Raw genomic sequence first — 72,089 nt, forward strand, 5'->3', positions numbered from 1 at the left:
TTTTCTTTGGATTTTAACGTTGATAGGATGTTAGAACTCGTTATTAGAGACGTTTAATAACTTGTTCTACGCTTGTTGGCGAGTGATTTTGGTTTTAAATTTGTCTTTGACTTGGAAAGTTAGCGTTCTTGTGTGCACAACAAGAGCAATTTCGTTCCATGAATGAGACTTATACTTTTGAAAACTCTTCATTAATGCTTTTGAAAGCATTTTGATTATTGATTTATACCAATGATTTACCTTTCAATCTGGTTCTGTCGGAAAATTTTATTTGAAACTTTTGAAAAAATTTTAATTCTTACAATAAGTAACCTTTTTAATGTTTTGGTTACCGATTCCAAAATTCCAGTTTTATTTTATATAACCTTTCATTTCTACTTTCAAGTTTCGAGGACGAAACTTTTTAAAAGATGGGATGATTGTAACACCCGCGAATTTTCCATTTTGACATTTAAAATTTATTAAACCGTTTGATTGCTTTATTTTATATTTTTGAATTATTTAATTTTATTAATTTTATTTCTATTACGATTTCTATAAAAGTAATATTTTAAAAGCTTAATTTATATAAAAGTACGTATTCTAGTCGGATAATATTAATAGCGACAATAATAATAATAAAGCTCCGTCTTGAATTATAAGTAGGTTTAAGGCTAACTTCCGTCTAGCTATAGACCGTCACATTTCCACTTGTGATTATTCTTCTTCTTCTTCTTATTATTATTATTATTATTATTATTATTATTATTATTATTATTCTTATTATCTATTGTTTGTATGGTGTACCGTGTCCCCTCACTCCACCTCACTACTCTTTCTTCTTTCTTCCTTCTTTCGCATTTCACCTGTAAACAAACAACATACAGCAACAACAACAAGAACCCACCAACTCCATTAAAATTCATCCTTCAAGCTCCGATTATTCCATCATCCTCTACGCCATCCACATTTCCCTACTTCCCTCCTTCCCTTTCCTTTTTTCGATCAAACACAGTAACACCATCAATGACATTTTAAACCCATTAAACTTCCGTCTTAAACCTTAGATTTCTCCTTTGTTTCTTGACGGTTTTAGCTAATTCTTGCGCCGTTCTCTTCCCCTTTCCGTCCTCCATATTTCTAGGTAAGAAAGGTCCCAGCTTTCCTCCAATTTCGTGTCTGTCGTCCCTCCTTAGGGTTCGGGTTTCACTAAATATCCTCGTTTTGCGTGTGTAGATGCAAGATTGGACAACCCAGAGCAGTTTTGCGGCGGAATCGTGTCCATTGAAGGGCAATAAGGTAACGGTGATAGGTTACTCGACAAAAATGTCGAAATTCCGTCTTATGTGTTGTTTTTTGTGCCCTTGCTTGATAAAGTTTGATCCTTTATGATTTTTCTCGATTGTATGCTCAAATTAATCATGTTAGTTATCAGTCAATCGTTTAATTATTGGGTGAATCCTCTTGGTTTGGTCAATTCATTTGTTGATGTAGTAGTTCTGTAAATGATGATGTTAATGGTTGTGGTTCAATTTGGTTGTTGGAAAGAAACAACAGTAGACCCATATGGTCGTGATTTGGGGGAATTTTCGTAATTGTATGTTCGTGTGGTCTCAGTCAGCTTGGACGGGGTAGTCGTATAGGGACTAAGGGAGTGGCGAGGGGAAATAAAATGCTCGTTATGTAGAATAGTAATCCGTATAGTTTTGTGGACTGTGATTGTTTGTTGTATGTAGGTCTCAAAATTGACTTGCACTCTTCAAGTCGAGGACGTAAGGGGAACAATGAAAATATCCTGGATGATAGTGGTCTGGGTATTGGCATGCGTTGAATTTTTTTTGTAATGTTTGGACTTTAAGAAATAACATGATGACTTAGAGTGGGTGGTAGTAATGTTTTGGAATATGAATCCATCTGACCATAGTTGTTGAAGAAAATTGCTAAACTTAAGTTTATATGACTGCCATTTGTATAAAATGGGCTATTTTCTTGTATATATCGTGATGTTACGTCCCGCTCATGCTTAGAATTTCCGTTTTATTTTTGGTTCCAAAATGAGTGCTTGAGTCGGGTTTATGAGAACCCAAAAATTGGGTTTGTCTTGTTTATTTAATTGGGACTTATTTGTATTTATTCAATTGGGTTTGTCTTGTTTATCTAGTTGGGCTTGTCACATTTATTTAATTGGGCCTGTTTATACTTTTAGTTTGCTGTTATTTAAGTTTTACCTCGTGTATTATAAAACGTAATTCGTAAATATCGTTCATTTTTATATTCGTCTCACATGGTTTATAATTGTGGAGTACATTCAATAATATTATCTCATGTATATATATATGAAATGACATGTTTCCTTTTAATATGAGCTCCAATTTAATTATTCATGCCTTGTAAGTAGTAAATGGTTTATCTTACATTTGAGTCATTTATAACTGAATGCTTGTTTTGCTTATTAGAAATGGTTCATTTCCGTTAGTTTACATTTTTATTCAAGTGACAAATATTGAAGAAATGGGTTACTTATTCATATTCATGAATATAATTTGTCATGAAATGTCTTACTTGGATTATCATCGGTTCATTACATGTAGTAGTCTCTTTCCAAGTTGATTCGTATCGCTTGGTTGAGTCGTATTCTTGATAATGCCTTTATGCTATACCTTTTTGCTTGACTTATCTTTACGCCTCTTTCGGACTTTCCTGCTGATTGTGGGTTTAGCTCATATTTCCCGCCTCTTTCGGACTGTCCTGCCGATTGTGGGTTCTCGATTTCCGATCTGTCTTCGAGTCTTGGATGCGGACTGTTCTGCCGCATGTCGAATCGGGAACTGTATTGTCCCGAGAGTCTGGCCAGATTTAGACTAGGACTGAGTCTTGGGAGTACCATTGTCGTCCTACCAGGGGAATTATATATTTATATATGAGTAGTAAAGGTCTTGCTTGGTTATAGATATTGGTATTTGTCTTTCATGTGTTGTTTGACTTGGTCCTATCGGATACTAGGGGTGAGCTATAAGTCCTCTAGTTGCGATATGATCATCGGGATTGATATTCCCATCCGTTCTTATGGTGAGATGCAAGCCATAAGTATGAATGTGACATTAGTAGCCACGTCCCGTGAATTGTTTGCTAAGTGGTTTTCCAAGTAATGGCTACAATTTCTATTTTTGTAATTTGCATTGATTGATCCCTACTTAACCGCTTCACATGATTCAGATTCTAGTCTCATATCTATGTTGTAATCCCTTGAAATGTGTGTTTTTGCATAAATGACCGTATCCTTGTCTTTCATATTATTTAATTGTCTCACATTAATAGTTGAATCTTTATTATGCTAATGTTGGTCTATCTTGTTCCATCTCATTTAACTGCCATGTTTACATATAAACTTGATATTCTTATCTTTTGTAAGTATCTGATATGACTTACTTGTTTTAGTTCTTTGTTATGTTCGTTTCGACATTTTGTGGCTGGGAGAACCTTGAGTTACTCCCCACTGACTGTGGCGTTCATGTTTAAATGAATGACAGGTATTGGTTGGTGCATTTATGGGGTGAAGACATGTGTGAGCTAGCGAGCACTTTGGCCTTGTAGTCGGATTATTAGGATTACTTAGACTCACCTTTTATTATATTGTCATTCGAGGGATATATTTTCCCTCACCTTGACTATCGCGTTTGTATAATTTAAACTTTATTTCCGCATTCTTTATTTACGTTTTGGATTTTAATGAACCCGCACTTTAATTTTTAAAAGTTTCAAAAATTTCCTAATTTTCGCTTGAATTTATAAGTTATATTTTCCGCTTTATCGCGGGGTGTCACATTACAGATCAGGCATTTCCGTTTCGTGTGAATCACAAAGTAAGCAAGTGAAAGGGCCATCCAAACCGTTTTAAGAAGCCTTTCCCAGTGGTCAACGATTCAGTGAGAAGTTTTCAAATAAGAATGATCCAACTTTTCGGCCCTGGTAAGTTCCATAGGATTTTTTTAAAGACACACATACACGTAGCTAGAACTCTTGAATGGTCCTTTGGGGTTGCTGAAGTATTCCAGGAATTGTTTAGTGCAATCTGATAGCCAATCTTAACTGAATAATTCCCGGACGGCGAAGACGACCAAAAGAAGTTATCGCTACCTTCAGAGAATCAAATCGGAATAGCAAGAATGTCTTTCGCAGAAGATTCATCAAAAGACATAGACACTAATATGTGGTCCCAACAGTTACTGGTATAGATAAGATTTCTGATTTTTAAATTTTTTAAATTAGGGGATTCAGTAAGAAGCTCCAAGCATAGAGATTTCGGCATAGTACCATTGACCCATCTACTATTCCAAACTTTGAGGTCAGAAGATGCAGAGAAGTTCCAAGCTAAAAGAGGTTAATTGAGTTGGAGGCCCCAAACAATACCTTTCCATCCCCACGAGGAGTTACTCCTGCCAACATTAAAAAGCAGGTGACTATCTTGCCACTTTAAGCCATATTTAGCACCAATATACTTACTTAGAATACAATATGGGTGAATAAAAGTGCTTGGTTGAACTTGGCTAAAAGTGGCTAAAAGTGCTTGTTTGAACTCCAGCGTACGTCTAATACCCAGACCACCATTCCCTTTAGGTTGGCTTAGGAAAAGTCTTCTATACCAGCTAATAAAAGGAGATTTCTTGTGACCTACCCACCAAAAAATGTGATAAGATGGCATCTAATCTTTTTGTCACGCTTACCGGTATTTTAAATACCGATAGAAAGTAAACAAAAAGGAAAGACAAAAAAAGACATCAAAGCCAATCTACCAGCTGACAATAGGAGAACACAATTCCATGAAGATAATCGCTTCCTAACCTTGTCAATGAAAAACTCAAAAATTTCTCTTACTTTTTTAACACCCTAAGAGTCGTACATCAATAGGAATCCCCAAGTAGGAACACATACTAGTGCCACACGAAATACTGAAGCCACTATTTGATTTAGAGCCACTGAAGCATTTTAGGTAATGGCTCTTATAGATTGTATCTATGGCAGCCAAACTACCATTCTTCAGTCAAAGTCAACCTACCAAATAATTTATTTTCAACGATTTGGTTTAGGTGATGCAAATACAAGGCATACTAGTTGCGACTAATTATCTAATAGGTCATTACTCATTTGTAGAAAAGAAATTAAATTAAGAGTTGAAAGATTTTGTCACTCACAACAATAGGTCTGATTTGTTTGGGCCATATATGTAGATTACCGCAAAACAAGGAGATCAATTATTCTGAGTTCTAAGTCACTAAGAACATTTAATGGAGCTAATATTGAACATATGAATAAGTATATTTGTCAAGATATAACATTCTCAAACATTGTACTTATATTCCAATCCCCAGCTTTCCCAACATATTTGCTTAAAAGTTGTTTTTGTACATTTCTCTCTCTAAACTTTCTCTACAAAAAAAACCCAATCGTTTTCGTCTTGTTCTACCACTAGCCACCTACCCCTCTATATTCATACTGCCTCTCCGGAGATGTTGACACGCTTTGGCCCATCTCCGGAGGTTGGACCTCTAATCCTTATTAAATGTCTAACATTTTGATCCCCGTTTGTCTTCTTGGGACGGGTGTTTTTCTCCGACGCCGTCAGCGATCAGATCATTATTTCGTCCTTCTTTGTCTTTCCTTGTCCGATCGGTTGAAGTTTGGTTTATTGTAGTTGCATGGTTTTCCCCATTGCCGTTTTCGTTCCTCATCCTTGTTCTTGATGGTCTTGCATGTCCCTCCCCTTGTGGTCTGCGGTCTTTGGTGGCACTGGAGAGGTGTTTCCCCTTACCCTCGCCCCTCGCTCTTCCCTCCACCTTCTCCGGTCCGCCCCATTTTGGTCGGTGTTGTCCTTGGGTGTTTCGTCTGCATGTTTATGACATGGTGTTCCCCTTCCCCTCGCCCGTTTCCCCACCTGTCGTACTATGGTTGTCGTCTGGTTCTCAGTTTCTGGGCCGTGTCTTTGGTTCTTATTCCGCCTCGAGTTTGTCTTGAGTCCGTCTTGAGTTTCATTGAGGCTTTAGGGTTTTTTAGGTGTTTGTTGTCTTATGTTTCTTGCATTGTCCTAGGACTGTTGCGGGAGGATATGATATGATCTTGTTGACACGATGAGGGCTTTTTCATCTGTTGTTGTAACACCCTCTTCATACTCGGCCAAGGTAATTAGGAGATGTTACCATCTCGATTTCCCGAGGTAGTGAAATCGGAATTACAATTAAGAAACTTTATTAAATAATAACAAGTTTAGTTATTACAAACGTAAACTAATGAATAAATGAAACACAACTTGACTCCGAGTCCAAGGCGCGGCCCAAATCCCGATCACGTCAACAAGCAAAACCTGTACTTAACCTGCTCCCCATATTATCGGAAATATCACATGGATTGACACAGGCCACCCCGGAAATAGGTGACAATTACACAGACACACAAACGTCAGTTTCAATTAATAAATAAAGTGCGACACGACTTAAAGTGTGTGAATATGCAACATGACTATGATACGAACGACATGCTATCAAACAACAACCACCACGGTACCGGGACACGCCCAGACATACCCACAACCACACCGTACCGGGACACGCCCAGACATACTTACAACCACACTGGTACCGGGACATGCCCAGACATACCAGCAACCACAAACAGGTACCCGGACACGCCCAGACGTACCGGGTCCAGAAGCCAACCGGATCCGCTGCCTGATGTCGTGTCCCAACCACACGAGTCCCTCCACACTCAAGCCATTAATGTGCACATCCCTCTTGGAGTGGGAAGCTCCAAGAGGTGACTCAAGTGGAAGACGGTCTCCCAACCGCCTTCCGTCTCTTCCACAACCACAACACCATCACAAATTGCCATTATACAAGTTAATCGATAACAAATGCAAGATCAGACTAAGTATACTGAATACCAACTCATCTTGACCAACCTTGTGTTGTGATACCTCATAATTACCTCTTAATGATATAATTAGTGACTAAGCATGTTATAATGCAACTAATCTAATTACATGAGACTAATTACAACATCCACCATAAAACATGTGACAACCACAATATTGAAACCGAGTAGGATTAACCTACCTTTTAGCATACTCCATAAGCTAATCCAAGACAACAAGAATACATCTCATGAAACCATCTCATCCTACAATAATCACATAATAACTATCATAATACATCCTAATCTATTATACAATACAAAACCCCTTGTTATTACCCTCTAATTACACATAAACACATACTAATTGCTAATTAATCAACCCAATTGAAAACTCCCAAAAGTTAGGGTTCATAAGACTAGAAAAGGGTAGATCTTAACTTACAAATCAAGAGCAAGGAAGGAGGAATGTGAGAAATCCACTAATCCAAGCTTGAATTAACTAAAATGGTGTTTGTGGGGGGTTTTAGAGAGAAGGGAGAGAGTTTGGAGAGATAAGGAAGAAGATAGAATGAATGGGGATAAGGTGATAAGATTTCCTTATCCCGTGTTCTGATTTAGTGCCACTCGGTCGAGTGGCGAGTCCATTCGGTTAAGTGTCACTCACTCGATTGATTGACTAGTCCACTCGGTCGAGTGAACCTCACTCAGTCGAGTGCGACACGGTTCTCAACAATGACAAGTTTTCGTAAAACAGTCATATCTCACTCGTTACTTGGTCATTTTGGGCGTGTGACCTACCGTTGGAATTGTACGAGAACAAGCTATCACTTACAATTGGAATCACATCTATATCACGTCTATATATCAAGTTATGACAGTTTCAAGAGGATCCTTCTATGGGTGGACATTATAACAACTCCACTAAGTCCAGTATAGGTTATACTTGGTCCACTTTATAGTTATACCTCACTCCCGAGTCACATCTAGTCTAGTATAAGGTTCCCTCATGCATCCTAAGCTTCCTTTGCGGGTGCCACAATATCCGGGTATTACAGTTTTTGACATGGACTCATCCTTTTTCAATAACCCGAGACATCCTTATAAACAATATCAATCCCGAGACACCCTTTTATATGCCGCCACCCGTGGACCGGTTATTCATTTTACCCGCCACCCTTGGACCGGGCCTTCAAAACAACAATACAATATACAATATGGATAGTGATAATCAACAAACACAACACAACACTCAACAAACAAACCTCCAATTCCAACTAATAATTATTAAATGAATTATACCAATGCATATTCGAGTTGAGTAGATAACCTACCTCAGCGGCAAATCCAATAAAGCAGTCCAATAAAATAATCAGAAATACTCCACTTCAAAACCGTCACCTAAACGAAATATTATAGTTTAATTATTAATTATTCAATTTATTATATTAATTTAATTACTTACAATTTAATTTAATTAATTATTTTTCCCGTGTAACAATTACGTAAACCCGACTTACTAACCAATTAAATAAAACAAAGCAAACCTATGGCACACCCCACAAAACCCACATGAACCTCGTGAAACAAACACAAACACCACCAAACGACACAACAAAAACCGAGTCCCAAACCCCTCACCAAAACCCACTTATTGCGACACCCCTAGCCACCAACACCACCACCCAATCCTACCACGCCCTAGCCTGCACCACGGTCAACCCCGACAGCCCTTAACCACCACCTGAACCCTCTTATACAGGCTGTGAAAACACACCCTAAACAGCCCCGAAAACCCGACACGAGAACAACGAAACCCGACCAATTCACCACCCTACTGTCACCATGACCACCCGCGGCCACCACCGTGGTCTCCCTTGACCCACGATGGTCCCACCACTTGCTACAACCTCGCACAACAGCCCAAAACGACGCACAAAACGAAAAACAACCAAACCCCGTTTAACCACCATACCCGACACCTCACCGTACCAAACACCACCTCAAGCCACCCCGACACCACCATTAGGACCGCCCATAGCCAAGCTATCCAGCACCCAAGCTCCGTGTTTATTCATCCAACCAATAAGTCACAAAACCCGTCTTAAATCCGCGACAACCGCTACTTTAGACGCCAAATTCACCACCCACGGTGGTTAAAAATAGCCACGACAGGTCCCAACGACATCCCCACGGTCAAGGCCAGCTAATGAGGGTAACAAGATGGTTCATGGTGGTCCATACAGAGTTTAAACGATAATTTAATTAAATACGACTATATAAATATAAATTAAGACGGTCTTACCTTGAGGCAACAATAATTGGATGAATTCTCTTACTTTTCTCCCTTAGATCTTTCTCTCCCTTACCTTAGATCAATTATTGTGTTTTTATGTTTTTGTATGCTTATGGGTAGGTATAATATCTTATCCTCCCCTTATATAAAAATGAGCAAGCCAAGTTACTATTCCAAATGAATAGTAGGATGAATAGTTGAGATTTATTATTTTTTAAATCCTTGCCGGGCGGGTTGAGTTCGGGCAAACGTCTGTTGCTCTGTCCTTGACAATGGAAGGCCTTATCTTTGGGCTTGACTTGTTTCTTCTGGTTGTTTGTCTTACTTTTTTACGAGTCATTATGTTAGTTTTACGATTGGATATTCGCTTTCGCGTTTGGTTTACCAAATCTGTTATCGCGGTGCAGCAAATTGCTTATTATTGCTATCGTGGCTTTTTCGCTTTGATATATTTATGTTTTGTCTTGGGTTTCATTGGCCTAATATTATGTAAATTGAATTAGTAACGGCTCCGAACAACGGTCCGCTGTATGCCTCAACTGTTAACGCGCTTTAAATAATAAGTCGTCGCTGCAAAATAGTTAGATTAGAATTATAAACAAATTACAGCTAATACTTAGTACACAGACAAATTTGATTATAGTTAGATTAGCAGTACAATGTATTGTTCTGAGAGAATTACAGTCCTCGCTATACGGTAACTGTGAACGCGCTTAAAATTAACAAAATTAGCTGTAATGTAAGTAGAAACAAAATCAGACTACCGATTTGCCCGCACGCAAATTAAATTGCAAGTAAAATGTCGGTTTCTGAAAAGATTAATAGTTGCTTAGCATGGATGAATATGTCTTCAACACCTTACTTATATAACGCTAATTGTTGCTACTTCTGTGGTGTAAAACTAATAACGACTTCGGAGGAACAAACTACTCGCTGACATCTAATTAGCCGCACAGTTTAAACATGTCTCGATTGTACTCGGTGATCGCACGTCTTCAACCGAGACCGTTGTGGCTAGATAAATACCGGATTAAAGTAGCTAATTAAGTCTAACACAACTGCCTTATCTCACACAAATTTATTGATGGGCTTTTGGGTAGAAATCATTATATTAGATTATTACATTCCGAGTGCATGATGACAGAATTGCAATTGTGCGTCGCTTGGCTCGTGTGTAGATTAACAATGGCGACTTGACCACTTAATTTGGCTTAAGCTTGTTAGCGATGTTAAAGATAAGTAGATTTACGAAAGTTTGAGACATGGTTATTATTGATGTTGTGCCTGTTTACTTTTAGTAATTCTAACAAATGAATTAAGGTCAATTAAATGGGGTATTGTGTGGTACATTTGGGGTTACTTAGAGGTGTGTCTGTTAAGTAAGGGAAGTAAGGTGTTGTCAGCCCAGTATAATTGTATAAACAGTGTAAGGGAAGAGCCTTAGATGTCTTAACACTTCACTAAGTTGCTAATGTGGGGTATTTTTCTGTCTTTAGAGTTACCAAAGGTACTAAAGTGGAGTACATTCAGGATAGGGTAAGAGGTTGTGTAGTGGTTTCTTTTTATATTATGCTGAATAGATGATTTAATATTCATTATTATAGATTATTTGAGTTGAGGTGAGGTGACCTTTGTGTGTTATTATGGTGATGTTTGCTTAAACGAGTGGGATTGCAGAGTAAGGGAGGGGAGGTGGGGGGTATGGTGTAATGATTTTACTGTATGTACTATCAATAGTTTCCTTATAGACCACCTTCTTTGTTTTGCCATATAAAAATGTGTTTTTTTCGGCTAAAAGTTAACAGAGCTGCAGGATAATTGCTAAGTTTGGGTTTATTGTTTTTAGCTTAATTAAAAATATGCATTTCATCAGAATAATTAGCTTAACCGATAATTTTTTAACTGCGCTGATTCCTGTGATGTTGCTTGCAGGTAACAAAGCGGTCTTCAAAGGTAACTAAAACAAACTGCAGTGAGTGTGTTTAAAGTTCAACGATTAGTCATTCGGTTGTTATGTGTCGTTATGTCTTCGTAGTTCCTTTGGGTTTATGTGTATGTATGTACTTTAGCTGGTTGTATTGCAGTTCTAAGTTAAACGTCTGCCATGGGTGTCTAATTAGGTTTTTGGTCACATTGTTTACTTGGTAGTTGAGTTGTTTGCGGCGTTTATTTTGCTACTGTTTTTAACGTTAAGTTCCTTTAACAAAACTTGATAGATTATTATTTTATGGGCCATTATTAGTGCAAATTTAAAATATGCATTTACAGGTTTCAAATGGATGAGGAAAAGAAGGAGTTTAGGGTTTTGTTCAGGGGTCTATTAGCTGAGATAACTAAAGCGCTAGGCTGGCCACAGGCAATGTATAGCCATCCAAACTTAAACCTTAATCAATCAAACTTAGTCCTACACCGAGGCCCTGGTCCAGCGGCTTGTTTATTCAAAGGTGAAAAGAAGGAACTTATGTGGGAATCTGAAGAACATGCTGCTGAACAGGCTGTTGACTACCTGATTAAGAAAACACAGGTTATCGTCGATGATTTCAACCTGGTAGGTCGTGAAAAATACAAGGATGTCTGTAATTTATATCAACAGAAATGGGAGGCGCTGAAGTCTGCTGAGTGGGTGGCAGGGACTGGTAAGGTCATGTATCATAGGCAGAAAAAAATGGTTGTGCCAGAATTCCTGCCTGTTAGAGTCACAACTGACTTATGGGACATTTGGCTGCAGTTAGTTGTGGAGTATAACGTAACTGTTGATAAAATGGACTTCATTACACAGCCATATGGTAGGTATGTTTGTTTTTTCACAGTTGTGTGGCCGAAACAACCTTCTAGGGAGAGGTATTTCATTAGCGAAAGCAAGGAAATTGTTGACAAGGCTAGGCAGAGCTTAGGCAAGAAAGCAATAACTTATTTTCAAACCATTTATGGTTTCACTGTGAAGGATGCAAACTTCAACAGAATGCTATATTCCAAAATTCAATGTGGGTTTCAGCGGGGTAGATACAGATCTGTGAAGGCCAAACAGATTTGCGTAGCCTCCGACTTGGAGTCTGTCCCTATGTTTATTGCAGAAGGGGTGAGCACACCTGAAGGCGAAGGCTATGGTATACGCTCGGGTTTAACAATGCCATCGCCTCCAAAAAAACCAAAGGTCATTTGCAGGAACAACATTTCAGGACCTTGCATAAATGGTGTAGGCAGTGTGTCTAACATTATAGCGACAACAAGGGTTGATACAGGGGAAGAAGGCAGTTCCCCTTACTAAACCGATCTTGGGATGTTCTTTTGTATTGTGGTCGTACTGAATGTACTGTTGTGTTTGGCCGCAGTGTTTAAATAAATAGTGGCCTATTATGTGTTTAGGCAATATTTTGTGCACAACATTGGCAAAATGTTTTCAGGTCAGGCTGTCATGGTTGCCAATATTTTGTAATACAACTCAAATACATTCAGTGCTTGTTTAACTTTCGCACATGTCTAGCCTGAAATTTCCGGAATCTGTTATCAAGTGGGTGTAACTGACCTTAACCGTTTCTTTAAACTTAAAAAGTAAATTGTCGGGTTTAGGTGTAATGCAGCTTAACTAAATTGCATAGTACTTATGCCTGGTGGTAATACTAAAAGAAACATATGCGTATCTACACTTTTACTAGGCTATATTCAACTAAACAATGCTAAACACTTGAGAAGACAATCTAGAAGAAAAAAAACACCTAAAAAAACAATTACAAGAATACACAATTTATATTTGAAATACTTATAGAGCAGAAATAGTGTAGCCTCATCGTACGTTCAAAAAAAGAGACTGCAGAATTGGACGTCAGACTGTGTTTCTAGAAAAGTGAGTTTTGTGTGTGCTGCATATGTGTAGAAGAGTGCTACCGACAGAATGATTCACTGATTTGCATTGGTGTGCAGGGCGAAGGGACTGAAAAAGTTATTATTAGATTTGAGGGCGGCACAATTACGCCTCTGCAGATGGAAGGCCAAGCAGGCAAAGGTAAGCTGCGGGTAACCTGAAATTTGCGAAAGTTAACTAAAGTACGCAATATGAAAAGTCACAGCATGTGTAACTGAGTAAACCTTGCTTGAGTTTAAATTAGTTGCTAGCTTTCAGCAAAACAACATTTAGCAGATTGTTTAGCAATGTTATGAGAACATTTCAATCTCAAATGGCATATAAACTTTTTAAAAATGGTTATTAGGTACATTAGCTTATAAATTTATGGCCTACAGTTTAATATTTATATTAGTGCTTGGTTAACGGGTCAGGAATAGCCGTACCTGAGGCGCTTAATCAACCATTATAGAGAAGACGCGCGATAGGGAAACGCAACAGAACAAGTGTTCAGGTTACTGCGGCAGGCACGCAGCCTCAACAAACTCAGGAAGCTGTGCCAGAGCACCTATCAAAGGCTTCATCAAGTAACAAATGATAAACGCGACATAACAAAGGTCAGGTTAATGCAAGAGTTGCTAAAATATATCACTGAATACGACCATAGGGGTGGTAGTTTTCTAATACTAACATTATGAAATGATGCAATAGTTACTGATGCAAGCGAGCCTAGCTTTATAGGAAGGCGGCCATATAAATCCCGAAGGACGGCCGCGAAAAGGGAGCAGCCAACAGAGGAAGCAAATGGAGGGGAAAAAACGCCGTGCTTCCAAAAAAAGTAGGCAGATCATGCTATTTAACCTAGCCATTTATAAATTGGTTACCAATACACGCCAAATAAATATTAACACATTTTCATTATACAGAGGTGCCTGATGCTGTTGGTGGAAAGCCTGTGCCATTAGAAGCTTCGATATTAAAGGCACCAACTTACTGTGCAGACTGTGGTGCTAAGAAATTTGAATATGAGGCAAAAGGACTATGTTGCTCTAGCGGAGAGATTAAATTGGCTATTAATGAATATCCAGAATAGCTTGTGCGTCTGTATACTGCAAGAGATGAAGATGCGTTGCATTTCCAAACCTATTCTAGGGCGTATAACAGCCTTTTTGCTTTCAGCTCTTTAAGGGGAACTTTTGAGAAAGAAAAGATAAAAGGAATATTCGTTTTCAAGGCACAGGGGCGGGTTTATCATTACTTGCCTGATTTAATACCTATGGATAGCATTCCAAGATATTTACAACTATACTTCTATGATGGTCAGCATAAAAAGGAAAACAGATTAAGGGTGTTCCCTAATTTAAATGAACAGATCATCACTTCACTCATGGGCCTCATGGATGATAATCCCTATGACAAGTTTTTCCGATCATTGAAAGAGATAGAGGTGACTGAGAATACGAAAATAGTTTTGAGTACTGATCCAGCCACTGACCAATGTGTATATAATGCGCCAACATCTGACGAGGTGGCTGCTGTCTGGTCGAATAATACAGCTATGCAAGGGAATGAAGGTCCTCTTATAATTGCATATGGAAGGGGAGCAAACAACCATAGAATCAGGCATTTCTATGGCTGCTATGACCCTCTATAGTATCCTTTGCTTTTGCCAAAAGGTGATAGTGGCTGGCATCAGGGATTGAAGAAAATTTCAAGCCCAACCTTTAACAGTCATTTAAATTCTACATTTCCAGTGTCTGCATTTTCAGATGGGAGGGCCGAATCCCTTGTAGAAGCAGAGTGTGGGCATGGGCCACGTCTCGGTCTGTGGATTTGGGGCCACCTACCGGTCCGCAGTCGCGGGCCACCTGCACGCCAAGCCAATCTGTGGGCATGCAGTGGTCTTTTGAAAGCCACGCTCGGCGGCGTAAAGGTGATTTCGACCAGATCGTTTTAGATCGGTCGGTTTCGTCTCGGTAAGGGTATCGAAACGATTAGAGATGTTCGGAGTCGCCACCAAGCATTTGTGGGATGCCTTGAACCCGTTCGAAATACACTTTATACCTCGGTCAAATCGAAGCACAAAGCAGCGTTTGACATAGGTACTAAAGATAAGGAAATCGTCCCTCTTTAGCATCCTATCTCTAGAATGACTCTCGTACGTCCTGGATAAGGTCGTCCACTATCCAAAGTTTTTGAGTAAGAGGTGAAGGTACGTATTGGGAAGCCCTTCAATCAGACACCCAATCCCGCCCGCGTTTAGTTGCCTCTACTGATCGATCTTGGTTGGTTGAATGCAAAAGTTGATAAAACGGTTTAAATGCATGAATGCGCATCCAATGATTTAAACCTAACATGTGAGAGCTTTCTAAGTCAATTGATTTAATCCAAGTATCAAGTATAAGATGTCGAGTTGGATTAATGGTTGATTTGCATGCAAGACGGAAATTAAACATCCATTTACCGTATTAGGTTTAGGGTGCATAACATGATCCATTTGTCTTAGTAAGGCATTTTGCAAATATAGTTTTGAATAATTGAATAGTCATCTGATCCGTCCTATATCCGGGTTAACCGGAGTCGGGATCGTCCTAGACTAATTCTGGAAGGAAACAGGCCCTGTACCAGACGGCTATAAGTGGCGCGAGCCAGCCGGCGGTGTAAGGGGCCTCCCTCTGGTTTTGAAAATGAGAAATGAGGAGCCTGCTTGAGGCGCGGGTTAGCCAACGGTTGTATGCCGTGTTCTGACTGTTTAGAAAACGGTATAAAACGCGTTGAAAATGGGTGTTTGAACCCGGTTTGATTTTGAAAGGGTCGTTTAGACCGTATTTGTTGATTTGAAGAACTAGACCCGAACAATCATCGTTATTTGATAATATTCGGTGTCGGGTTCGATTTGACAAACTTGACATGAATAGTTTTGACAAATAATTGTGGACTAATTGTTTTAAGTCCATTTCGAATGTAATTAGTCGATACTCGTCATCGTACCCGGGTTAAAATCCGGCATGATATGTAGAACCAAGGATGATTTTGTGTTGGTGACTAATAGGTTTGCTTGAAAATGTGAGGAAATGAAATAAAAGGCTTTAAAATACCTTCTAAATGTCATTAACCAAATATTATCACCGAAACACGGATTTAACCGCCATGGTATGAGGAACCAAGGGTGAAAAATGCTTTATGGTTAAAACATGTGAAATGAAACAAAAGGTTTCGAAAATACTTGAAATGTTAAAAACCGATTACAAATATGAAAAATGGATTAAGGGAAATGACGAGAACAAAAATGGTTGATCTCTGGTCTGAGTACCCCATTTAGGCACGAGCCTGTTGGCGACCTAAGGGGCTTCTGCCTCAGACCAAAAATCAGTTTTGGCTCGTTTATTCCATGTTTTGGTTCATGTTATGCATGTTTTAGCATGTTAGAGTCACAAAACAAATGAAAACATAATGAAAGAGGATTTTTACACCCTCATACTTACATGTTTGGTTATGGCGAGTGACCGACGTAAGTGTAACAACTTGTTTGATCGGAAAAAACTCGGTTTAAAACCGTTTTGGTAAGTAAAAAGAGTGTTTTAAAAGTTTAGTGATGGTGTAGTGGTCGAAGTGGTAGGTCAAGTGGTTTAATACACGATGACGGTACCAAACAATGTGTAAGGCTCGTGTTTACGATCGGTAGGTCGTAAATACGCGTCAGATTGTGACTTTAGAAGTCGAGTCGAGAATTTTAAGGGAGAAAAGAGGGGGCGGACACTCGCGTAAGTCTCAAATGGGTGGCATTTGATGGGTATTTATAGGAGAATGAGTGGTTGTGTGAGTTTTGAGCGACGTGGCCACCTGGGCTGCTCAAAGAGGCGCGAGCCACGTCGCGGGTCTTCGAGCTGTGTTGTCGCTTTCACAACAAACGCAATCATGATTTGTTCTATCCTAGGTTTTGTAGTCACATGTTTGGTACTTGAACAACATGAATCCGGGAAAACTTAGCATAGAAGACTTTGAGATATTTTTTTTTTGTGGTTGACTCGGTTTGACTCGTTCTTGGAGTCGGGATTTGAATTTTCGAGTCGGTTTTTGGTCCGGTGTCGATTTTGACTCTAGTTAGTGTCATTGCGACCCCGTCGCCGTGCATTAAACACTCCAGGTATTTCTGAAATGTTTTGAAATGTTTTATTTTCGAAATCGTTTTAAGTTTTCCGACGTAAAGTTGTACACAAACTGTCGATCAAACGCCGCGATTCCAAAGCATGTTGTAGTCCGATAATCATTGGGTGTTTGTTGGAGTCTCAGCAGATACCGGGTATCTTCAGAGCCCCCACTTTGACTGAGGCTTGGACAGGGCAAAAGTCAAAGTAGAGCCCCCAGGTCAATCGAAGATTACAACCTGGAGACCCAAGCGACGTCGAGGCGGCTCGAAAGAATTCGGGCCAAGGACCTGCCGTCGGGAAGGGCGACGCCAAGGTGACTCGAGGGTACGAGTCAAGGACCTGTCGTCGGGAACATTTTAGAGTCTGTCGACTATCCGTGTGGGTCGTTTAAAGTCCGTTAGACTACGTACGAAGGCTCGCCAGCCATAGGAAGGAGTCATACCTGAGGCATCTTCGGATATGTCTTTGCATGTTTGCGGACAAAGGCTCGCCAGCTGTGATGCGTATGTAAGGAGGGCTCGCCAACCGCGATGCGTTGTAAGGCTCGCCAGCCGAGACAAGAAAATGTACCCGAGGCATCTTCGGGATGTGTCCTTGAAAGGTTGCGGACAAAGGCTCGCCAGCCATGGTGCGTATGTGAGGAGGGCTCGCCAGCCGCGATACGTTGTAAGGCTCGTCAGCCGAGACAAGGAAATGTACCCGAGGCATCTTCGGGATGTGTCCTTGAAAGGTTGCGGACAAAGGCTCGCCAGCCATGGTGCGTATGTGAGGAGGGCTCGCCAGCCGCGATGCGTTGTAAGGCTCGCCAGCCGAGACAAGGAAATGTACCCGAGGCATCTTCGGGATGTGTCCTTGAAAGGTTGCGGACAAAGGCTCGCCAGCTATGGTGGGGTCGGTTAATGGACCCTGGGAGTAGCCGCGTCGAATGGGCTTGTTTTAAAAGTAGCGAACTCGTGATGTCGCTGGGGAAATAGTGAATTTGGATTTTCACTATCACCGTTTTTGGAATGAGTGGGTTCCGCGAGGAAGCCCCCTGCTGGTATTTGAAGGAATAGTGAATTTGGAATTTTCACCATTCGTCGGCTTGAATTTGCAGTGGCGGTTTTGATTGCCGTTTGTTCTAATTTTGAGTTTGCTATAGCGTTTGAAGTGACGGTTTATGTGCCGCCGTTGACATTTGAAAGAAATAGTGAATTTGGAATCTTCACCATTGATTGAAGTGATGGTTTATATGCCGCCGTTGACATGTGTGGTGAAAATAGTGGATTTGGAATCTTCACTGGTGATTGAAGTGACGGTTTATGTGCCGCCATTGACATTTGAAAGAAATAGTGAATTTGGAATCTTCACCATTGATTGAAGTGACGGTTTATGTGCCGCCGTTGACATGTGTGGTGAAAATAGTGGAATTCAAATCCCAACTACTATTTTGAAAATGACGGTTTTAATTGCCGTCGTTTAAAATTTGGAGAAATAGCGGTTTTTGAATTTTCGCCATTATTTTTGAAATTGGAGGAAAATAGCGATTTTGAATTTTCGCTATTATTTTTGAAGTTGGCGGTTTTGATCGCCGTTTGCTTGAAATTTTTGAAAATAGCGAATTTAGATTTTCACTATTTGGTTTTGTTTGTTTTCGAGAAAATGACGACATTCAATATCGTCAACGAAAACTTTGGAGTTTGTTACGCGAAATTGGGCCAAAGCCCAAATTTCGTTGAAAAAGCAAAGGGGAGGCCTGGTTTAGGCGCGAGCCATCTGGCGATAGAAGCCGGCTTCCCTTTTTTCTGTTAAAAAGACGCGAGGTTGAGCTGCGGATGATTATTCATCTTCAACCTCCAAAATCTCGAAAAATCGCCATTGCAGGACCTTCTTCCGTGCTTTCACTTGTGCCATCGCCAGCAAATGTCATCTCAAGGTATGTATTTCCTCTTGAATCCTTTCAAATTTGTTGATTGTTAGCTTGATTGAATTAGGGCGAATTTTGCCCTAAAAATCGAATTGGGCGTTTTTGATTGAGCCGATTTCGAGTGAAATTGATGTTTGCATTAGGTTAGAGACATGTTTAGGAGTATAGGGGTGCTTTTAGTTTGCATTTTGGTCCCCGTTCCCGCTCCCTATGCTCGAAAAACGTGAATGAGGCGAGAAACCGTCTCATTTCACAATGCCAAGTTTATTTTCTTGGGTAGTGGGTCCCACTAGGTTGCATTGTAGTTGGGAAAACTCGTGTTTGCCATTTAAGGACCTTCGTTGGATGTTTGTGGGCAAAATTGGATTTTTGCCTTTTGCGACGGTCTTACGTCTGACAAAATAAGCGCCTGTTTGGGCTTGAATTGAGTCAGTTTGCCTTGAAATGGACCTTATTGGTATCTTAGGTCACCTTGAGGCGTGGTAGAATCACGTTTGCCTTTTTGCGGTCGTTTTTGGATTTTTGACCGGTTTAGGCTCAAATTAGCGTATGAATTGCCTTTTTGAACAGTAGAAAAATCCCCATTGTGTCGGAAATGTAAAATCCCCATTGTGTCGGGAATGTATTTTGGGTTGTTGGCAGACCTCGTATGGGTCTTGAAATGCCGTTTTTGTGGTTTTGACTCATCTTTTGCTTGAAAAGAGGGGCGAGTCGTTTTTGTGTGTTTTTTTTTGTGAATGATTTGGGGCGGGATTGCCCCTTGTTTTTTGTATTGCAGGTTGTTTTTGTTTTTGGATTTATCCATTTCATGCCGTCGTAATGCCGAAATTTCGGCTGACGTTTTTTGTTTGTTGTTTTTTTTTTTTATCGCAGGGTATCGTCTGGGACCTATGGGGTCCGTCGTTGAGGCTTTGGAGGAGGAAGTCGACCCCGGAGGTGCTGTAGCGGCCGAGGAGGCTGCCGTATTCGAGGCGGTGGTGGAGGATGCTTCCGTAGAGGAGGATAGGCGGCTGATATGGCCGGTTTGTCCTTTTCGTTGTGGCTCATGTAGACAGGGTGGGCGATGAGTGGGGTTCGATGATCGGAATGGTGCATCGCATCATGGTTCTTGGCCTCCTCATCATCCGAAGTCTGTAAGACACTGTCTTCTTTTTTGTCATGGAGCAGGAGCGGAGGGTTATCGTCATAGTAACCTCCTCTGCATTCGCTGTTGCTCCTCTGTTTCCCCTGTTGCTCTCTTTCTTTTCCGTTTGAGAGGATAGAGAGTGCTTAGTTCGGTAGGTGGCGGATAGCCCCCAGTTTGTTGTCTTAGGCCAGTGTCTGTATGATAGACGTTTGTTTTAGGCCAGTGTCTGTATGATAGACGTTTGTTTTAGGCCAGTGTCTGTATGATAGACGTTTGTTTATGTATTTTGCGCAAGGCGGTTTGTATATATGTGTTTTTGGATTGTGGTTTATTTTGTGATTTTTGGCTTTATTGTGTTGTGTTTCGGAGGAGCGCTGTCGGCTGTTGATTCTCCTTTTGCTTTGCACCAGTTCCTGCATCGTTAGTGTAGAAAACAGGCAGCAGATAGCACATACGCATAAACGCAAACACGTAAAAGCAATTGGTTGAAAATACGTAAAGCATTTGTTTGAAAATCAAAATTAACGGAGATAACTTGAAGTTAAAATTTGAAATTTTGAAAGGATTTTTGAAAATTCCGTGACAAGTCGTCGCGTTTGGAATTCAAAAGGAAATGATTTGAAAATTTGAGCAATTAACTCGTGTCGTGAATTAAATTGCATCGAAATTTTTGAAAATTGACTCGAAAAATATAAAACTCAAACCGTCAGGAAAGAATTTTAGAAAAGGATTTTTGCGAGTATGTTTGATTTTTGATGTCAAGACTCGAATTTGTGAGTGCTTGAATTTTTGAGGAAAATTGATGTCGTGTTATCAATTTTCAATTTTGATTTTTGCTGGAAAATTGCGCGAAAAATTTTCGGCGTTCGACTGACATGAAAACGATCCATCGCGGATCGGGGCGACTAGCCCTTCCCCCCTTTAAAAAAAGAGAGAAAAATCCGTATGTTTAAAGCTGTGTCATGGAAACCGTGTCGGATTTCATAAAACGCGAAAACAAGGAAATGTGAGTGTGAGGAAACACAAAATTTCCTGAATCATCCCAAAGAAGCGCGAGGTTCCTGGCGGGAGGTTTGAGGTGTCAGGAGAAAACACATGTTGAAAGAGACAAGTCAACAGCGGGAATCCTGGGGAAGCCTCAAAGAGGCGCGAGCAGCTTGGCGATGGAAGCCAACTCTCCTCTTTTTCTGAAAAATGCGCTGATCATTTTGAATAGGGACGTTTGTGCTTCATTGTTTCATCATCCGAAACACAAAAACACTCCACAAAACCTCTTCTCCTTCCACAAAAATATTTCATGGATGCTTTTGAGAATGCATTGCGACAATGGTGTCGGGATTTGTCGCCTCCCGAGAAGTATCAACTCGATTACATGGGAGTTGGTCAATTGTTGGTGCTTCGTCAAGTCAAGGTGCAACCTTCGTTTCTTGAAGCATGTTCTCGGTTTTGGGATTTGAAACATCATGTTTTCGTTTTCCTGAAAGGTGAAATTTGTCCTCTTGCCGAAGAAATTGGAGCCATTGGTGGGTGGCCGGGTTGTGCTCCGGTGCTTCCTCCGACTCGGTTGTGCTACAAGGAGAAATTCCGTTCCATGTTGGGCTTGTCAACAAGCCAAGTTAACTTTCTTCTTGCTCCACATGGTGTGGATATGTTGGCTCTTATTAACATCTTTTCAAACCGATTAGATGCTAATGTGTCGGAGGTGGCTAGGAGAAGGGCTCTTGCATTTTGCCTTGTCCATGTGTACCTCTTTGTTGATGTCTTGAAGAAGGAGGGGCCGAGATGCCATGGTAGCATGGCCCTTATCCATGTGATTGAGCAAATGGAGCATGGTAGAGATCCATCATGGTTGGTGCTTGGAGAGATTATCCAAGCTTTGGACAAGGAAGGTTCTTGTGGAGAAGCTCCCTCTTTTGGATCGCCAAGGATCCTCCAAGTGTGGCTATTGGAGAGGCTAAGGTATGTAGAGCCTCCGATTAATCCTTCTTCTTATTCCTTCCGTCACCTTACCATGAGGAAGAAGTTGTACCCAGATAGTTTTGCTTCCACCGAGGCCTATTGGGCCGCAAGGTTGGCGGAGGAGGGTGGTCCTCATATCCGTTGGGTGGTGCCGTGGTGGCACTTGAGGTCCTTCACGGGGTTGCCTGCTTCAAGTGCTAGTCCTCGTTCTTTGATGGTGGTGGGTTTGAAGGCTGTTTCCTTCATTTATCCTGAAAGGCTCATGAGGCAAATGGGGCGTCAACAAAAGGTGCCCGCTCAAGATACTCTTGTCCAAGAGAACGTTTTCCGGAACTCCGAGCTCGTGGAATTCTTTGAAAGGTGGTCGGCTACTCGTCCGCTTTGGGAGGTGCCAAACCCCGCTGCCACGACATGGGTGACTCCCGCTTATGTCAAGTGGTCACGTGCTCCGTCCTTGGAAGAGAGATCCAAATTTCGTAAGGACGAGGTTGTCGATTTGAAGTATCGAGAGGTTGGCAAGGACGTGCTCCCGATGTGATGAGACCACCGAAGAGGAGGAGTTCCGGTCCCAAGAATATGGTGGGCCGTGCATTGGCTCGTCTTGGGTCGAATATGGGGTCTTGTGCTAGACCGGAGGCCGTCGCCGTCCTAGATCCGTTGAGCATCCGTTCCAAGGAAGAAGTCCTTGCTAGGCGGGCTAACAAGAAGAACAAGGGGAAGATGTACCCCGAGGGAAAAGGCAAGGGTAGAATGGAAGAGTGAAGACTTCCATTACCCACTTTATTACTATGTTGTATTATTGTTGTGAGTTTTTATTATGTTGTACTAGCTAGTTATTGTGTGTTTTGTGCTAGTTTTATTATGTGAGGTGTGTTAGTGGACACCTTAGCTTTGACAAGTTGTAGACTCGTCGAGCTTTGTTTGTTGAAATTGTAATCCTTCCCATTATTAATTAAATAAGAGGATTGCCCGTGTCGGAAATTGTGAACGCTTGTTTCTTCCATCCATTTTGGTGAAGGCAATTCAATTTGAATCGTCCTAAACGTTTGCACTTGGGAAAGTGGTATTTTGTGGAAAGGGAGAAAGGCTCATTTTGTATTTTTGTGGGAAAGGGAATGGTTTTCGCTTTCTCTTTTTTGATGGGGATATTTTTTTTGATTGTGGGAATGGTTGTATCCTTCTTGTGTAAGAAAGGACTGCCTACGTATTCACCTGAAGAGGTGAAATCATACCATGATCGTAGTTCGAAATGTTTTGTGAATTTGATTGGGTTTTGTGATTGTATCCCTCAGGCATAAGAGGAACTGCCTACGTATTCACCTGAAGAGGTGAAATCAAACCATGCTCGTAGTTCAGGGGGTTTGGTTTTTGTAGTGCAAATGGACGTTGCCTTTGACGGATCAAAGGACATTCGAAATGGGCAAAGTGCCGCAGCTTAGACTCGATAAAACATGCAATTTCAAATCAGAACGTATTGAGGAACTTGACTCGAAAAGGGTTGAGGTCGATGCTAGTTGTAAAACTAGGCTAGGTTGTTGGTTGATAGGGTTCAAGGGTAGTATTTCTTGAGTTGGTCTAAGTTGGTCGGGTTTGTAAAGTCCTCCCCGTCTAGGTCACTCAGTCTCACTGCGCCCCCCGAAAGTATTTTCTTGACCAGGTATGGCCCGGCCCAGTTGGGTTTGAATTTTCCCCTCGGATCGACGGGTAATGGTGCTCGGACTGACTTGAGGACCAAGTCGCCCTCCCGAATGTTTCGGGGTTTGACCTTCTTGTTGAATGTCCGTTGTATACGTCGTTGGTATAGCTGGACGTTGTGCAAGGCATTGAGTCGCCGTTCGTCTAGAAGAGTGAGTTGTTCGTACCTTCGACGGGTCCATTCCGCCTCAGGGACTTGACTCTCCAGTAGGATGCGTAGAGATGGGACCTATAACCCTACCGGTTGAACCGCCTCCATACCTTATGCTAGGTAGAAGGGTGTGGCGCTTGTCGGTGTTCGAATGGAGGTTCGGTATCCCCAGAGTGCGAATGGGAGTTTGCTCGGCCAATCGCGATAGTTATCTTGCATTTTCTTGATAATGGTAACAAGAGTTTTGTTCACTGCCTCCACCGCTCCGTTAGTTTGGGGACGGTAGGGGGATGATCGATGTCGCTTGATTTTGTACTTGTCTAGCAAGGCTTGAGTTTCCGCCCGGAAGTGAGAGCCTTGATCGCTGATGATTTCATGGGGTAACCCATATCGGCAGATGATGTTGTTTTGAATGAACTTGACCACTTGTTTGGCGGTCAAGACTGCATATGACTGCGCTTCCACCCATTTGGTGAAGTAGTCGATGGCGACGAGGACGAAGCAATGCCCTTTGGTGCCTATCGGGTTGACTTTCCCGATGATGTCGATGCCCCAGGTTGAGAATGGCCAGGGTGATGTCATGGTGTATAAAAGGGACGGTGGTATGTGTTGTATGTTGGCGAAGATTTGGCAATTGCGGCAATGTTTGACGTAGTTACGGCAATCGGCTTCCATGGTTGTCCAGTAGTAACCTAGCCGCATGATTTTCCGTGTAAGCATCATTGCACTCATGTGAGGGCCACATTCTCCGTCGTGAACCTCTCTCATGACCTTCTTGGCTTTGTGATGGTCAATGCAAAGGAGGATAATTCCTTGGGGTGTTCTTTTGTAGAGTTGACTTTGGTATATCACGAATTGTGATGCAAGTAAACGGATGGCTCTTTGTCCTCTTTGATCAGAGTTGGGAGGAAATTCGTTTTTGGTCTTGTAATTAAGGATGGCTTGGTACAAAGGTTCATCATGGCTTTCCTCGTCGTCGATAATGGCACAAATGTGAGCTGGCTTGCTCCGTCTTTCGACACATAGGGGCATCGATGTCATGTCGTCAGGTATGTTGACGAGCGCGGCAAGTTTTGCCAGGGCATCAGCAAATGGATTTTCCTCTCGTGGCAGGTGGAAGTAGTCGATTTGGTCGAAGAATTCGGCCTCTTGATTGATCTTTGCTCGGTAGGGAGCTAAGCTGTCAGATCGGATTTTCCATGATCCGGATATCTGATTGATGATGAGTGAGGAATCGCCATGGACCCTCAGTCTCTTGATGCCAAGTGTGATGGCTGCTTGTAGGCCGATGAGACATGCTTCATATTCAGCGGCGTTGTTGGTGACGGTGAAGTCTAGCTTGACCGAGATCGGAACGTGTTCTCCCTCTGGTGAAATTGGAAGGATTCCTACCCCGAAGCCTCTCAGATTAGATGCACCATCAAAGTACAGGTCCCATGCGTCGGAGTCGGCACAAAGGATGTCTTCGTCAGGAAGTGACCATGTGTCGGTCGTTGGATTCTCGTTGACGGGATTTTCTGCTAGGAAATCGGCAACTGCTCTTCCTTTGATAACCTTAAGGGGTACAAACTTGAGGTCAAATTCGGACAGCATGAGTGTCCATCTAGACAGCCTTCCGTTTAGTACGGGTTTTTCGAAGATGTATTTAACCGGGTCCATCTTGGAGTAGATGTGGACCGAGTAGCTGAGCATGTAATGCCGCAGCTTCTTTGTTGACCATACTAGGGCAAGGCATGTCTTTTCCAGTTGGGTATACCTCGTCTCGTACTCAATGAACTTTTTTGCTGATGTAGTAGATGGCTCGCTCCTCGTTGCCAACTGTTTGCGCTAGCATTGCTCCCATGGATGTGTCGGTAACAGTCAGGTATAGGGATAGAGGAATCCCTGGTTGAGGTGGCATGAGGACAGGAGATTTGGATAGGATTTCCTTTATCCTGTCGAACGCCTTCTGACAGTCGTCGTCCTAATCGGTGTGATCGGAGGCACGAAGCTTCTTGAATATTGGTTCACAGATCATAGTGAGCTTGGCAATGAACCGGCTGATGTATTGGACGTGACCGAGAAATCCCCGAATCTCTTTCTCGTTCCTAGGCCGAGGCATTTGTTGAAGGACTTTGATTTTGGTTGGATCAATCTCAATGCCTCTTTTGCTAACGACATGTCCCAAGAGTTTTCCGGAGGTGACCCCGAATGCACATTTCTGAGGATTTAGTCTCATGTTATATTTCCGCAGACGAGCGAAGAATTTCCGGAGGGCATTGATGTGGCCGTCCCGTTCTTTTGATTTGACAATCATGTCATCGATATATACCTCTACCTCCTTGTGCATCATATCATGTAGGAGAGTGGTAGCGGTTCTTTGATAGGTTGTTCCGGCGTTGATGAGGCCGAAAGGGATGACCGTGTAGCAATATGTACCCCACTGTGTAGTGAACGCAGTTTTGTGCATGTCTTCCTCAACCATTTTAATCTGGTTGTACCCAGCATACCCGTCCATGAATGATAGGAGAGCATGTTCGGCGGTATTGTCCACTAGAATGTCAACATGTGGCAAAGGGAAGTCGTCCTTTGGACTTGCCTTGTTCAGATCCCTGAAGTTGACGCAAACCCGAATTCTTCCGTCTTTCTTTGGTACCGGCACAATGTTGGCCACCCAATCCGAGTATTCAGACACTTTGATGAACCCAGCCTTGAACTCGTTTGTCCACTTCTTCCTTGATTTTTAGGGCCCACTCGGACGCATCCAGCGTAGCTTCTGTTTCACGAGTTTAGCCCCGAGTTTGATGGGTATCCGGTGCTCTGCAATTTCTCTGTCAATCCTGCATATCTCTCAGTAAGACCAGGCGAATACGTCCTTGTATTCGTGGAGGAGGTCAATGAACTGTTGTCTTTCCGAGGGGTCCAGGGTTGTCCCTATCCTAAGTTCTTGAGGTGTATTGTCGGTTCCTACGTTAATAGGTTCGGTTTCCTTAATGATGGGGGTTCTGGTTTCCCGTTTGTCAAGTTCTTTGGCTAAGTGAGGTGGGTAGTCACTCAAGTCAAATTCCTCATAGTCATTCGAATGCATTGCGATTAAAATGAGACGAGTCATAAGCAAACTTAGCGTTCATTAAGTTGACACGAGCGAAAAGCTCGGAAAGGACAGACATCTCGTGGTCGATCGGAGGCGACACAACAGAGGAAGTGGCCCCTGGAACAGGCTCCAGGTTGTCACCTTTCATGGGAGTGGGGGTGACCCTAGTAGACTCAGCCTCTGAATCAGCCACGACTTTGTGATAAAACAGTGGGAAGGGGACCTTGACCGGGACATCAGAAGTGTTAGGAGCTATGACAGACTCAGACTCTGACTCCTCAGACTCAGATCCTTCTTCACTTCCCTCTTTGAACATAGGGCCTTCTCCAGTTGTTATCTTGAGAATGCGCCCTTGGCGATCGGTCCATTTGATGGTTTTCCTCCACCCTGGTAGCTTTCTCCGGGTCGATGCTCGGAGATCAAGGCGGTTGGATCAAACTGGTTGTCTTTCAGGGCGATGTTGATAATGTCCTCATAGTCGAGGTGCTTGACGTTATCTTCCCTAAATAGGAGTGTGACAGCTTGTCCGTCAAGGCATGGTGACGGCTTGGACTCAGTTGATGCAGCTTCGATGTTGTCAGGGATAAAGTAGCAGTTCTGGAAGACTTCCATTCCCGGGTATCTATCCTTTGCCACAGAGTCATAGATCGGCTCTGGAAAGCCGTGGTAGAGTTCAGACTCTCCCTCGGGGAAAAAGTATCCGTTGAGAGTCAGGTGGTATGGATGGAGGATGACTCCGTGCTTCTTGCGTTTTCGGATTAGGAGGTTCATCTCCCGGATATCTTCAGCAGTAGGTTCGTATCCCAGCCCAAAGGGAATGTTGGGGACCTTAGCCTGTTTCAAGGGAGGCAATGGGTCCTTTAGTGGATTGAGCGACAAACCCGGGAAATATCCTTGACGCATCATGATATGGTTGATCGTGAGGTTGGTGAACGGGTCACCCTCAGATGTTGCCAATTCATCAGTTATGGCGTTCACGGCTTGGAAACCCCACATTTCATTGTTGTCCTCCTCAATGGCTTGGGAGGCTACCCCTCTTCTCATAACTGCTTTGATTCGGGAAGCGGGGATCGTGATCGTTTTCCCGTTGAAGGGGACCCTGATCTTTTGGTGGAGCGTTGATGTGACCGCCTTGACGGCGTGAATCCAGGGGCGTCCCAGGAGCATGTTGAAGGACGCGTCGATGTCGACCACTTGAAAACTGGTTTGTCTTTCCAATGGCCCGGTTGCGGCGGTCAAAGTGACTAGCCCAACGACCTTGCGACGAGTGCCATCGTAGGCGCGTACTCCTTGATTCGTTGGGATTAAATCAGATTCCTTGATACCCAGCATGTGGGCAGTTTTGTGAGGAATGACATTCACGGCGGAACCGTCATCCACGAGGACCATTGGTATATTCTTTTGGAGGCATTGTACGGTGATGTACAGGGCCAAGTTATGATTGTCTCCGAATAGGGGAATGTCCTCGTCGGAGAAGACGACCGGGTTACTCAGATCAGGGGCGTCTCTCGTCATGTGTGCGACTATTTCTTCTGGAGAAGAGGTGGAGGGCACGGTTAACTTTCCCAAGGCCTGCAGCAAGGCCTGTCGATGCTCAAAAGACGTTGCGATCGGTTGCCAAATTGAGATTTCGGCTTTTGCTTTCCGGAGTCTGTTTCGGATTGAGTTCTCGGGGGCCTTTGGTTGAGTGTCCACCTCTGGGACGATTTGGTCATTCGTTGTTGGAACGGCCGTTGAGTTGCTCGGATTCTGATAGGGACGTCCGGACCGGGTGAGATGTCCGATTTCCTTCGTCCGCTTTTCCTTCCCTAGGAGGATATAGACATCCTCAACATCATCCCGCCATATGCCGTTAATTTCAGAGTCTCGGGGATACCTTGGAGGGGTATTCCTCGGTGGGTAATTCTTGTGGGGAATATTTTTGTGAGGGCGATTTTTGTGGGGGTAGTTATTTTAAGGGTAGTTATTTTGAGGGTAGTTATCGTGAGGCCTATGCCAGAATGGTCGCGGGAGCAATCCATCCTGGGGTGGGTAGTTTTGAATGCTTGGGGAATTCTCCCTCGGACGCGGTGTTGGGGGATTGAAGATGAGTCGACGGTAGGCGTCGTCGAGTCGGGTGATTCTCTCAGAGTGGCTGGCTATGGCCTCTTCCACCTGCATGGTGGCAGCACTGAATACGAACACTCCGTCTGAATGGTCCTTTTCCAGAACATTCACCTCGTCGTCAATTGGCAAGATGAGATGAGAGCAGTCTAGGGTCGGCTCATCGTCAGAGATGGCGTGAATTCCCAGGGGATTCATTTTGTTGTTCGGTTTAGTTGGTGGGGGTATAAGCAAATCTCCCTTCTCAATCATGTCCTGAATGAGGTGCTTGAGTTTGAAGCAATTTTCGGTATCATGCCCTTTCCCTCGATGATACTGGCAGTAGGCGTTGGGGTTCCAAAATCGGGATTTATTGGCGACGGCCGGGTCCGGGGTGGGCCCAATCGGTTTTAATTTCCCTTGGTCCATGAGCATTTTCAAGGCACTTGCATAAGTCGGTCCTATGTTGGTGAACACTCTCTGGGGGCGTTCAGTTTTCTTGGCAGATGGTTCGACGAGGTTAACCTCATCAATCTTGTTTGTCTGACCGTAAGGGCGAGATCCGGTTGAGGTGGATCCTTGATAACCCCTGCCAGTGGTCTTTGCTAAGACACCCTTTCGGAGGTCGTCCTCAATATGCGTCCCCAGAATCTGCAGATCCTGAAAAGTCTTGATATTCTGATACCTCAGTAGGTTGGCATAAACTGGGCGGAGGTTGTTGACAAACTTCTCCACCAGAGTTGATTCACTCGGCTTATTGACCAATTGAGTACTCACCCTCCTCCAACGGGTTAGGAACTCAGTGAACCCTTCCTTGTCGTTTTGGGTTAACACCTCGAGAGTACGGGTGTTGGCCTGGATTTCGACGTTGTCGGCATACTATTTGGCAAACTCAACTGCGATCTCATCCCAAGTAGTAAGGTTTTTCGGGTCCAAGGAGTAGTACCATTGGCGAGGAATCGACTCCAAAGAGGATGGGAAGATCCGGGTAAAAAGCTCCTGTTTGACCCCTTTAATGGCCATGTAGTCTTTGAAAGAACGGATATGGTTGAGTGGGTCCTCCACTCCCTTGAACTTAGGCACATCAGTCAGGGTGAAGTTGTCAGGTAGCTGGTCCCCAACAGGCTCGAACCTTCGGTTGTTTTCAAGATGGATGTTGTTACCCGGGCTAGGAGTCGTTTCTTCCAAGAGTTTCACCTCTTCTTCGATTTCGATCGAGGTGGGGTATTATGTTCCCCAATTTCTTTGTTCTCGAGGGCGTCGATACGGGTCTCGACGCGATCCGCAGTGACCTTAAGAGCGGTAAGCGGTGGCTAGGCGATCGGTTGTGACATCTCTGTTGTTATCATTGTTGTTGTGGTTGACAGACGAAGTTGAAGACAGGGCCATGGCTCTGAGACAGAAAAACGGCTCACATTACAACTCAATCCGACACGGTTCCAAGACTGAACGCAGACAACACAAAGGACGAGACAAAGATCGACTCAACAAGACGGGGTGACCGTGTGTGGTCCCTCGGTGCTGACTCGATTTATGACGTGACGGTGTTTGACCGAACCTTTAACACGAGTCCAACATGACGGCGTGACGCCATTGAACGGGTCTCGTGGTGAGACGACTCATAAGTAAAGACCCATAAGTACGTTTGCTTTGACTCGATAGACACGAGGCGGAATTGGAATGGTGGACTGAAGTTTTCGAAAATAGAAATTTCCTAAAAGATTCATTTGTCGCTTTAATTGATGGCTTCCGAAGATAAAGATCTCCGCAAGTCGACCAGTTGAAAAGGGTTTCTCTTAAGTTTATTTGCAAAAGACGGTTTGAGTTTGAGTCGGCTCGGAAGACAGTGCATTTCCCAAGACGGTTTTGAAATTCAAAATCGTATGTTTTGAAAATCGAGTTTGAAATGTTTGAAAAGGTCTCGGGGATGGTGCATGGTCCTCGGGATCCCGAAAGTGTCTCAAGAAAAGGATGTGTGCTTTTCTCGGGTTTTGAGAGAGAGCCATTGTCGGCGCGAAACGGGTTAAAATCCGTGTCTAGACGCGGCGATTATAACGGCGTAAAAAGGTGATTTGAAATGGTTATACAAAACCGGGTTTGAAAATCGTCATTATGACGGCCTAGAAAGGCGTGTTGAAATGGTTATACAAAACCGAGTTTGAAAATCGTCATTATGACGGCCTAGAAAGGCGTGTTGAAATGGTTATACAAAACCGGGTTTGAAAATCGTCGTTATGACGGCCTAGAAAGGCGTGTTGAAATGGTTATACAAAACCGGGTTTGAAAATCGTCATTATGACGGCCTAGAAAGGCGTGTTGAAATGGTTATACAAAACCGAGTTTGAAAATCGTCATTATGACGGCCTAGAAAGGCGTGTTGAAATGGTTATACAAAACCAAGTTTGAATATCGTCACTATGACGGCCTAGAAAGGCGTGTTGAAATGGTTATAAAAAATCGAGTTTGAAAATCGTCATTATGACGGCCTAGAAAGGCGTGTTGAAATGGTTATACAAAACCGGGTTTGAAAATCGTCGTTATGACGGCCTAGAAAGGCGTGCATCGGTCGGCGAAAGATCGAGGTTTGAAATGGCCATTATAACGGCGCAAAAAGGTGTTTTTGAAAGTTTGAAAACGACACGGAAGGACTTATGATCAAATAGCACATAAGCACTCACAGTTCATTATATTATGCATAATGCTGACACGGGTTTTGGCTTAAAAGAGTGGGTTACACACAAAGCAATCAAACTCTGATTTGCGAGAGGGATACCAATCCAAACAAAATGTGTAAGGAGGGTGCCCTAGCCTCGTGCTCGAAAGTGATGAAAGCTCTTTGACGAAACAAAAATGTGTAACGTCAATGGTATGCTTGACTCAATCGGGATTCGAAACGCGGGGATGATAAAACTCACGCCGACGAGACGAGCCAATTGGTCGAAAAGGGTTAGGTTGTGGGCCCGGACAAGGAAACCCGACCGTGACCGTAATATCAATTAATGCATTCCAACCAAGACCTCGTTCGAGTCTCACCATCTAGGGACCACAAAGACGTAAGTGTCCTAGTTTTCCCCAGCGGAGTCGCCAATCTGTGGGCATGGGCCACGTCTCGGTCTGTGGATTTGGGGCCACCTACCGGTCCACAGTCGCGGGCCACCTGCATGCCAAGCCAATCTGTGGACATGCAGCGGTCTTTTGAAAGCCACACTCGGCGGCGTAAAGGTGCTTTCGACCGGATCATTTTAGATCGGTCGGTTTCGTCTCGGTAAGGGTCTCGAAACGATTAGAGATGTTCGGATTCGCCACCAAGCATTTGTGGGATGCCTGGAACCCGTTCGAAATCCACTTTATACCTCGGTCAAATCGAAGCACAAAGCAGCGTTTGACATAGGTACTAAAGATAAGGAAATCGTCCCTCTTTAGCATCCTATCTCTAGAATGACTCTCGTACGCCCTGGATAAGGTCGGTCCACTATCCAAAGTTTCTGAGTAAGAGGTGAACGTATGTATTGGGAAGCCCTTTAATCAGACACCCAACCCCGCCCGCGTTTAGCGGCCTCTACTGATCGATCTTGGTTGGTTGAATGCAAAAGTTGATAAAACGGTTTAAATGCATGAATGCGCATCCAATGATTTAAACCTAACATGTGAGAGCTTTCTAAGTCGATTGATTTAATCCAAGTATCAAGTATAAGATGTCGAGTTGGATTAATGGTTGATTTGCATGCAAGACGGAAATTAAACATCCATTTACCGTATTAGGTTTAGGGTGCATAACATGATCCATTTGTCTTAGTAAGGCATTTTGCAAATATGGTTTTGAATAATTGAATAGTCATCTCATCCGTCCTATATCCGGGTTAACCGGAGTCGGGATCGTCCTAGACTAATGCTGGAAGGAAACAGGCCCTGTACCAGACGGCTATAAGAGGCGCGAGCCAGCCGGCGGTGTAAGGGGCCTCCCTCTGGTTTTGAAAATGAGAAATGAGGAGCCTGCTTGAGGCGCGGGTTAGCCAACGGTTGTATGCCGTGTTCTGACTGTTTCGAAAACGTTATAAAACGTGTTGAAAATGGGTGTTTGAACCCGGTTTGATTTTAAAAGGGACGTTTAGACCGTATTTGTTGATTTGAAGAACTAGACCCGAACAATCATCGTTATTTGATAATATTCGGTGTCGGGTTCGATTTGACAAACTTGACATGAATAGTTTTGACAAATGATTGTGGACTAGTTGTTTTAAGTCCATTTCGAATGTAATTAGTCGATACTCGTCATCATACCCGGGTTAAAATCCGGCATGATATGTAGAACCAAGGATGATTTTGTGTTGGTGACTAATAGGTTTGCTTGATAATGTGAGGAAATGAAATAAAAGGCTTTAAAATACCTTCTAAATGTCATTAACCAAATATTATCACCGAAACACGGATTTAACCGCCATGGTATGAGGAATCAAGGGTGAAAAATGCTTTATGGTTAAAACATGTGAAATGAAACAAAAGGTTTCGAAAATACTTGAATGGTAAAAACCGATTACAAATATGAAAAATGGATTAAGGGAAATGACGAGAACAAACACGGTTGATCTCTGGTTTGAGTACCCCATTTAGGCGCGTGCCTGTTGGCGACCTAAGGGGCTTCTGCCTCAGACCAAAAATCAGTTTTAGCTCGTTTATTCCATGTTTTGGTTCATGTTATGCATGTTTTAGCATGTTAGAGTCATGAAACAAATGAAAACATAATGAAATAGGATTTTTACACCCTCATACTTACATGTTTGGTTATGGCGAGTGACCGACGTAAGTGTAACAACTTGTTTGATCGGAAAAAACTCGGTTTAAAACGGTTTTGGTAAGTAAAAAGAGTGTTTTAAAAGTTTAGTGATGGTGTTGTGGTCGAAGTGGTAGGTCAAGTGGTTTAATGCACGATGACGGTACCAAACAATGTGTAAGGCTCGTGTTTACGATCGGTAGGTCGTAAATACGCGTCGGATTGTGACTTTAGAAGTCGAGTCGAGAATTTTAAGGGAGAAAAGAGGGGGAGGACACTCGCGTAAGTCTCAAATGGGTGGCATTTGAGGGGTATTTATAGGAGAATGAGTGGTTGTGTGAGTTTTGAGCGACGTGGCCACCTGGGCTGCTCAAAGAGGCGCGAGCCACGTCGCGGGTCTTCGAGCTGTGTTGTCGCTTTCACAACAAACGCAATCATGATTTGTTCTATCCTAGGTTTTGTAGTCACATGTTTGGTACTTGACCAACATAAATCCGGGAAAACTTAGCATAGAAGGCTTTGAGATATTTTGTTTTTGTGGTTGACTCGGTTTGACTCGTTGTTGGAGTAGGGATTTGAATTTTCGAGTCGGTTTTTGGTCCGGTGTCGGTTTTGACTCTAGTTAGTGTCATTGCGACCCCGTCGCCGTGTATTAAACACTCCAGGTATATCTGAAATGTTTTGAAATGTTTTATTTTCGAAATCGTTTTAAGTTTTCCGACGTAAAGTTGTACACAAACTGTCGATCAAACGCCGCGATTCCAAAGCATGTTGTAGTCCGATAATCATCGGGTGTTTGTTGGAGTCTCAACAGATACCGGGTATCTACACAGAGGTTGCAAGTAAGTAGATCTGTTACTGCACTTTGTAAACCGAAGTTGTGGAATTTGGTAGAGATTTAGAAACACCTTTGAATTTGTAATTTAGGTGGTCTAATTTACAAACTTTGAACATAAAATATGACAGATGCTGCAAGGAGGCATACAAAGGCAGATAAGCGTATATCTTGCAGGGAATATTACGCATACAAGTTGCCGATAAGACCTGGTAATCTTCTGATTAGAGGTGGGTGGCTATTTCAGCAGTTCATTGTAGACATGTATGTGAAGATTGAGAATATAAGGTTGGACTTCTTGCGGTTGAATCAAGAGGCTATTCGGGCAGACCTGTATCAAGGAATTTTAGATACACTGGAGCTTGGCGAAATCAGTGCATGTAATGTAGGAAAGAGGATCGTACTACCACCCTCCTTTTTAGGAGGTCCTAGGGATATGAGGAGGAGGTATTTAAATACAATGGCGCTTGTGCAGAAATATGGTAAACCGGATCTATTCCTAACCATAACGTGCAATCTAAACTGGCCTGAGATCAAAGCGGAGCTGGCACCTGGCAAACTATCACAAAATAGGCCTGATGTTGTTTCCAGGGTATTTCATGCTAAGCTTACAAGGCTTAGGAAGCTGATTCGGGAAAAGTAAATATTTGGGGAAGTTGCTGCAACGATTAATGTCGTGGAATTTCAAAAGCGCGGCTTACCACATGCACATTTCCTGATCATCCTGAAACCTGGATACAAGATCTCATCCCCAGAAAAGTTTGATAAATATGTTTCTACAGATATTCTTACAAATGATAAACCACACTTAAAAGCTGCTGTATTAAGACACATGATGCATGGGCCATGTGGTGAGGACTTCCCCAAGAATGTGTGTATAAAAATCAAGGATGGGAAGCGGATTTGTGAAAAAAAATATCCCAAGAGCTTTAGGGACTTCACAACAAATGGAAAAGACTCATATCCATTGTATAAGCGCAGGAACACAGGTGAAACTGTGTTGGTTAGGAAAGCTAACATGGATAACAGATCTGTCGTTCCTTACAATTCTTATTTGTTGGCGATGTTTGACTGCCACTTGAATGTAGAAGTATGCTCTACTATTAATGTAGTCAAATATTTGTATAAATACGTCTATAAAGGTCATGATCGTATTTTGTTCAACGTCACAAATAGCACTGCCTCTATGTTAGTGGATGAAATAGAAAAGTACCAGTCGGGTAGGTGGGTGTCACCCCCCAGAGGCAGCATGGAGAATTTTTATATTCAACCACTTTGATACATACCCGCCTGTGCAGCCTTTGCCAGTGCACATACCTAATGGCCAAACTGTTCGCTTTTCAGAAAATGAGGTTCTAGCAAACGTAGTAGCTAATGAGGAAAGAACAAAAACCATGCTCACAGAATTTTTCAAAGCAAATATTGGGCTACAGGAAGGGCAAAAGTATTTGTATAGTGAATTTCCACAGCATTTTTTATGGAATGATCAGAAAATATTCTGGAAGCTAAGGGATCGCGGTGTTGTGATTGGACGAGTGGCACACGCTTCTCCTGGAGAGGGAGATTGATATTACTTGAGATTGCTGTTAGCACATGTTAGAGGGCCTCAGTCTTTTGAAGATTTAAAAACAGTCAATGGAGTTTGCTGTGTGTCGTTTCAAGAAGCTGCGTTAAAGAGAGGAGTGCTGGAGCAAGATAATGTAGTAGATATGTGTATGGATGAGGCTGTCCAGGTAGAAATGCCAAATGCTCTCAGAAGGTTATTTGCAACCATTCTAATTTTCAGCTGTCCAAACAACCCTGCCGAGTTTTGGTCGAAATATTATCAATCAGTTTCTGAGGATTATAAACGGCAGTTTCCTTACGACCCTACCAAAATATTGCAGGAAACTGCAGCTAAGGTTGAGAAATTTTTGGAGGGCATGGGGAAAACGTTTAAAGATTTTGGATTGGATCATTTACATTTTGACCCGGAAATAAGGTTGCAAAGTACAAGGGATATAAGTGATGCTTTAAACGCCCCAATACCCATGGCACAGTTAGCTTCCCGTAAGGAACTAAATGTTGAGCAGCAAGCTGCGTATAAGGCAATCATGCATCAGGTTAAGTCTGGGAAAGGCGGTGCTTTTTTTATTGATGGACCAGGTGGTACTGGAAAAACTTTTTTATATAGAGCGTTGTATGCAAAGATACGCTCCATGAGTAAAATATGCTTGCCCACAGCTACATCAGGAATTGCAGCGTCAAATTTGCCAACGGGTAGGACAACCCATTCAAGATTTAAAATACCTCTGGATACTGACGAATCCCTTTGCAATGTGCCAAAACAGGGAGGATTGGCGTGCTTGATAAGAGAAGCATCACTAGTTATTTGGGATGAAGCTTCAATGGCAAAAAGAGAAAATATTGAAGCCGTAAACATATTATTCCAAGATGTATGCAGTAGTTCAGAGATCTTTGGAGGGAAGGTAATTGTTTTTGGCGGAGACTTTCGCCAAATGCTTCCTGTGCTTCCACGCCGCACACAGCAAGAGGCAGTTGAAACAAGCATTGTTAGCTCTCCAATCTGGCCACTTTTGGGGATCTTTAAATTGACAGAAAATATCAGGGCAAGAACAGACCCTGAATTCTCAGAGTTTCTTCTGAAATTAGGAAATGGAGAATTGCAGACAGCAGAAAGCAGTTTAGTGGCAATACCTCAGCAGTTAATCTTAGAACCAAATGACGATCAACAGCCAGAGCAAACTCTAATTGATGTAGTGTTCCCAGAGATTAGTCAGGCCAATTTAAGTCCTGACATTTTCAATGCGCGGGCTATATTGACTCCAAGAAATGAAGATGTTGACTCTGTCAACATCGTGCTGATTGATAGGTTCCCGGGCAAAAAACATATTTACCATAGCTTTGATAGCGTGGTGGATGACAACTCAAATGTTTACCCTGCAGAGTTTCTCAACTCGCTGTGCCCTGCTGGTATGACACCGCATGAACTCACTTTGAAAGAAGATTCGCCAGTTATATTATTAAGAAATTTAGATCCTGCAGCAGGCCTGTGTAATGGAACGCGCCTCATTTGCAAGCGCTTTTTCCCAAACATGATTGAGAGTGAAATTTCAACAGGCTTTTATAAAGGAGAGCGTGTATTCCTACCTAAGATTACACTTAAGCCATCTAAGAATTCTAAATTCCCAATAAATTTCCAAAGAAAGCAATTTCCTATTAAATTGAGCTTTGCCATGACCATAAACAAAGCACAGGGACAAACTTTACAGCGTGTGGGTGTGTACCTACCTAAACCCTGTTTTTCACATGGCCAATTATATGTTGCGCTGTCCCGGGCGTGGTCGGCAAAAGATTGCAAGGTGATATAAGTGGGAATCTTGTTCGAAATGTCGTCTCATTTGAAGTTCTGAGGCGAACTGGATTAAGGGAATCATAAAAGGTCATGCATGCAGTTAGACAGACTTAATTATATTGAAGGGGTTATCTGTGGATGCATATGAGCTCAGTATGTACAAACGCTTTTCAGTTTATGCGTGTTTTGCAGGACACTTTTAAAAAAAGCGTAACCTTGACCAACATTTTGAAGGGAACTTCTTCAGCAATCAATAGTGTGGTAATCTACATTGTTCAAATCACAGAAGGACATTTAGGTGGCAAACATCTACGAAAATGTCCTTATTTGATTTGTATAAAAGTATTTAACTGTGCTGATGTATTGTGGAAACTTTTGTAGTAGCCATTGTTGAACAATTTGTAGGAGCCGTGTTAAGAAATTGTACTTCAGAACATGTTTAAACAACTTCAATTGCAGGGGTTAAGTTTATGTTGGTTAGGAGTTCTGCTGTCATAAAATTGCTTGCGGAATATTCATTGTAACAAAATACGTAAAAGAAACCACGTACGCCTAGATTTATTACTGGTTTATTATGTTTAATTTAAGACAGTTAGCAACGGCACTAACAATTGATTATGTAAATGAGTGCCCGTTTCACAAGTAAAAGATCGAATGCACACGCTATAACATAATTACTATCATTGGTAAACCATATCAAGTAAGATTAATAATTTTCAGCAAAATGACTATTTAGATATCACAAATAATTTTCTTAAATTATAAAGGAAGGAAGTGACAAGACTTAAGCATTGACAAGTAAAAAAAAAGGTGATAGCTAGAGTATATTAGGATCTACTTTGTTAACTTTCTTTACATATTAAATTAGTGACTACAATACTCAATCACCCATAATAATATTTGCATAGTAACTTTAAGATTATCATTGATATGATTAATCAATTAAAAATACTGACACATCTATTATCATCCCCTTATATAAAAGTGAGCAACACATGTTACTATTCCTAATGAATCGTAAAATGAACAATACAATCCAATAAAAGACAGCATTATCAATGACATTCTCGATAAAAAATTTCACTTTTATGTTTTAAGTACATTTTCTCTATAAAATTTACCCCTTTTATGTTCTAATTAAAAATAGGGGAGAAGGGCTCAAGCATGGTAGTACTACTGTTTAAATGCGTGCGTACGCTATTGAAAGTAGGACATATCTTAGTGAAGATTGATGCTGGGCAGGCTAGAGCATGGTAAAAGAGTACTATGGACAACTTCGTGGATCTATTAGAAAGAATTTCACATCAAAAAGAAATAATAAGTACTACAAAACTGTACCATAACTGTTGAAAGTAGGATGCGTGTTAGCAAACAATGGTCATCAACACGTTACAGCATGGTCACAACAGATAAGGGAATGGTGTGGTAGTCAATTAGATTTGCAACTCACATACACACTGACAGTACACAGGAATTCGCGGAAAAGATAAACAAATATAGAAGAAACATTAAGGGAAGTTCAGTACAACAACCAAACTCAGGGCGAACAAAAAAGGAACTGAACAAGAAGAAAAACAAACCAGGTAAGTCCTTGTACAAAATATAGAGTAATTTGTTTCTTACATTTAACAAACTAATTTACAAATAGAAATGCAAGCATTAGAATTTTAATAACAACTTAAATACTGAAACACAAACTTCAAACATAGGTATGCCAACAAATTATTTACAAAGCAAAAATAAGAAATAAAAAAGAGAGATTGTAGAAAAAAAATTGAAAACTTACTTTTAGGACTTACTTGTAGCAGGGATGAAACCTCAGAAGAAAATGGTGAAGGACTTAAGTGAGGGAATTGGTCCACATTCAATTCGCCTGAAAGTTATTGAGAAGAGCAACACACAGATATCGCCGAAGAATAAAGAACTGCATTATCAGAGGATAGTTTTTCAGGATGAAGAGGTAATTCATAAATTATATCTTAGTTACAATGAAATGTGCCATGTTACATGGAAATGGTATAAATAATTACCAACTGATTGAATTTGGAGTATATAAGTTGCATATCAAATTGCAAATAGTGAAAGTTTGTAATCATAGTACCTTACTTTTAAATGACAGATTTGTATTGGTAGAACATCACACTGCAACTATCTGTGCCCAAAACAATCCTTAGATACTAAGAAGCGTCCAGTCTAGAATTTGCAAGATATACTTATATATTGGATTTAAAATTATCTGTTCTCAAAAATATAGGGCGCGAAGATCAGGACTACATTGTAAGAAGACGATATAGCAGCATATGAAGATGTAATCTTCGATAAAATGGAATATGAGATCTGCAATGCAAAGATCAAGATGCTGCTTGAAAAATATCGCAGAGATGATGAACATCCATATCAACTTGCCTTTGGTACTCAGACCATTATTACGCCTGTTGAAGGATGCAAGCCTCATATGGGTCCTGACTATATAAGCATTGCTGCCATTCCTAGAATGGTCACATCTGATGACAGATATGGTTAGCACTAATTATCAACTTCATCATGTCTGTGTTGTTTTGCAAGGGATCGAATGTTAGTTTACGCTTGAATAGTTGCCTATCAATTGACTATTAATTTGATGCATAATTTGGATTTTTGTAGATGTAGTTGCTATCCTAATACATGTGGAAATGCTACGAGAAGTGCCCCGGGCAGATGGAGGAATTTTAGCCCTGCGTGAGCTGGTGGTGATGGATGCCAGGTAATAAAATTGATGCTTACTTCGAAAACTGAAAGCAGAATTTATGGCTAAATTTAATGGCAATGTATAAATAATGTCTGTTGCTCTATACCACAATACAGAGCAACCACTGGTTATCATAGCTTGGGCAGAGTTGGCGACCAGAGAAGGGGAACAGCTTAGGGCAATTGTAGAAACTTTTCCAGTTATTGGTTTCACATGTCTTAAACCATCCAATCACAAAGGTATGCATAAACACATATATCAACCAAGGAAAAAAATGACAGTGTTGTATTTTTAAAAAAACGATAGGATTCTCACTATCAACTACAACAGCAACATTTGTGAAGTTCAAGCCCGATGGAGAAAAAACTGAAATGCTTAATGCTTGGTGAGATTGCTAAACTGGGTACTTTAACTTTTGCCAATGTAAAAACATAGCCTATAATAGTTTCCTATAAATGATTTTGAACAGGAAAACGGCAAATACTGCTTCCATTTGTGCTAATCAACAACAGGTTCGAGGAGCTTGTGAACCGGAAACAAGCTGCAACCTAACCATAAGAAACTTGCGAGCTAAAAAGGTTAACATTACTGAACAAGAAAACATTATTAACTTGGATTACGGTGGCAGCAGACTTTAAAACTCCATAGAACACAAATAACAGATAAGATTCACATTTACAATCAACGCTAAAACAACATATAAATGACATATTCAATTTACAACGCTAAACAATAACCATGATAATGCTAACTAACAACTGACAATTCATTGGCCGTGTTTAAAAAAGGCCTTTTTTAAGATATATGCCAAAAAATTTAGAAACTTTTTTAAAAAAAATGGATGTTCAAACTCAAACTACTACTTATAGCATTGGTAATGTACACAGGCGACAGGCACGCTACAAGATGAACGTCACTGGCTTCATGTAACTATCCCTGAATTTGACAGAAAAGATGTGCGCTTCTACCTAGGTTGTGATCGGTGTGGGACAGGCAGCAAAAAGGAACTAAATGTAACTTACAAGTACGAAACATGTAAGCGGGAAGGGGTCACTTCTGTACCCAGGTAATCACTCCCTATCATTTTGTTGGAAATGTCGTCTGATATATAAAACTTTAAAAATGAAATCTGAAATGCTTCGAAATTCTTAACAAAGGATGACAATCACATTTGAAGCTATAAACAAGACAGGCTCTTTCATGTTCACTGCATTCAATGTAGACGCTGAGAAAATGTTGGGCAAAACAACTTCAGAATTATATGCAATGCTAGACGAAGTAAGTATCAAGTTAATCTCTCTTCAAAGTTCCCCGTAAAATTAAAGCAAAACAATAGAAGTACAGGCGCACAGTTGCAAGCTTTAACCAATCCTTTGATTGTTGTAAGGACCGAATTTTCAAGCCGTTCCCCAAAAAAATCTTAACATACTAAATTCTTAGTTAATGTAATGACATTGATAAATAAGCTGCATAACTAATTTTAATGTCGAATGTTTGGAGGACAAACTGGCATATCTCGAAGATGCTGAAGCGAGAATTCGCAAGGATGCATCTATATTCAGGTTGGACCGTCATCCGCTCTCTCAAGGAAAGGGGTGCTAAAGTGGGTGATCAAGCAGGTTGCACTGAAGTAGAAGGATATCCAGTCACCAAGACCCCAAAAATGTTTTAATATGATCGTTTAGGCTAAGGTAGCTTACTAATATTTTGTGCTTTGAATAAAGCTGAACTTGGGTTCGTTGAGGCAATGCCATTTCGGGTGGGCGTGTACAAAACACTTCTGTGCAGGCAACCACCCTGTAACTGACCAAATAATGGGATAGGCATTAGGAGAATGTTAAATATCTGGTCATATCAATGTAACTGTTTAAACTGCAACTATTGTGCACATTTTCTAAGCTCAACAGTTTGGGATTTCCGTCCATGGTAATTTCTGCAAATTTGTGAAGCGTAAAACAATGCAACAGCGCAGATTGTCTAATCATGAAACAAATGTAATTCCGTCTCGATTTGAGGTTGCGGTGAGTATATTCAACAAAATATGACATACAATGTGAAATGAAAAGTGTTGACCCAACTATAAGCACATAGTTAATATAAAGCGATGTAATAACTAATGACAAAAGGTCCTTTGAACACTTATCTTCGCAACGCTCCAAAAGCGTAAGGTTTAGAACATTAGGACACTCAATCAGATCATAGTGACAAAACGTGGATTTTAAAAAGCCCAGCACCTCAAAAAAATGAACTAGCAATTACATAGTTAGAAAACAAACTACCAGAAAGTACAATGACCAGTAAAGGAAGTACAGCAACAATGAACATACTTATCATGTCAGCGCTACCCATACAAAATCAGTTGAATGGTTTCTACAACACGTTACTTTCAGAAGTCTGTGATTACTTAACAGCCTGAACAAGCTTTCTGGAATACAGTTTCTCAATCAAAATCAAGCAATGCAACAAATTTTAAAACTCCTATGTTTAAAAAAAACACATAAACTGTTAATGCTAGAAACTATTTCCTAAGTGTCAAATACAAATAGTGGTTTATAAGATCAAGATGGACTACGTAAGGAAGGTTGCCAGAGAAGTTGCAGGGAAGGCTGAGTTATATGCAATCAGATTAAAGGTCCTAGAAATTCAGAAGGGTCATCATGAACTGGAGAGCCCAGTAGAATATGAAATAATCACATTTCAGGATGACGAGGTAAGCATGCTAAATTTATCCTTGGTGTTTAACAAATCTAACGAATCACATCAGTCTTAGTTGAATTGTAGGCGACTAAGAAAACTAAACTGTAAATTATTTTACCAAATGGTCTGTTTGCCATGCCTAACTGTTCAAAAACAAGAACGAAACAATCTATGTATGAAATGAGATAAATTTATTATTAAATTATTACTTCGAATTGCTATAGGGGGCTGAGTTGAAATGTATCCTTTACAATGAAGAAATACAAAAGTATGGAGATGTTATAGAAGATAGAAAAGCGTACGACATCTACAATCCAACGATACTAGCCCTACCTGAAGACACTGTTGAATATGTGAATAATCAGGTGTATAACCTTTCATTCAACAGCATTACTGTAGTTCAGCCTATTTTAGAACAGAGTTTTCCTGACAAAAAAAGCTGGCAATTCATTGCATCCATTCCACGGTTGTTGGCAGCTCACAATCGTTATGTCAAGCCTTTACTAAATCCACTGCCAATTTAATCTGAAACTTTAGAAACTTAAACCAAAGCTTAATAGTTCAGCAAATACTAATTAGCACGTAATATAAATGTAGATATTTTGGGGATAGTTTTAGACGTCAACACAAATTGCCAAGTACGTAGGTCAAATGGACAATCCTGGGATGTTGCAGAAGTTCTCAATATGGATCAGAGGTGCATCATTACATAACGAAATCATTTTCGCATTCTAAAATTGTAGAATGCACATACTAAAATATAAATTTTAAGTTCTGTTTTGTGTAGTTCTGAGCAAATCATGACAGTTACAGCTTGGGAGGAGAACAATATTAAGCAATGCCGAGCACTGCAAGCAATAAGTTCATCCTTCACAGTCGTTGGTTTCAGAAACGTGAGGACGTCTTATAGAAAAGGTACTAAAAAATAACCCATGTCTTAATCTAAAGACACTACCGAGGAAATAAAATTAAAGGCTTCGTAAATCTAACATTGGAAAATTAACAGGTTTTTCACTTTCGACAACATCTACAACAGTTGTAGACTTCCATCCAGTGGGCAGGAAAGCTGCTTTGCTACATGCTTGGTAACTAATTTACAAAACAAACAACGTAAAAAATAATCCCAAAAAAATAATGCTAATCAACTGAGTAATACAGGGGGCAGGCTCATCAACAAATACTGGCTACAAAATAACAAAAAATATGGGAGACACGAACAGCCGGAAGTGAACGCCGTATTATGAAGCTGGCCCAAATACTTGAAAAAAAGGTACGGTATCGTTTTAAGAGAAGATTATCTTAGCGAAAATAAAGGTTGTTCTGGTAGCCATAAATCCATATTTAACTTCACGTTTAAGTTGAAGATTATTTATGAGTTGTTGGTGGGATTTCATCACCATTCGCTTTGTTAAGTCACCAAAAATGACAAGATTAATTAGCAGGTGACTGATACTTTACAAGAAGAACAACATTGGATAAAGGTTGACATCGATGAATTTGACATTAACAAAGTTGCCTTATACCTTGGTTGCAGCAACTGTAGCAGAATCAATAACAAAGAAATAGGCACAGTATATCAATGTAGTGCGTGTTTCAAAGAAGACGTGATATCCTGTCCAAGGTAAAAATCTGAAACAATATAGACACAACATTCAACCTTTAACTTACAACGATTACAATCTAACCATTGCATTAATACAGGATGCGTGTTAGTTTCTAGGCATCCGATGACACTGCAACACATGTTTTCAATGCTTCAAATAGAAATGCAGAAACGCTGCTAGAAGTGGACGCAGCTACCTTGTACTCAATGTCTCATCAGGTAATTTTTTCAACGCGTTTTGTTGAGAACATAAAACTGTATATGTACATTAAACGGTTCAAAACAAATAACAGATGTGCACTCAATCTGCAATAAACACACAAAAAAAAACGTCTACAATAAGAGTATTGTGTCAATAACATTATACACAGCTAATTTACATACTAATCATGCAGGAGAAAGCTGACTATCTGCCACAGATTGAAAGACGCATTCAAAGTGACCCAGTATACATACAAGTCGCACCATGTTCGTCTCTCACTAGATTTAGAAAAAGCTTCAGGGTGCTCAAGGAAATTTCGCTAACATAAAGTCCAATGTGAACTTACTCAAGAGGGATTTTGAAATAGCAAAATATAACGTTGTTTAACCTGATGCACTGATGCATGAAAGTGAACAACAAAGAACAACAAAGAAGGTGTTAGTGGAGCTGATTGGCAGTTAATGATAGATCATTTCTTAGAAACAAAACATATATAATGTGGTAATCTCTAAATACCAAAACCCTAAAATAAGGCATGCAAGTGTTGGAACATGTAACAGCACAATGTGAAGTGAATTTGCCTTTCAAAATTATTAGCCATTTACTATTAAGCATATTATTCAAATAGTCTGCATTAATGCTGCTTTTACAAAATCAATATTCAGGCATTAAACATCTGGATGACCAAGAAAAGCGTTAACTAAAACAAATAGTTTAATCTACAAACACCGGTGTTTAGAAGTGTGGATGCAGGTCCAACGACAAATAAACTAAGCCAAGTTTAACTTGAAATTCTTTGATCTACCATGGTAACCCTAGGCATTTACATTTGAAAATGCAACAGGTTTAATAAAACTGACTTACACTTACGTAAATACATTTTTAACAATCAAATGTATGAAAGAACAAATCTTAGAATATAACTCTTAGAATCTAAATAGTAATTAGACTCCAAATGTCAAGTTGGGGAATCAAAGCATTGACACTGATTTCGATGAATAAGTTACATTGTTCCCCTACGAAATCGAGGATATAGTAGCGTATCTGCAAAAAAAGAACCCTGCAAACCAAAATCTATAAAAATCTCGAATTACTCAATGTCAACTGACAATGGACAGGACAACAACATTCAGGAAATGCAGTTAAACCAAAAATGAGCAGAAATAGTACCATAGGTATGGCTGAGGAGTCCTTGGTAATCATGTGGGTCTTAAATTAATATAATATTCAAATTTCACACAATAATTACAGCAAGGTCGAACACACTTGCTCATTTCAACCATCTCTATTAATTCAGTAAAAAGCCAAGAATATAAAACAATGCAATCTTTAGCTGATTTATTCACGCACTTTTAACTTCATTATTGTAAGTCATATGTGAGTACATACTATACATATTTTAAGCATTGAGACAAACTTCAGATTTATTTAGTCAAACGTTTATCTAAGCGACATGTTTATAAACTATTTTAACAGATTAACATGAAACCTGTTAGTAGATCAGCCAGGAAAATTGCAGGGAGAAAACAACCAACTTCTATCAGACTGAAGGTCATTGAGAAGACAAATATGTACAAATCAATTGAAGGTCAGGCTCTGGAATATCAAATGTTCAGATTTGAGGATGAAGAGGTATCATCTTTCACAGTCACTCAGCTGTTTATTTATGTAAGGAGAAATTTGGGCAGTAGGAAAGACAAAAAGGAATTGGACCTATAAATCCTTTTAGAGCAGTATAAATGCAAAATGTACATCAACACTTTTACATTAAGACTAACACCACAGCCTAAATTTTACATTATAACCTTTCTGAAATGGTAGCTTCCATAAAAATGCTTTTGCTTTACAATTTTATTGTACATCGGAAAAAACAGCATTGATTATCTGCCTTTAAAACCTACAACTGTTGCATGGCAGTGAAGTACAGACTATACTATTTGAAGATGAACTTGTAATTTTTGAAGATGTTATGCAAGATGATACGACATATGAAATTTTAAATGCCAAAGTTAAGTTGATGGCTGTTGAGGAGTGGGAAAATCCAGATAGGCAGACATACGAGCTGAATTTCACTACCGAAACCTTTGTCCTGCCTATTCCAGATCCAGAACCTCATACTAAACTAGAATACAAGTTTATTGCAGCTATTCCAAGGACTTTTGAACTAAATGATAGATGCGGTAAAATATTAATAAATAACCTCTACATTCTTGATCCCAATAAACTACAAACAAAAAAAACTAATTTGGGTTCTATGGTTAATTAAATGTTATAGGAATTGTTCTGTATGTAGACCAGACTTTGAAAGTTCGTCGCTGCACTGGACAACCTGAGAATATCTGTGAGGTTATTATTATGGATCAAAGGTAAGCAATTTGCTCTCAAAACAAATGTGTGCACAACTGTTTAAAAAAATCCAAATATAGAATTACATTGAAATTTGGTTACTAACTGTTAACGACACAATTTGTTGGTCCATGCATGTAGTTCTGAACAAGTAATGATAGTGACCGCCTGAAAAAATTTAGCTATTGAACAATGCAATGCTCTGCAGTCTATTGCAGCATCCTTCTCAGTTGTGAGCTTTGCAGCTCTAAGGCTATCCTGCCGAAGAGGTTTTAATTATCAGAGTCAATTTACTAATGATGTGACAGTAGATGTTGTTTATACAAAAGTTTTTAGCTGCGTATCCTGAACATGCGGGATTTGTTGGAATATGTGTCCTCCGACAATAATGCGATCACAACTGTCGATCATGATGATCACATGTTTAAATCTCATTTTAAGAATACATGTGGGATGTAATATTTTACAGTCAACTGGTCCACACATATCGGTAATGATTGGCTGACTAGAGTTCGACATTACTGTCGTGCGACGGTGGTGATCAGTTGATCCCCTTAGGTCATACCTAAAGGGTGACACTCTTAATTGATTATTTAATTGATCGTATGTCGATACGGGTTAATTAAATTGCTTAAAATTGACGGACGATTTTGTGAGTATTATTGACGTGTCTTATTGTAATTCGATTAAATAAGATACGGTCTAAGTAATCAAATTGTTTTATTACTTAGATAAAATTATTGTTTACGAAACAATTGAAACTGAATGAATAATTTATTATAAATACAAGACGTTGTGATTTATAATTGATAAACCGTTTTGGTACAAGTAATTATGAATTACTAAGTCGATTTTGTACATGACGTATTTTTATTAATACGTTGATTTTTAATATGTTAAAAATACATTACAATTACACATGACTAGTAACATGTGACAATTGACAAATGACAAATATAAAATGGACCTCCCATTTTATATAAGTGCCGAAAATGGAGGGAGTATTAGGTTTAAATTATGTTAATTATTTTTAAGTGGAAAACATGATGATTACAACCTAATATAGCCATGCATACCTATGATTTCTTGGGTAGAAAAACTTGCTCATGCATTGGGCATCCTCCTCCCCTCCAACCGGTTTTTGCATGGTAAAAGCCAAGGGTTTTTACTCTATTTTTCTAATATACACTACAATTACTAGTGTGAGATATTCATTCTTTTTTGAACATCTAAAACTTATAGAAATTTTAGAGAGATAATTACTCCTTTTTCTTCCTCTCTTGGCCGAATAACAAGAGACCAAAACAAATATTTTGGGTCATTTTAGTAAGATTAATATTGTTCTAGATCTAATAATATTGGGCGTTTAAGAGGTTACCTTGGGTATAAACTTTTGGGAGGGATTATATTTTGGATCCTTTGTTCATCCATTATAAGGAAGCTCAAGAACAAGTGAGAAGGAGAACTAATTTATGCCCAAAATCTGAAATTACAATAGTAAGAAGTGACGATTTCTTCTCTAGTTTTGTTCAAGTTTGCATGCATAAGATCTAGTTTTAATTTTATGACTAAATTATAATGTCACATATCTGAATATGTTAAGTAATGGAATTAGTGAATCCTAACAAGTGGTATCAGAGCCTTAGGTTGTTTGCATGCAAATCGGTTTATAGTTTTTCCGAGTTATATGATTAACATACAAAACTAATTAATTTGGTTTTATGAAGATAAACCTAAAAATAATTTTGCATGTTATAAGTTTCTGGTCCTAAGTGATTTTAGGATATTTTGGTTTATTTATGAATTTTATTGTTCATTTTATATAATATTGGCATTAAAATGTAATTTTTATGATAAAAATGTCATTTTTGGACGAAAAAAAGGTAAACTTCGATTTTTTCAGTGGGTTTTGGTTATGTTTTCACATATATTATCTACTGATGGCCTGTAAATGTTCATGATAAAATGAGTTGTATTGCTCGAAATATGGATTTTTCAAGTTTAAATCGTATTTAAATGGATAAATAGGTTAATATGAGTTATATTTCGAATCTGGTCATGGAAATTTAGTATGTTGTCACATGAAATTTTACAAGATGTGTGTAAAATATTTGGCTCTAATGAAGTCTTTATGCATGATTTATGAATTTTTGATGAAAAATCACATAAATAGTGACTATAATTAGTAATAATGCTAAAACATACTTCATGACTAAAAGAAAAACGTCACATGTTTCATTTTATAATATATTTCAGATCTAAAAGTGAAAAGTTGATAAAAATAATTTTTCTCATATTTTTATGGTCATAATTGTTAAAATCGATAAACCGCAACATTGTTTTTCTCGATAAATTTTTGAAATTTTTAACCTAAGTTTTGAACATTATGAGTGTCATGGTATTTTTCCAGAATATTCATGAGTTTAAAATTTCAAATTTTGAAATTATTTGAAATTTTATTGATTTAATTTGATGTTTATAGCATAATTTTTGTATTTTAGGTCCATTTATGAACAATATTAAGAAAACAAGTTTAATTATTGTCAAAATGTTAGTGGAGACTAATTTTGAGTCCTAAGATGGTTAGGGTAATTAACTTGTACATAAATATGAATTTATGTAATTATTGTGATTTTAAAAGGTTAAATCACGCAAATCCGTAAAAACCGATTAATATACGATATTGGCTCCTTAAAGGCGATTTATCATAAAATAGAGCATGTTCATACATATTATAATGCTGCATTTTATTTATGATTGTCATATTTTAATTTTATGTAATTTTTGAATTATGTAATTTTACTTAGTATGGCCTTAGTTTTAATTGGTATTACCCGAAATGTATGGGAATATCGATTCGGTTGTAATTATTGTGATCTCGTATCACCGTTTTGTAATTTAATAGATTTATTTTTATTTTAATTACAAATGTATAATAGGAAATTATGTAATTCATTTTGTAATTTGTTTATTCCGGAGTACCTTGAAGACGGTGCCACTCGAGAAGGCGATCCATTAAAGAAAGTGTTGCCTTGAAATGCGTGCCAAGACCGAAGTTCAAGGGACTAAAGGAGTTGGTTTCCGAATTTGTAATAGTTTATTAGATTTACTATTTTAGGAAGGCCATACTAGGATTTTATTTTATGCTTTGCATTTTATTTATATGTTGCATGCATCGCTAAATCGCCATAACTAAAACATGCATTATCATTAAATCGAGTAAATCGACCGTGTCAATTACAATTATCGTAGTTCACTGCTTTAGTTCACTTAAAACATGATAGATAATAAATTGACATGACCTCTCGCTTAAATAAACAATTGAGACTTAGCCTTACCAAAAAGTAGAAACCATGAAAACCTATTTCGTGAGGGAGTGCACTCGGCCTTACCGGGGTACAAACCTTGCTACGCAGGAGAAGTGGGTGATTAATGTCTACCCACCGAATTTATAAAGATAAGGGTTGTATTCGGCTTTACCGATGCCCAAGTTGATGTAAATTTGGATCATGGACACATTTATTCGAAATTTGGGTTGAACTCAACGAAAGTATTCTCGACGGTTACCGGATGTGTTTCGGGCTAAAGATAAATACTAATGTAAATTTATCGACCAAGAGTTCTAAGAGTAGAATCGATTAAAGAGTTAATCCACCGAGTTATATTGATAAGGGTTGTATTCGGCTTTACCGATGCCTAAGTTAATATGAATTTGGGTCTTGGAATCATTTATCAAGTTGGGTAGAGGTCACTAGATAAATGCAATAAAACTTGTTTAAATTAAATATTTACGAGTGTTATTATTATTTTAAAACGACAAGTGTTTTATTCCTTCTATTTATGTTTTGTAGACCACTTTTATTTCTCATAACAAATGGCCGCACCAAACACCAACGCCGCACCTCTCACTAATGTTTCATGGCTCCGATCCTTCATGGATCGTTGTAAACTTGAAAAGAATGGGTCAAATTTCACCGATTGGGATGCCCAACTCAAATTAGCCGCCCAAGGTGACGACAAGCTTTGTTACCTCATTGAGGCCTCTCCACCCGAACCTAATGCTAGGTCGAGTGTTAGAAATCATATTTTACATATCACATATTTTAGTATAAAGTTTTAGTCATAAAAACTTAAGAATCTTATGCATGCAAAACATATAAATAAGTGTAAAGGAAAACCGGTTCCTTACATTGAATATTTCGGTTTATAGGCACAAGTAAGGTCTCCTACCTTCTCTTGTTCTTGAGCTATGATGAGTAATAGAATGATCCTCCAAAGACTTCAAGTGTAGAAGCCACTCCTCTTGATTGCACCCAAGATTATCCCATATCTCTACTAAATAATATGTGCTAGATATTTGTTTAGTAGTTTACCTTAAAATTGATTACTAATACTTATATATTACACTAATAATATTAGTAATCTCTTATGAACAATTTGAATAAAAAATCTCATGTTTTGATGAAGAAAAAGATGAATATATATGAGAGAGGAAAACTTTGCATGTCTTTTTAATGGACAAGCATAAAAGAATAAGTAGAGGAAAAATAATCCTCTTGAATGGAGGAAGGTATACGGTTGGAGCCTCACCAAATGCCAAGGATGGCATCCTACTTTATGCTTTTTCTCTTCACAAGGTAATAGGTTGTGTAAGAGATGTAAGAGTAGGTGTGTATGCTACATGGTGTAGGCATGAATATAATATTCTATCACATAAAATAATTCACCCATAATCCACCATAACTCCCTCTATTTCGGTCCATGTATGTAAAATAGACTACCATTTTATTTTGTCAATTTGTCATTTGTCACACAATATGTCACATGTAGTATGTTACATGCTATTAATTAATTAAATGCATATTTATCACATAAATATCATTTTATAAATTAATTAAATTACGTTCAACAAATTGACTAGTGATACTTGATCACATAAATAAAATGGGTCATTTAATTATAATTCACAACATCATGTAATTATAATCAACCATTCATTCTTATCTCTATTGTTTCTCAAACAATAAACAATTTTAGTAATAAAGTATTTCAATTACTAAAATAAATCTTATTTAATCCCATTACAATAAGATATCAATATTCTCTCTCACAAATTGAATTGTTCAATTTTAAGGAATTGATTAACTTGTATCGTCATACAATTAATCAATTTTACAGATTAGGGCATCATCCTTTAGGTGTTACCTTAAGGGATCAACTGACCACCACCGTCCCACGACAATAACGTCAAACTCTAGCAAGGCAATCGTTACCGATTAATGTTGATCAGTTGACTATAAAATGAATCATCCCTTACGTATTCTTAAAAATGAGATTTAAACATGTGATCATCATGATCGACAATTGTGATCGCATTATTGTCGGGGACACTCCAACAATCTCCCACTTGTCCTCGACAAGTGTGCGTCACCAATTCTCTTATCCTATTACTATCTCCCACTCAATGCAAGGTGTCTTTCAGGTCGTACTTGCAAGTGATCATATCGAGAGTGGTTTCCTCGAACTGGAGAATAACTGATTTGACCGGAATTTATCTACCATAGATACCTTCCGAGCGTGGCCACGCATTTCCAGTTCATTACTCCTCGAATGGCCCTGAGATATTGTTTTAACCCTGACAAGGGGGTGGACAATTCCTATCGCACTATTCCCTTCGACTAGCCACAGCCATCATAACCCAAATATGCCCATTTGACCCCATTTACGAAGGTCGTAGTAACATAAATCAAAGTTAATCTGAAACCGTGCCACTTTAGGCGAACAGTCTTTAGTCAAAAGAATCGACTCATTAGAATACTATAGTAGCTCTCGCCACGACCAGGCTTTATAAATTTTCCAGAACTCTATAAGCGGTCACTGGGCCCGACAAAGTGTTCCTAACAGTCTGCCTATGTGATCGACTAGTCATCTCATACGACTCTATGGCACTTGAACTTGCCATCAATCGCATCACACTCTAGTCACTTCGAGACGTCACCTCATACAAGTGACTATGGGCAAATACCATGTTAATCCGAGTTCACTTTAACGGGGTTCAATATTGTCTCTACAACCCGTTTGGATGTAATAAAGTATTAAATGAGTTTTTAAGATTTAAAAACTCGAACGACAAATGTGATTATCACATGTGAATAGTCAATACCTGATCACTACTTCATGTTTTAATAATCCATTTTCATCTTATATGTAGTTGTTCATCTCAATGCAATTGAAATGACATATGACATGACTCATCATGTTAAGCCTATGAGAAGGCTTTGGTTAGTAGGTTTTATCAACTTCTTGTACCTTACTCAACCTTACTACATACTCGTTTTCCTTTGTAATGTATACATTTGCATTACAAAACTTTCTGAGTACGTGTCTAAATCCAATCTAGACATAAGCTCTCTAGCCTTAGAATAGCTCCCACTGTTTTCACAGTTTGCGGGATCCATCCTCTTGTACATCTCATGATTGCAAGTGCACTCAATTTCCGTTGTAAGCATCTCTCATTGTTCTTTATTGCCTAGAACAATTCTAACAAATCCATTTCTTAAAAAAAAAAACATAGCCACAATGGTTCCTTAACCATCTTTAGGGGTTTTGAATACGGTTTTTGTCCGAAACCTTATATAATCTCAACAGTCATTAGTGTAAGCCCTTACACAAATTTGTGAATTGCAAAAACACTTAACTTTGCATCTTTAATGCTTCTTCAAGCACTTAAGAATAATCAATATGGCTATTTGGTAACTATTACTTAAATTCGATTTAAAACAATTCATCATACTCAAAGTATATGAAGTGTTATACATCATTACTCATTTAATTGATCCGGCAGCGAAAACAAATGGAATCAATCAAATATGTTCAACTTGATTGAACTAGTCATGAATCTTATCAACATAAGACTTCTTATTTGACACTAGTATCATGTGGATTTATCTCCATAAATCTGGATATTAAAGATGTATTATATATCTCCAAGTCTTAAATCATTCCCAATGATTAATATGTCATCCATATATTAGACTAATTAAAATTACCGTAACTCCCACTAAACTTTATGTATAAATACAGCTTCTCGACCTATCGAGAAATTTTTTATAACATGATCAAAACATTGATTCCAACTCATTGATGTCCTACTTAAGACCCTCTCTTAAGTTTCACATTATCTTAGGATGGCAAGAATCTACAAAACTCAAGACATGTATTGAATACATTCCTTCTAATTGAAGAAGTGGGTTTTAGATTCACTTGCTATATATATCTCATAATGAAACACAATCTCTAAGAAGATCCAAATATACTTAAGCATTTCAACTAGTGCAAAACCCTTTGCCACCAATCAAGCTTTGATATCTAACAATTCACTTGGAATTTATTTCAGATTTTCATGGCACTAAGCCTTGTATTGAGGTGTGACTTAAACATTCTCATGTAAGTCATATATTCATTACTTTCCAGAAGTAACTTGAATCAAACAATTTCTTTGTAAGTTGCAAGCTCTTTACTTTCTAAAAGTAACACGAATTCATCATCTTCAACAAGTGATGTGTTCAACCTCCTAGGTTTCGAAGAAACAACGTCATGTCGCAAAGAAAATACAGTTTCTTGCGACATACAATTTTTGACACAATTCTTTTGTGGCTCTTGAATATTTTCTCCCACTCTGTCTTCTAGAAATAAACTTGTATTCTAGAAAGACAGCTTCACGAGCCACAAACCCGTTGTACTCGTGATTATTGTAAGGAAAAATGAGCAGTTGTTTCTTTTGAAAACTTACAAACATGGTACCCTACCATTTCATGTCTCATATGATTCGTTTTAGATTTAGTGGAAAAATAATTTAGACAAAATGATAAAATCCTCAAAAGGATCAAGTAACTCAAAGTAACTTGATTGAATTCCAAACCATATCAAATAGCGTTTGATTTCTTTATTCAACCACACATTATCCCATAATGCGTGCTAAGAGAGATTAATTTGTGATACTATATCACATTTCCTTTGGCTTATATCAAAGTCTTCACTTTGATAATCCCATCACGACTAAATCGTGATTCTTAGAACTCTTTGAACTTCTTCAAAGATTTCTCTATTTACCTTATTAAGTGAACACATTAGCGTCAACTTAAATCGTTGGTAAAAGAAAATGATCAACCTATTTTGGATCAATGATTTACAACCTCGGTCTCCTTTTGCAACCAAAAGGCACGAAACATCTTGCTTTGAATACAAGATACGCATATACCATAAGATCTAATGGTTTCAAGAGTACTCGATAACTCTTTGCGTTTATCATTCCAGAATCTAAGGTTTAATCTTGGGTTACCAATTTGAGTCTTGCATCATCTTCATGATATATCATTCTAGTTTGGTTTAGAATATAATCACCTTGATAATGGGCTAGCCATACATCAAATCATGGTGTATAGAGTCACAAAAGTGAAACCTCTTTTGTATCTTAACAAGTTTATATTCTTATTTAGAGTTTATGCACTTAATAGTCACAATTAAGTACAACTCTAAACCCAAAAACTTGATTGAGTACACAATGGCTCTATCTCTCAACATCATTGTTGCTAGTCGTCATATTCTAATCATCCTATGTATCAAATACAATGATGAAAACCACCACCGGTTTCTAATATTGATGAAGTAGTACTAGCAAAATTTATGTCAATCAAATAAACTTTTAAAGAAGAAGGTCCCATTAGATGTCCCACAACTAACTTGTTGATTCTTCAATAATTTGGGGTAGTTTCCTCTCTAGCGTCCAACAATTAAGACAATGGAAACTTTATCGGTCGGGATTGATAGGTTTAGTATCATTATTCTCAATAACATTACTTTTAACATTACCTTGCATCAATTCCATTCTAATTTTACTTCTTTAAACCTTATCCTTTTCTTAACGGTTTAAGAGAATGCCCCCACTCATTTCAATGAGTCTTTGCTTAGAGAAGCAAAATTGAATTTCATGAAGACTACTCTTCATTCGTTCGTTTAGTCTTAAAACTTTCATTGAAGTGGTTGCGGTATTTTGGTCAATTTTGATTTCCAACAAATCTAGTTACCAAAATGATTTAACGTTTCAAAGTACTTAACTCAATTAAGCATATGAGAAACAATTTATTGTAAGTAGATATGTTAGTCAAGAATCAAAAACCCTTTTGATCACGAATAACTTTTATCTATAGTCTTTACAAGAGATCCTTGCAATGGATAATTCGAGGTTTTTAGAAGAAAATTCTAATTTTGTCTTTCGTTACGATGTTTTAATGGAGATTTGAACAAAAATCGAAATGATAACGTATATAATTGAGGTAAAGAAATAGAACAAAATGACAACGGAATAGTGAAAACAAAACATTTATCGTTATAATAATACTTGTAAATAATTTAACAAGTAAAACATTTACATAGTGACCTCTACCCAACTATGATAAATGATTCCAAGATCTAAATTCATATTAACTTGGGCACGATAGGGCCGATTCATCCCTTATCAATATAACTCGGTGGATTAACGCTTTAATCAATTCTACTTTTAGAACTCTTGGTCGATAAAATTACATTAATATTTATCTTTAGCCCAAAACACATCCGACAAAGGTCGAGAATACTTTTGTTGAGTTTAACCCAAATTTCGAATAAATGTGTCCATGATCCAAATCCACATCAACTTGGGCACGGTAGGGCCGATTCATCCCTTATCAACATGAATTCGGTGGATAGACATTTATCACCCACTTTCTCTACGTAACAAGGTTTGTACCCCGGTAGGGCCGAGCGCACTCCCTCATGAAATAGGTTTTCATGGTTTCTACTTTTTGGTAAGGCTAAGTCTCAATTGTTTATTTTAGCGAGAGGTCATGTCAATTTATTATCTATCACGTTTTAAGTGAACTATAGCGGTGAACTATGATAATTGTAATTGACACGGTCGATAAACTCGATTAAAATGCATGTTTAGTTATGGCGATTTAGCGATGCATGCAACATATAAATAAAATGCAAAGCATAAGAATAAAATCCTAGTATGGCCTTCCTAAAAATAGTAAATCTAATAAACTATTACAAATTCGGAAACCAACTCCTTTGGTCCCTTGAACTTCGGTCTTGGCATGCACTTCAAGGCAACAATTTCTTTGATGGATCGCCTTCTCGAATGGCACCGTCTTCAAGGAACTCCGGAATGATTAAATTACAAAATGAATTACTTAATTTCCTATTATACATTTGTAATTAAAAATAAATCTATTAAATTACAAAACGGTGATACGAGATCACAATAATTACAACCGAATCGATATTCCATACATTTCGGATAATATCAATTAAAACTAAGGCCATACTAAGTAAAAATTACATAATTCAAAATTACATAAAATTAAAATATGACAATCGTAAATAAAATGCAGCATTATAATATGTATGAACATGCTAGATTTTATGCTAAATTGCCTTATAAGAGCCAATATCATATATTTATCGGTTTTTACGGATTTGCGTGATTTAACCTTTTAAAATCACAATAATTACATAAATTCATATTTATGTACAGGTTAATTACCCTAACAATCTTAGGACTCAAAATTAGTCTCCACTAACATTTTGACAATAATTAAACTTGATTTCTTAATATTGATCATAAATGGACTTAAAATACAAAAATATGCTATAAACTTCAAATTAAATTATAAAAATTTCAATTAAATTCGAAATTTGAAATTTAAACTCATGAACATTCTGGAAAAATACCATAACACTCATAATGTTCAAAACATAGGTTAAAATTTCGAAAATTTATCGAGAAAAACAATGTTGCGGTTTATCAATTTTAACAATTATGACCATAAAAATATGAGAAAAATTATATTCATCAACTTTTCAATTTTAGATCTGAAATATATGATAAAATGTAACATGTCACGTTTTTCCTTTAGTCATGAATTATGTTATTGAATTATTACTAATTATAGTCACTATTTATGTGATTTTTCATCAAAAATTCATAAATCATGCATAAAGACTTCATTATAGCCAAATATTTTACACACATCTTGTAAACTTTCATGTGACAACATACTAAATTTCCGTGACCAGATTCGAAATATAACTCATATTAACATATTTACCCATTTAAATACGACTTTAATTTGAAAAAACCATATTTCGAGTAAAACAACTCATTTTAACATGAAAATTTACAGGCCATCAGTAGATATTATATGTGAAAATACATCCAAAAACCACTGAAAAATTGGAAGTTTAGCTATTTTTCGTCCAAAAATGACATTTTTCTCATAAAAATCATATTTTAATGCCAATAATATATAAAATGAACAATAAAATCCATAAATAAACCAAAATGTCCTAAAAATCACTTAGGACCAGAAAATTTTAACATGCAAATTTATTTCGTGATTTATCAACATAAAACACAAATTTCAAGTTTTATTCGTTAATAGTATTATCTCGGAAAAACGATCCCGATCTTGCATGCAACAACCATAAAGCTATGATACAACTTGTCAGAAATCATATTTTACATATCACATATTTTAGTATAAAGTTTTAGTCATAAAAAATTAAGAATCTTATGCATGCAAAACATATAAATAAGTGTAAAGGAATACCGGTTCCTTACATTGAATATTTCGGTTTATGGGCACAAGTAAGGTCTCCTACCTTCTCTTGTTCTTGAGCTATGATGAGTAATAGAATGATCCTCCAAAGACTTCAAGTGTAGAAGCCACTCCTCTTGATTGCACCCAAGATTATCCCATATCTCTACTAAATAATATGTGCTAGATATTTGTTTAGTAGTTTACCTTAAAATTGATTACTAATACTCATATATTACACTAATAATATTAGTAATCTCTTATGAACAAGTTGAATCAAAAATCTCATGTTTTGATGAATAAAAAGATGAATATATATGAGAGAGGAAAACTTTGCATGTCTTTTTAATGGACAAGCATAAAAGAATAAGTAGAGGAAAAATAATCCTCTTGAATGGAGGAGGGTATACGGTTGGAGCCTCACCAAATGCCAAGGATGGCATCTTACTTTATGCTTTTTCTCTTCACAAGGTAATAGGTTGTGTAAGAGATGTAAGAGTAGGTGTGTATGCTACATGGTGTAGGCATGAATATAATATTCTATCACATAAAATAATTCACCCATAATCCACCATAACTCCGTCTATTTCGGTCCATGTATGTAAAATAGACTACCATTTTATTTTGTCAATTTGTCATTTGTCACACAATATGTCACATGTAGTATGTTACATGTTATTAATTAATTAAATGCATATTTATCACATAAATATCATTTTATAAATTAATTAAATTACATTCAAAAAATTGACTAGTGATACTTGATCACATAAATAAAATGGGTCATTTAATTATAATTCACAACATCTTGTAATTATAATCAACCATTCATTCTTATCTCTATTGTTTCTCAAACAATAAACAATTTTAGTAATAAAGTATTTCAATTACTAAAATAAATCTTATTTAATCCCATTACAATAAGATATCAATATTCTCTCTCACAAATTGAATTGTTCAATTTTAAGGAATTGATTAACTTGTATCGTCATACAATTAATCAATTTTACAGATTAGGGCATCATCCTTTAGGTGTGACCTTAAGGGATCAACTGACCACCACCGTCCCACGACAGTAACGTCAAACTCTAGCAAGCCAATCGTTACCGATTAATGTTGATCAGTTGACTATAAAATGAATCATCCCTTATGTATTATTAAAAATGAGATTTAAATATGTGATCATCATGATCGACAATTGTGATCGCATTATTGTCGGGGACACTCCAACATCGAGTGCCGCCACTAGGGAAGCATATGAGGCTTACCACAAAGAGTCCGCTGCTATGAAAAATGTGTTGATTTTTGCTATGGAGGCAGATCTCCAAAGGAGAGCCTTCAAAATGGGCACCACTTATGAAATCTATTTCAAACTTGTGACAATGTTTTCGCAAGCACCGAGGATCGTCCAATATGAGGCGGCCTCGACATTCTTTGATCTCGATTTCAAGGAGGGCCAAAAGATTAGCCCTCACGTGCTCAAATTGTTGGAGCTAGTCGAGACTTTAAAGATTCAAAAGGTTGAAATCCCCAAAGAGCTCATTGTAGATAGGATTCTACACTCCTTATCCAAAGTCAAAGCATATGTACAATTCCGGGTGAATTTCAATATGCAAGACAAGGACGTGTCTCTTGAAGAGTTGCACAAGTTACTTGTGCAAGCCGAAAGAGACATGGGGCTAAATGTTAACCCACCTAAGGATGTGCTCAATATAAGCACTAAGAGCAAGGGGAAGTTCAAAAAGAATGGGAAAAAGGGTAAGAGGCAAGCTCCCATGTCCACCAAGGCTAAGACTTTTGAAGTTAGCACTTCCAAAACCAAGAAGGGTCCTCTTGATAAATGTCATTATTGTAATGGTGTTGGACATTGGAAGAGGAATTGTTCCAAGTATCTTGGTGACATCAAAGCTGGAAAGATCACTCCAGTAGGTAAATGACTATCCTTTCTTTTATGTTTGTAATTCAACTATGGTATTTTGATACAAAGTTGTGATAATGTATCCCCTTTTTATTGTAAATAGGGCCTCCACCAAGCAAAGACAAAGGAAAAGAGAAGCAAGCGTGAGAAACCATGAAGGAGCTAGGAGTAGCTACCGATGAAGCTTGGCTTTTATTGTCTTTATTTTAATGTTATGAATTTTTTAGAACTATTTTGACTTCCGTGTTCGACATGGAAATGGTTGATCCTTTCTAAACAATGGTTGTATTTTGGATTATGGTGGCTTGACTTGCAACCCAAGTCACCCCTTTTATCGTATTTATTTGTTCTAATAATTCGTCTTTATATGCTTGCACATAGAAACATATGATCATCTACTTAAAGTGATCCAATAGACAACTATAATGATGGGATTCATTATATGTCCACAAGCTTAAGGCTTGTGTATGATCAATTATAAAGTGATGTTGAGTTGATGAACTCTTCTAAAGGGATGTCAATTACCAAGTACACTCATCAAATCTAAAATCTATTAGTCAATCTATGAGATAGTCCTCCTTCTACTTCAAAAATCAGTATTTGTGTCTCATAAGCTATCTTTGAATATCTAGTGTATTTATTCTACAGATAGAGTGGGAGAAAAATGACGACACAAAGAATACAAAGGATAATTTGTATGCTTGAGTAAATGAGATCTACGAACGAAAGAATGATTTGTATACCTAAATAGATAGTATAAACGAATAGATGAGATCTATGGTCTCGAATAGATGAGATCTACATGACAAAAGAGACCAAGTGAAGTAATAAAAAGAATATGTTCTTAAGATAACTACACGAGGAGACCAAAAGAAAGTTTTGATAAAAAATGACTAAAGAAGATAGAAAATGACTAAAGAAAGTCTCAACAAGAGATTTTGCTAGTTCATGACCTAGATATAAATAGAGTTTCAATATTGATATTTACTTAAGAGGCTAAATGAAACAAAGTTGCATCCTTAAAAATAAATGAGATTTATGATTAAAAGTTGCAAAGAAAGATATGCCGATATCTACAAGAGCTAAGTTAATTGTTAACCACGCTAGTGTCATTACTTAACCTCATTATGAAAATGAAATGGTTAAACCTTCTTCCAAAAGGGTTATTTTGAGAAGGACGTATATTAAATGGAATTTCACATTTAAATAATGACATTGCTACGCATCATTATAAAAATGAATGAGTTAGAGATTAAAAATCTCTTTCCATAAGTTTAAGATTGAAACATTTTCAAAATAGGTATTTTGAAAAGATATGTTGGGAACATATATGGTTTTATCTCAATAACTTGGCAAAGCAAAATGTATTTCAATTCTTGAAATGTTTCGATTGAGTAGTCAAATATGAAACATGTGGAATTGAGTGGGAGTTTGAAATTTTCATGTGAAGACATGAAATTTAGTGGGAGCAATCATCTTGTAAAATTTATAACTCATTACTCATTGAGAATGACGAGCTAGTACTATCTTTCACAAAGAAGTATTTGAGTTTTCAATTCTGGATGAAAATGGACTAAGATGAATCCAATCACATCATGGGATGTTGGATAGGCATTGAGACATGCACATCAAATCAACGAGGAACGTAGGTTATTCATATCGATGAAAATGGAATTACCATAAGCAGTCATGGTCATTCATTGAACCTAAGAATGGTTGATCACATGATTAAAGATTACTAATGTTTCCGCCATTAGAATAATCATGCACATGTCCTATCATGAATCATATGCTTAAGAGCATGATGAGTCATTGGTAAGCCATAGAAGAATTGTCATGAATTCTCGAGAAGAACTAATGAGCTATTCTAGTGTTTGACAGAACACTCTGTTATGTGACAAGAAGTTGCACATATTGGAGTTCGAAAACGCGTAGGGATTTATGAAAATCTTAAGCTATTTAAGCCAAAAAGAGAAATAAAAAGTTTGAAAAGATACTTGGTTATAGTAAGAAGTTACTCAAAACTAGTATTTTCAAAATTTGCTAGGACTTATGAGAAGTGCTAGGCTAATCATCTTGACAATTGTTGCAAGATCCTACAAAACATATACCTAGTACATTATGAGTTGGAAGAACACTTGACTAGTGCAAGTTATGTCGTCCACCATAATTCATTTGTTATGTGATAAACAACAAGAAAGTTCTCTCAAAGTAAAGAACCTAAACCTAGTTTGGGAAACTAGATATGTACTTGGTGAGATTCATGCTATGTGAGACAAACATGAAAATAAAGGAAAATGCAATTCAAGAGTTTGAACACGTGGAAACATGGCGTGTTAAACTCATGGTGCGAGTAACTAGTGTTTACACACTTACAATATACATCACAAGGTGGTAATATGATACTGACTGCCCGAATGTGATGTCCACATTTGTCGTTTGAGTTATTATTAACTCACCTTATACTTTGTTACATCCAAACGGGTTATAGAAACAATTGAACCCCGTTAAAGTGAACACGGATTAGCATTGTATACGCCCATAGTCACTTACATGAGGTGACGTCTCGAAGTGACTAGAGTGTGATGCAATTAATGGCAAGTTCAAGTGCCATAGAGTCATGTGAGATGACTAGTCGATCACATAGGCAGACTGTTAGGAACACTTTGTCGGGCTAATGAACGCTTATAGAGTTTTGGCAAATTTATATAGTCTGGTCGTGGCGAAGCTACTATAGTATTCGAATGAGTCGATTCTTTTGACTAAAGACTGTTCGCCTAAGGTGGCATAGTTTCAGATTAACTTTGATTTATGTTACTACGACCTTCGTAAATGGGGTCAAATGGGCATATTTTGGGTTATGATGGCTATGGCTAGTCGAAGGGAATAAGTGCGATAGGAATTGGCCACCCCTTGTCAGGGTTATAATAATATCTCAGGGCCACTCGAGGAGTAATAAACTGGAAATGCATGGCCACGCTCGGAAGGTATCTATGGTAGATAATTCCGGTCAATCAGTTATTCTCCAGATCGAGGAAATCACTCTCGATATGATCACTTGCAAGTACGACCTGAAAGACACCTTGCATTGAGTGGGAGATAGTAATAGGACAAGAGAATTGGTGACGCACACTTGTCGAGGACAAGTGGGAGATTGTTGGAATATGTGTCCTCCGACAATAATGCGATCACAACTGTCGATCATGATGATCACATGTTTAAATCTCATTTTAAGAATACATGTGGGATGTAATATTTTACAGTCAACTGGTCCACACATATCGGTAATGATTGGCTGACTAGAGTTTGACATTACTGTCGTGCGACGGTGGTGATCAGTTGATCCCCTTAGGTCATACCTAAAGGGTGACACTCTTAATTGATTATTTAATTGATCGTATGTCGATACGGATTAATTAAATTGCTTAAAATTGACGGACGATTTTGTGAGTATTATTGATGTGTCTTATTGTAATTCGATTAAATAAGATACGGTCTAAGTAATCAAATTGTTTTGACATTGTGATTTATAATTGATAAACCGTTTTGGTACAAGTAATTATGAATTACTAAGTCGATTTTGTACATGACGTATTTTTAATAATACGTTGGTTTTTATTATGTTAAAAATACATTACAATTACACATGACTAGTAACATGTGACAATTGACAAATGACAAATATAAAATGGACCTCCCATTTTATATAAGTGCCGAAAATGGAGGGAGTATTAGGTTTAAATTATGTTAATTATTTTTAAGTGGAAAACATGATGATTACAACCTAATATAGCCATGCATACCTATGATTTCTTGGGTAGAAAAACTTGCTCATGCATTGGGCATCCTCTTCCCCTCCAACCGGTTTTTGCATGGTAAAAGCCAAGGGTTTTTACTCTATTTTTCTAATATACACTACAATACTAGTGTGAGATATTCATTCTTTTTTGAACATCTAAAACTTATAGAAATTTTAGAGAGATAATTACTCCTTTTTCTTCCTCTCTTGGCCGAATAACAAGAGACCAAAACAAATATTTTGGGTCAATTTAGTAAGATTAATATTGTTCTAGATCTAATAATATTAGTCTTTTAAGAGGTTACCTTGGGTATAAACTTTTGGGAGGGATTCTATTTTGGATCCTTTGTTCATCCATTATAAGGAAGCTCAAGAACAAGTGAGAAGGAGAACTCATTTGTGCCCAAAATCCGAAACTACAATAGTAAGAAGTGACGATTTCTTCTCTACTTTTGTTCAAGTTTGCATGCATAAGATCTAGTTTTAATTTTATGACTAAATTAAAATGTCACATATATGAATATGTTAAGTAATGGAATTAGTGAATCCTAACAGGATTTTCCCTTTCAACCACACATTTAACATGTGTTCAGGTGGAACCACAAGGAAAAGAAGCTGAGGCGCTTAGACAGTGGCAAGAAATCATAAACAAATGAACTCTTTTGAGTGCTCATACCTCACTATATTTTACAAATGTCAAACTACCAAGAAAAACGAAAACCAAGATATGATAGCTGCAAAATATCACCATGTTTTTGAATGTCGCAACCCTAGGCCTGGTCGCAATTGGACTACAATACAACATCTGTTCGAGAAAAAAGTATGTGCACATTTTAGCAACAATATACTAATTTGTATACTTATTTGTAGAACATTGTAAATGACTAATCCCTGAAATCGTTAGACTACCACGAAAAAAGAATGTTGTGTTCTGAGGCGCAACTAACTCAATATTCATATACTCATCTCAAATCCAAGGTTAATGATACTTTACAAGAAGAAGAGAAGTGGCTACGTGTGCAGATACCAGATTTGGCAGCCGAAGATGTCTACTTATATCTTGGTTGTAGCAACTGCGGTACAGGAAATTATGAAAGCATCGGCACTGAATATATATGTAATGCTTGTTTCAAGGAGAATGTAATTTCATCTCACAGGTAAGAAATCATCCCACTTTTCTGGCAAAACTGCTATACACCAAATTAAATTCCCTTTCACTTCTCATGACAGAATGAAACTAGCGTTTGTTGTAATGGATGGCACGGGAGCATCTTACTTTAATACCACAACAACAAATGCAGAAACGATCCTACAGATTACCACAACAAAGTCGCACTAAATGTCAAAACAGGTATCTTAAATTGGCAAATCAAACGACACTCTACATCTGCTTTTTTAAACAAACAGCATTCGAACTATGCTCAGACAAACATATTAATTAAATTATAACTGATGAATTTAACAACTTAAGACACCAAATTCTTTAATTTAAAACAGGAGAGGCAAAACTATCTTCTACAGGCAGAGATGAAAGTACCCAAAATACAATTTTACATTAACGTGGTGCCAGCAACGTCCCTCTCGCGCACTCAAAAACTTAAGTGGGTGCTACAACAAGTCTCTCTCAGCTGAATCATAATTGTTCGGGCCAGCTGATATACTTTTGACAAATAAACTACAGAACAACAGATTTTGGAGACCTGGCAAAAGTGGAAATCTGGGTTAGCTGCCCATCACAGGTCAAGCAAATACGTAATTTGCCCTAATATCAGCAGGACCTAAACAGAATGGAACTATATCAGCTACACTTACCTTATGTGAAAAACAGTTCCTAATTTGTATTATTTGTCTACGTATCTTTAAATATGAAATTAAGCGTGCTACCAAACAACAATGTCGCAGAAATGACAACCAAAATTCTCAGAAACTATATGTAATCCACGATAAAACTCTATATCTGAATAATTATGAGAATTCTATGATGTTCTTATTTCAACTGGAATATGCAAAGTCAAGTACACATAAAGACATAGTTTCTTAAGCTCTAAATCAAAGTTCGCATAATTAATAAAGGCTAATTATCAGATTTAAATTTGTCTGTGTGGGTCTAACTCTGCAGTAATACACACTTTGTGTAATGAAGACAGTCAGAATCTATAATAGCTTCCAATGTCCATCTAAATTCTTGCATTTACAGCACTAAAGACAGATTAATTCCCTGAAAATGAATTAGAACAATTACAATTAATTGTTAGAAAAGTTATTTCTAGACTAAAAATATACATCCCATGGAACAAGGAATACCAATCAATCTCTAGCCTCACATTTAACAATGATGTAAATTTATATATTAAGCAAAACCAATCAATTAGGCATTATTTAAACTAAAAAAAACCATTAGTTTCCAAGACAATTAAAAGGCAAAACGTTTAATAAACAACACATATGAACCACCAAATAATAAGTAAATGCTGTTATTTTCCTCAATATGCTCTTAACGTTCTAATTTAGTAAATAAATCCCAAAGCATAACTATATAGCAGTTTGGGAAAAAACTTAAAAAGTCAGATTTAAAGCTTTGAAACTGCCAAAAAATCAGCCAACATAATTACTCAAACCACACAGATGGCAAATATGTTTGTATACCCATACACTTGCATCCTTGCTAATGTTCCAGGGAAAATGGAAGCAGAACAATATGTTCCACGTAATCTAACAAAACTTGCTGACACCCTAAACAGACAGGGATACCAAATTGAATCGTTGTCCACAGTTAATTCTACATCGGGCATGCATTTCAATGGGATTTTGAGGATAGAGTTTGGTAAAGATGATGCAGCCTGCAAATTGGCATTCAAACTAGCCGAAAAATTTGAACATGTCAGTCGTGGAAGGGACGACTACTACGGAACTTACACGCCGCAACAAGGGCCATATCTCTGGATAGCTAATAAGCGAGATGCAGTGTAACACCCGCGAATTTTCCATTTTGACATTTTAAATTTATTAAACTGTTCGATTACTTTATTTCATATTTTTGAATAATTTAATTTAATTAATTTTATGTCAAACAAGATTTTTATAAACGTATTATATAAAAACTCGTTTATATGAAAATACGTACAATTAAATTATATCTTTAAGGCATGATTTATATAATAATATATGTATACGTATTTTTGGTCGGATAATAATAGTGACAGTAATAATATTAGTTTCCGTCTCAAGTTAAAATTAAACTCGAGACCTTATTCCGTCTAGCTATAGACCGTCACATTTCACTTTGTACCTATTTTGATCCGGACCAACCAGAATTCGACAACACATCACACCCACTTAACATCCTACACTCTACTTTTAAAATATCTCTTTTATATATTGATTTATATATTATTATTAGGAATAATTGACAATAGTAATCCCACCTTTTACCTTTCTTCCCATAATACTCCCACCTTCTCTTATTCTCAAAACAATTCCACCTTTATACTCTATCTTCTTAAAATGAGTTGTATTTAAATGTTACCTACAGTAACAGGTTGTATCAAGTTAAGTGAATGTTTTCTCTCCCTTTTAATAAAATTTGAGTGGTTCTCTATATCCTCTTTTAATACCGGTCTCCATCTCCGATTTTGTAAAATATATAATCTTGAATAAACCATTGAAAAAATTTGAATTCAAGCACAGGCAACAATAATTTACATGCGTTATTCTGATCGATCCCTACATTGCTAAGACTACACTTAGATATATTTGGAACTTCAAGACAATTGAATTTACGACTTCAACAAATCATCGAATTCACAGTTAATTAATTTGCCCAACAATTTATCACATTCACTATTAATTTGCCTGTGATTATACTTATAAATCAAGAAGATGAGCTTTCTATTTAACTATAGTCCACTACACTCGACACAGAGTACGCTGTTAGCCGATGAATTGTTGTTTGTGTGAAACACACAATGTGAAGGGGGTGGTTTCGCTCGAAACCACGACTTGACCAGGGAAGGTTCATGTACAAGAGACGATAACATCATGGCGTGTTCGTACGTTGCACACGGGTACACGACGGCGCCCAGGTTCATGTGACATACACGACCAAACCATGGTTTTCTCGTGTGATTTACATGACACACCTGCCTTGTTGTCGTCTTCATCACCCGAACATCAGCTTTCCTGAAGTCCGCGGATCACTTCCCTCCTAAAACGCAACGCATCGAGATTCTCTCACGTTGCTGGAGATTCCGTGATTTCGGCGGTAGACTTTTTGTGCGCAAAGAGAGAGCAACTTTGGAACTTGGAAGGATGACAATTGACAATGAATATAAGACGGCGTCATCATAAGCATGAGATTGTTGATAGTCAATTTAGTTCAGTAGCTCTGATCTTATTAAGAACTTGTTTTTTAAAGGGTGACAATCTTATTAAAGCACATCAGAGAACCTGTTCGGCTGTTCATTCGGTGATTTCTGCTTTATTTCAATTAAGTAACCGGTTAACTAGGTTACAAGTCATATGGTTTGTTTAAAGAAGATAGGGTATAAAGGTGGGTCTGTTTTAGGATTAATAAAAGGTGGGATTATTTTAGGAAGAGGGGTAAAAGGTGGGATTATTCTTGTCAATTGTTCCTTATTATTATTATTATATATTATTATTAGATATTATATTATTCTTATTTTTTTGAAATTATTGTTATGTTATCCGTCCCCACCCCCCTTCACTTCTCCTTCCTTCTTTTCGAAATCACAGAGCAGCAACAACAAACATAGTGAGCAAAACACGATTTCCGTCGTTTTAAAAACCCAGATTCCGGCTTCTTTTCTCCACCTTTTCCCTTAATTTTTACACTATTATCATCGTTACTTCCTCCTTCATCTTTCAAGGTATTAAAGTCTCGTTTTTGTGATGGTTTCGTTTTTCGCCGTCTTATAAAAGTTTCGGTTGTTTCCTCAATCCTTTCGTTTTCTTGCTCCTTGATGAAGGTTTCAGAGACCCAGTGGAAGACTCAAGCTTTGGGGACCGTTTATTCGAAGAATAAGAAGCGTTTAAGGTAATAGTGATAGGTTACTCGACAAAGTGTCGAAATTTTGACCCTTAACTCGGTTTTACACCCTTATTCGTCTTAAAGTTTAGTTCTTTACACTTCCCTCATATGTTCTGGGTATGGAGGGTGGTGTCGGGCCAATAACCCCGTCTTTGTATGGCATGTTTTCACGATATTTTCGAGTATTATAAGGACGAATTTGATGATTATTAATCATGTCCTAGCTGTGTTTGTTTCCGTCTCAGTTCTGCTCTCATTTCCGTCTAAAGTTAATGTCGATTATAATGTGTTATCCTCTATTCTTCAGCCGCGAAAATGGTGACTTGTAGAACTGAAATGTGGAACGATTTGTGGTCTTTCGGAACAGTTTTGAGCTTGTGTTATATATGTCGCACTTATCTGATTGTTACTTAGAAAATCCGTCTCGTTTATACTTCTAGACTTGTGTTTAAAGTTGTCTCGAATCGGACTGTTTTTGGTTCGTTTTTATGCAGCTGTAAGGGCTGTTTTGGAGCGGTTTTTGTGGCTGTGTATGGTCAGTTTACGGCAGCCATGTAGGGGTGGTCAGGTGGGCTACTGGTGGCGGGCTGTGGCTGGCCGGGGGCTGGTGTGTGGCCACGGACTGGCTGCCTTTGAGGTGGTCTGGGTAGGAGGGGCATGGATACACTATATATGTACCCATCTCCCTTTGTTTTCCTTTTGTGTTGATATGCCATAGTTTATTTGGGCTTATTATAATTATTTAATTGGGCTTGTTATGTTTCCTCGATCGGGCTTATTACTTTTTGTCAGTTGGGCTTGACATGTTTGAAAAGTTTGGCTTGACATGTTTTATAAGTTAGGCTTGACATGTTTCATAAGTTGGGTTTCCCAAATTTTATTTATTGGACTTAAGAGTGAGTCATTTGTGTCAGTTCCACTCGATTCCGTAAATTTCACATAACGTAAATTATTCATGATTATTTATTATATTTTATTTAACCGTCATGTTTAATTATGAAATGAAATGTTTATTTATATGTTACAAGTATGAAAAGATTATTATAAATAACTACTTGCAAAAAGTCGTATTCTTGTAGAAATGTCATAATACCATCGTATGTGCTTGACATACATTTTCGCCCTGCTTGTCCTGTTCTGGCAGGCACGGGTTTGACCTACTTGTGCTATTCTGGCATGTACGGTTTTGGCCTACTTGTGCTGTTCTGGCAAGTACGGCTTGTGGCCACTTGTGCTGTTCTGGCAAGTGAGTCTTATCTTAGTCTTTCCGCCACTTTCGTGTTGTTCTGGTGATTGGGGTACTCGGTCTCCTTAGTAGTCGAGTCTTGGGTGCGTGATGTGCTGGCGCACGTCGAATCGGGATGTACCCCCGAGAATCTGCAGATTTAGACTAGGACCGTATTATTATCGTAGTCCTACCCGGGGAAATTATAGTCTAAGAGTGATAAATGTCTTGTATTATTTGGATAGTTATTTTGGTCATATCTCCTTGAAATACGTGCTCGTGGCTAAGTGGTCGTGTCTGTTTCCTTGTCTTCCTTCTCCATTTATTTATTGTTGCTTATGCTTTACTTACTTGTTTAATCCATCATTTCTTTTATCCTTGTTGGTTTAAACATGTATGATCCCATGTCTAGTTATAATTTGATTCACTCATGTCTTATCGAATATGATTGTTTGTTTATGTTCTTTGTTATATTCGTTTTGACATTTTGTGGCTGGGAGAACCTTGAGTTACTCCCTACCGACTGTGGCTTTCATGTTTACATGAATGACAGGTTCGTGAAGATGCATTTGTGTGGTTTAGACGTGTGAGCTAGCGAGTACGTTGGACTAGTAGTCGGTTTAGTAGGATTGTTTAGACTCACCTTTTATCCTTTGTCATTCGAGGGATATATTTTCCCTCACCTTGACCATCACGTTTGTATAATTTAATCTTTATTTCCGCATTCTTTATTTGTGTTTTGGATTTTAATGAACCCGCGCT

General features: G+C 38.5%; 1 protein-coding gene across 1 annotated transcript; it reads left to right on the forward strand.

Annotated features, from left to right (window-relative positions):
• The first annotated feature begins 34,892 nt into the window (after nt 1-34,892).
• On the forward strand, nt 34,893-40,320 carry LOC141607703 (uncharacterized). Its single transcript, XM_074427057.1, has 8 exons — nt 34,893-35,360; nt 35,460-35,858; nt 36,067-36,212; nt 36,369-38,130; nt 38,316-38,384; nt 39,595-39,706; nt 39,932-40,083; nt 40,243-40,320. The coding sequence occupies exons 1-8, from the start codon at nt 34,893-34,895 to the stop codon at nt 40,318-40,320; spliced, it is 3,186 nt and encodes a 1,061-aa protein (XP_074283158.1).
• The last annotated feature ends 31,769 nt before the right edge of the window (nt 40,321-72,089 follow it).

Source organism: Silene latifolia, chromosome 10, assembly GCF_048544455.1.
Source record: "Silene latifolia isolate original U9 population chromosome 10, ASM4854445v1, whole genome shotgun sequence".
NCBI lineage: Eukaryota > Viridiplantae > Streptophyta > Magnoliopsida > Caryophyllales > Caryophyllaceae > Silene > Silene latifolia.

Bases quoted from the DNA above. Each gene is read 5' to 3' on its own strand.
- LOC141607703 (XM_074427057.1), top strand. From the start codon at position 34,893: ATGACAGATGCTGCAAGGAGGCATACAAAGGCAGATAAGCGTATATCT. The intron at 35,859-36,066 runs GTATGCTCTACT...CCGCCTGTGCAG, and splicing joins ACTGCCACTTGAATGTAGAA to CCTTTGCCAGTGCACATACC. The intron at 36,213-36,368 runs GTATTTGTATAG...AGCACATGTTAG, and splicing joins GGGCTACAGGAAGGGCAAAA to AGGGCCTCAGTCTTTTGAAG.